Genomic DNA, 72,089 nt, shown 5'->3' on the forward strand with positions numbered 1-72,089 from the left:
CTCTCTAGCATAGCCAATGCTGCATATCCCCGTGTCAATCTAGCTCTGGCTGCTGAACCCATGGTGAAGCGTGTGGCTACTGCAGAGAAGGTAACCCCTAGGTACACATATGATGTCACCACCTCCACCTGGCGTCCTGCGAGAGTGACTCCTACCTTGTCTCGATGTATGAACGACCATAACCTTGGTTTTCCCAAGGTTCACAGTAAGACCCCTCTGTGTGCAGAAATCATCGAGTGCATGTAGATGCTGTTGTAGACCTCCTAAATCAACTCCATCTCCGCCTCCTCCTGTAATGAAGTCAGCCACCTCATCAATGTATAACCCAAATAGCGTGGGGGAAAGTGGGCATCCTTGCTTCACACCAATGGTGCTAGCAATAGTCTCGAACATACCTCCTGGACATCTGACTGGCCCAAAAACTTGCTCATATAATGCATAGATGCCCCATGTCATATCTGCTGGTATGCAAAGAGACTGCAGGCGCTAAAAGAGCCTCTCTCGTGGTACTTGTCAAATGCCTTGCGGAAATCCACAAAGCAGCAAATAGAGCTTTCTCTTCCTCAATCTGGCCTGATCAATCATACATCTCAAAGTGAATACATGGTCCGTGGTAGAGAGCTCTCCTGAAGCCTGCCTGCCCTGATGAGCATAAACCTGCTCGCTCAGCATATAAGCTAAGCTCTTGCTCCAACACTGCACCATAGAGTTTGGCCAACCATAACCATCCTGTAGTTGCTCGGATTGAGCATATCCCATGTTTTGTGAATCGGCACAATGGTGTGCATCGTTCACTCCGCAGACAAACCCTCTGCTAGTGCCCTGTTTAACAGGTGTGCAAAAAAAGGAGCCAAAGAATCTACTGCATATATGAGATACTCACCCTGCAGGCCCATATGGTCGGCAGCCCGTTCATGCTGTAGGCAGCGGATAGCTTCCTGTACCATCGAGTGGGTAAAGAAGCTAGCTGTGGTAGGTCGAGGCTCTTGTGGGCTGAGGTATAGGTGGCTGCTGTGGGGCGTGGTATAGGCCCTCTGCATATGTGTGCCATGTTTGTGGGTCTGCAATAGGTGTCGATGTCCGGGGCTCTCTGAAGTGCCGCCATGAGATAGGGCTATCTCTACTCATCAAGAAATGAAAGATCTCTAGCTCTTGTATCTCTGCAAAGGCCCGCGCCTTTTGCGGTAAGTAAGTCTCCTGATCTCTCTCCTCGACTCCTGCTCTGTGATGGCTCCCAAGGCTCTCTGTATGTGGAGCCGTGAGTATAGGGCTCTGCACTCATCATCATACCATCTGTTCTGAGGCATAGTCCCAGATCTCGCACGCTCTCCTGAGTGGACATGATGTGGGAAGCTCTGTAATGCAGCCGTGAATAGGAGTGATGCCAGCTGGGTTGTAATGGTATCCATAGGTGCCAGGGGATCCATGATTAGGAGCCCATCCTCTACTCTGCCAGTGTATATGTCTGCCATGTCATGTGTGAAGTAGATGGTAGTGTGTGGCGTCGATATGTGGGGGGCTGGTGATACTGGTGATCTGGCTAGTGAAAATGCCAAGTATGTATGATCTGCCCCAATAGGACGAGGTGGAATGGAGAATGAGGTGACAAGCTGTGATGCCTCCAAAGACCCCATAATGTAGTCTACCACCGTGCCTTCGGTCCGTGTATGACCCCCATGTGGGAAGCATGTCAGCCCTCCTGTGATCCCGGCCATTGTAGCATCCCGTTATAATAACGTGATGATGCTTGGCTCCCAACTCTAGTAAGTGGTCCCCATAATGTCCTCTGTCTGGTCCAGTGTCTTTTGATTGCCCGATTAGCCCCTATCTCCTCTAGATCTAGAGGGTGGAGGATCTCCATGTCATCATAGTCATACACCTTACACTGTCTGCTCTGTGTGTGGGCATTGAAGTCGCTCGTAAGAAATACTTCCCCTAGTGTAGAATAATGCATAATCTCCTCTGATAGACAAGTGTATGGCGAGGCTCCTGTCTCCTCCTCCTATGGCATGTCCTCTGTAATGACATAGGAGGATCCTGATGGAGGAAAGTAACATAGGGCTATGTATATAACCCTGTCCTGTGAGAGCTGTAAGCTGATCCACATGTATTTGGCCTCTGGATCCTATGTTACCACTCTCAGTCTCCCCTGTAGCTCCCGTCTGAATAGAACTGCTACTCCCCCCGACCCTCTCAAGGTACCCTGGCGTGTGGTCCTCCTATATGCTGACTCCCACTGGAATCCCTCTACTTGAGGTAGCCCTCTCTCTGGGCTCTGATGTGTCTGTGTTAGAAGTATGATGTCTCTCCCCCCCATAACATGCTCCAGTCATCCAGGCTGCACCCATAGTGAACCATTACAGTTCCATACTGCCATGTGTATCTCTGTCAGTGGCCTGGTCTGTGTCCCATAGGCCCCAAATCGCTAATCCATGGGCCGGCCGGCCACCATCAATGATGACCCGACCATCTCGATAGAATCTTGCCTTCTCTCCTCTCGCGTGTAAGACTCATGGCATGCAAGCTCTCCTATGCTCAAGGTGCATCCTCGTGAGATCATCATCCAAGAAAATAGGAGCTCCCTCTAAACCTCGTAGTATGACCCTCTTCCTCATGAAGGTGACCCTCTCCCGTCTCTCCTGCAAATTGTAGGATGAGGGCTCGCTTGTGTGTTGAGTCTTTCCCGGCTCTCCATGCTTTGGTGAAGGGGAGAGGGTCCTCTTCCCCTGTATAGCCGAGCTTCATGCATAGAAGCTGTCCATCTTTCTCGGGAGTGGAGTCGGGTGTCTAAGCTATACCTGTGACTCGAATGTTAAGGCGGCGGGCATGCCTCATCTTCTCCTCCTCAATGGTGGTGTGTGAATGATTTGGTGTTCTTCCGTTTGAGTCTCCTCCCTCACTTCTTTACGGATGTTCTTCTTCACCACCTCAACCCATCCTGACTGCTTGGCTTCGAGTTTTCCCTCCATGTCCTTTGTGATCTCCTTGGAGATCTCTTCTTTGATGGCCGTGAGAGGGTTGTCATTGATCTCCCCTTCTTCCTTCTCAATATTCTTGATGGCTACCAGTTCCACTTTCAATGCACTCACCTCCTCCTTGAGAGAGAGAGAGAGAGAGAGAGAGAAGTTGTAAAAAAACATCTCTTGAAACACACACTTGACTTTCTCCCAAATGAATTATGTTCTTGAATTCCCTAAACTTCTAGTTTCCTCTCACTCACAGCTCTCCAAAGGCCGTCCCACTTATGTCTAGACTTAACAGTCGTCTTCACATTTCATTAGCTTCTCCTTTTTTGCCATCTGTTCCTTCTCCCACCACTTATAGTTAAACTTCTCAAGTGAGAAAGGTTTGCTTTCCTCATAATCCAAGACCCAATATGCATTATTAGAGAACATTGGAGGGGAAAAGGGGGTGGGGGGAATCATCCTGCCTATTTACCCCCTTGTTTGCAAACACATGCTGACACTTGTTCACATAGTCTTTGAGGCCTCCCTCATCACAACCCCCCCCTCAGGTTGCTGCGCAGTGCCTTCCCTTCCCCTTGACCCAACTCCCTCCATCACCGTCCACCTTCCCTTCTATTTGTCTCTGTCTCTCGAGGCCGCATCATGCATTATCTCCAGCTTCTCTCTTTACACATTTGTGTCTGTGCACCCCCTCTCTTTGTATGCCTTCCTAAAAAATGGTATTTCCCCCTTGCGATTAAGGTTGCTGCATTCAGGCGGAGGGATGGAAGGGGAGAACCCTCTCTCTCTTGATGGACTCTTGACCTACATTTTGCTTGAAAACCTTGCTTCACTAAACTACTCTACTCCATGTAGGAATTCGTGAAGAGAGGGTGACCCTATTGATGTGGCAGCTTATAATGCCCAAACTCTTATAAGTGCCGATTATCAATGTATAAACTGAATATGCTGCTGTACATAACTGAAGAAAGAAATAGACATCTCTATATCACTATCACTATATTCACTATATATATTATATAAAAGAAGAGTTTCACAAAGTTGCCATGTGGCAAGAATTTGAAGTTTGATATAGTGTGGAGGTTGATTCCGGAGAAGGGGTAGAATTTGGAAAATATCAAGCTGGGAATTATATATCAGACATATAAATGAATACATGCAAGCATTAAATAATAAACAATAAATTTCACTGATTACTGGCTCACAAAATAATTTCCAACCAGATCGCTAACAAAGCGCCATTGTGCTAGGGTTTGCAAGCACCGAAACATACTGCTGGACTCTGCTAAGGTTTTTCAATACTGAACCTGTTCCTCTAGAGCACCTTTGAACTTCGCATCCCTGAAAACTGAACTATTCTGAAGTTTCAAAATGTTTGACTGTTCTTGTTTGCAAATACAGTACTGTTGTGCTAGGGTTTCTATGCCTGAAACATTCTTCTAGGGTTTGAGGACTGCAGGTTTCTGCACTGCCATTTTTTTAGGGTTTACGGAATGATCTTCAAAGAGAAAAGGTAGAGAACTTGGCTGGATCCATGCAGCGATAGTCGACCGCCTATTAGAGATCGCCAGGAGCTTGCAGAAAACTGGGGGGGGGGGGGGTAAAAACTCCAAAAATAAATGGCAACAAATGGAAGACATAGCTATACTCTTAATATGTCTAGAATTAGAAATTTCATAATGTGATTTTTTAACACCACCATCTTCTAGCTCCTTCAGGTCAAGCACTTGCGATGCAACTCTGCCACAATCTTGTGTAAAGCCTTCTCATCTTCCTTCCTTTGAAGCCTTCTTTTGATGTTATGGTCTAGTATTATAACGAACATATTTTCGAACATCATTTCATCCACATTAGCTCATTTGCGGCTTGCTATGATTGCAGGGCCAGCAAGCAAGCATGGCAGTGGTGAACAACTTGAATCAAGTGAAAGGCCAGGTGTGTGTGGGGGGCTGGGTGTGTGTGTGTTTGCTCGTGAAATTTCAATCAGGGCCAGCACTCTCTTAATACAGAATGAACATGAAAAAGAAAACGATTGCAGGGCCAGCAAGCAAGCATGGCAGTGGTGAACAACTTGAATCAAGTGAAAGGCCAGGTGTGTGTGGGGGGCTGGGTGTGTGTGTGTTTGCTCGTGAAATTTCAATCAGGGCCAGCACTCTCTTAATACAGAATGAACATGAAAAAGAAAACGATTTGTTGTTAGCCTGAACTCGGAGAACATAAAATTCTATCGACTGAATTGCCAACACTTTCTCTAGACAAGAGAGAACTTGGCTATTTCAATTTCACCATCACAAACAGAAAAGAGAAGGTATATTTCCTTTATGTACGGCATATGAGCAGATGGTACAAGGGGTACATACAGGAAAGGCGCCCATACATGATACAAAACAGAGTCACATGATAGCACATCTTGGTACATACAGGAGGCATCCACTACTCCATGCATAACAAATGTCACATGATGGTACATACACGGGTATACAGATGGCACCCCTGCCATCCACACATGTTAGAATGTCATAGTAGAAGCATGAGATGTGCAGATTCTCTCTCTCTCTCTCTCTCTCTCAGATCAGATTTTAATGCTCTAGATTTTTGTTATCTTTCTTTATTACTATTTTGTACCCAGGATTATGTACCTCATGGATATGATGTAACCTTTTGGTTTCATAGGTCATTTTGGCCTTTTGAAGACGTTAATACAACTTTCTTTCTTTCTTTCTTTCTTTCTCATGCATGTGACGGGGGAACATTAGGGCTATGTCCGGTCTTTGTGAGCCATATTGATAAAGTGGTGGAGGCCCACTTGAATGAAGGCAGGTATGTACATGTGGGTATTGTGTAGGTGCTTGTATATGAAGACTCCTCAAGCACACTCTCCCAGGAGTTGGGCACCGCTTAGATGCTCTATTGTAACATATAGTTGGGCATTTGAATTGCTGGTGCACCCAAGGCGAACATCGTTGCACTTGATTGGGCCAGTACAACCCTTGGGTTGAGTCAAATGTCTTTTATCTTGCAATGGCAACATTACAAAAAGACTTGGAAGTAAATGCATTCATAAAAAAATATTAAACATCAATAATTCAAGCTAGGGGACAGTGTAAGGGGCTCTCAAGGGGGCCAGCTTACCTGCACTTACACACCAGTTTTTAAGCTGATTCATGGTAAATCACATCAAAGTAGGCAGGCATACCTTAAACCAACATGTGTATTGTGATCATGTAAATAACATATTGGCTTGTTTAAAACAAAGCTTTATCACTAAGTGATGACACTGAGTCTCATGTTTTGTAGGAGTTAATTTGTTCAGGTAATACATACATTTTAGAAAGTAACAGTAAGTCCCTTGGTTTGTAGGAGGTAACTTGTTGAGATAATGCATACATCATAGTAATGTTTGAAATAATGCATACATCATAGTAATGTTTGAAATCTTGTCAATGCAGGTTAGTGCTGTGTCCGGCTTTCCTGTATCTGCCAAACAATTTTCGACAGTCATTCAGGTCTCATGTAGAGGGTTTTGGTTTGTTTTTAGTTCTTTTCACGCTGTTTGGAGTTGGGAGTAAGCTTGAACCTTCAAATTTTTTTGGGGGCAAGAAGCTCTCAAACTTTCATCATTGCAAAAGCTTGTGATCAAAGTCGGTTTATTACTGCAGGGTAACAAGACTGATTTTATGCTATGCAGTTATGATGATTGCATTTTTGTAAGTTCCATTTTGTACATATAGTTATAAAAAGTCTTCAACCTTAGGGAAGATCACTTTATTAAAATCATACAAGAGGTTTCAGGTATTGGCCACACAACTTGGAAAGATGGGGACTTTATTACATGCAAGGTATGCTAGCTGGGATCTTAAAAATTCCATCTTTCATGTTCATCAACCATAAAAAGCAGTTGCATTAAAATGTGGATGTAATTTTTTAAATAATCGTTTCATCAATAATAAAAAGCAGTTGCAAGGTATGCTAGCTGGGATCTTAAAAATTCCATCTTTCATGTTCATCAACCATAAAAAGCAGTTGCATTAAAATGTGGATGTAATTTTTTAAATAATCGTTTCTACTTGTAAAAGATCCAACAAAAGTACTTCTTACCGTGTCAGCTTGAGAGAATACCTGGATGGGCAGGTATTAGAGAAAGGAGTGATCCATAGGGTGCCACGTGATCTGGGTTTGGGGGGGGGATTTCTCTGGTGGAAGTGCTGAGATGGGCGAGAAGGCTATGCTGGATAGCCTGTACAAGCGCTGGATTGAGTGGTGCTTGGCAGAGGTCGTTGGGTCGGGGGTGGTGGGTGGGGCTGTACAAAGGAGAGGTGGGAGAGGGGGCAGGGAGAGGTCAGGAGGAGATGGAGGGGGTTGTCACACTGCACTGGTGGGGAGGTATCCTAAGGGATAGGGGGCCGGCTGGGTCTGAGGGAGCCCTGATAATGAGGAGCAGTTGTGTAGGATGTGTGGCGGTTGGTGGGGCTGCCAAATCCTTTGGACTGTCCGAAGGTGGTTTGTGGATCATAGAAATTCCACATATGAACAGGTGCCTTGGGCTTTGCACGTGGGGAGCCATTGCCAACGCGGCATGTGTGCCTTTGTTGTGCGGGGGGTCTGCCAACCTTGCTTGAGGGGGAGAGGGGGGGGGCGTGGTCTCCACAGACCCAAGGATTATTTGACCTAGAATCGAAACCCTAACAAGGTTTCATAGACCCGACATCATCGATCGCATATCTAGCTATTATTTGCCCTTGCTTTATTTATAAGCTTCTCGCTTTATTTATAAGCTTTTTGCCATTATTAGCCCCAAGCTATTAATTATAAGCTCTTAGCCAATCTAGACCTCTTACTGCCAATCCAGCTCTCGTCCCAAGAGTTGAATCTCAATAGGACATCTAGTCACAAATTGCAACAAGCTCTACTATAACCATAGTCACATGGGATGGGGGATGGGGACAGGGTCGGGAATGGGGAATGGCAAAAGGCAGGGAACGGGGACGGCATATGGAATATGCAATTTATTGAAGTATCCTTACATAGACTACAAAGCACACTAAATAAAAGAACATTTATGATTTTAAAGTTTAAAAGTTATGAGTTATTTAGTAAATACGCATTGCACAATGCAAACACCAAAAATGCCGACCATGCGCTAATAAATTCACCGACAAACCAATATATAAGCATGGAATGATGATCACTATCAAATAACAAAACACTAGTGTCTACAATGCACGTAAAGTGCAGAGTCAAGACTCAAAAGTCAAAACAATGAAACATAGGGTAGAGCTAAGAGCCGAGGGCCTAGGCTACTAAATGATAAATTAGAGAGTTTGTAATGCTCAATCAGAGCCTGGAGCCTGATAAGTGCTAGCCTTATGATCATGGTTTTCTACATGACCAATTTGAAAGGTAGTGGCTTTATCATTGTGGCTTGAGCCGTTGCAACGTCCCGTCCCCGACAGGCTCCGTCTGTTCCACTGTTTCGAAGACGCCGTCCCCTTGTGACGAAAAACTCTAGAACGTCCCCGTCGTCCCCAGCCTGTTTCGGATCGAATTCAGGACGACGTTTTATCGTGGTTCGCCGTCCCCTCCTTCCCCTGTGACTCTGACCGTAACAACCCTGGCACAACTCAAGTGATGGTATCCTGCATTAGTTGTCGGCAAACACTAGTTCACTGAATGCACAACCAAGTCCTAAAGTGCCATGTACTTCCAATACAAGATGTCTCCTGTCCAATCCTCATCTAAGATTGAACGAAGATTGTATTTTCACACATAACTAGTTGATACTCACGCCTACTCTTAGGGCAAGCATAAAACTCCCCATCACCTTTTGCGTATGTCCCATTTTCTCAAATAGCTTGAAGACAACACATGGCTTCTAGCTACTTTTCACCCCACTAAATTGGGATGAACCAAAAGTCTATGCAATCCCATTAATAGAGATCCTGACGGACAATGATTATAACATATTCCACCTCTAACATGTCCATGGTTTACACCCCATCGAACAAGTGGAAATCCACATGACTCCCTGTTAAAATAGGGAAGCTGTCTGAATGCAAGCCAATCTCCGAGAGACCTAGCCGGTCCCGTGCTCAACGCTCCCCAGGATACATGAGGCCAAGACCCGAGCATGTGGCCACTAGGTCAACGGATCAGGGGATTCCAAATCAAGGGCTATCGAAGGCACTCCTTGGAGGCTACCAGAACTGACTGCTGGAGGGCCTGATCCCAAGCTCGTAATACAAATTTGTCCTCAACAGTTGGACTAAATGTCATGTGCACAGTGGGTATCTACCGTGTGCTATACGCATGCAAGACTAGTTCTGTCAAATCCCCACGGATCCCCTCGTGATTGATCTTGGTTCAAACTCGAATCTTGCAAACAAACGAACAAACAAACAAGCAAGGGGGTGCAGGCGTGACTCACCTCCCAACCATGACAGTCGTGGGCGAGCCCACAGTCTTGGCTGTCCCCATCGAGCCACGAGCTGAGCTAACTAGGTTGACGTACCGACCAATTTCCTCCTCGCGACGTTCCATACCGTCACGAAGCTGCCCTCGCGGGCCTCGAGATTGCTGCCGGCCTCGGCTGCATAAAGCAGGTGCACGTCTACACTAGATCTAGGCTCCAAGACCATAGAGCTCTCATGTAACATGCGTTGCGGAAGCGTGTTCATGATTAACGCTAAGCAAAGAAGATAACGCTAATCCTATGTTTAGCAATGACACAAAAGAGAGGGAGAGAGAGACCTAATCTACTGTATATTGCCAAAACATGCTATATATACAATGATCTTGCTGATTCACAGCTTCATGATGCATACCAAAGATCCTTGCAACCCTCTACTTGCAATCGGACAAGAGAAGCTCCTGTTGATCCACCACTGTGTCCTTGCTGCCTTGCAGACTCTGACAAATGGATCCTCTTGATCTTTGAATGATGATTCTAATGAATGCCTAATGATCCTATTTATAGGAAAAAGAAATGAATTCGTAATCAAGTCGGTTTTGCCTATTTTTCCCACAAAACATTGTCCAAACAGTCACATTTTGTGTCCAAACTATGCTCAAAAGGTGTCCCAACCATTGGGCTATGTTTTGGGCACTTCCGGGAGCTTGTAGGGCTGCAAAATCTGCTCTAAATCTGCCCCTAAATCTACCCATATATTTGCTAATGAGAATATACATGTCTATGAGCATTGGGATGAACGGATGCACATGACATCCCCTTTTGCTAAGCTTGGAGCACTGGGGTAATCCATACACCTTTGCTCCGTTTTCCTTCTGGTCCATTTGAAGATTGCACTTCATATCCATCGGCTCAATCCCCAAGTTCTCTAACTTGGTCTTCAAGTTCTTTGGCTTGGTCTTTAGATCTTCTGAAAACTCCTCTGAAATTGTCGAGATGACCTCATCCTTCTCCAAATAGGATTTGGAGAGATCCACCTCCTTGGGAACTATCGGGTTGACCTCATCCTCCTCCAAATAGGATTTGGAAAGATCCACTTGCGTGAGCTGTGGTTCTGGTTTTGGTTTGGCTTCTGGCTCTAGTTTTGGCTTTGGTTCTGATTCTCGCATATGCATCCCGGGTAATGGCACCTCCTCGGAAACACCTCTTTCTGTGATCACATCTCCCGAGAACTCTTGTCTTAGAAGCTCTCTTTTCGTTGGGTAAACGCTCTCGGTCATGGGCTGCTTTACAACCCTAGGTGATTCCTTCTTGGCCTTTGTTGATGCTGCCATGAATTGTGCCCATGTCTCCTTGAGTTGTGTCCATCTTTGCTCGTATAGAAGTGGGTCTTGACGCATCTCTTCTTGAAGCTCTTCTATGAGTTGTTGCCTAAACCTGGCCCCAACGATGATTTGTTCATACTGAGCATAGCGTTCTTGTTCCCTTTTGTATCGTTCATCTTCCTGTCTCCGACGACTCTGCAAAGTCGTGAGAAAGTCATCGTCCATTGCCTCTGAACTCATGATATTATTTTGCTGTTTTTTCTGTTGTAATCAGCCCAAAAACCCTAACTCTAGAGTTCTACATGCTTTCTAAACTCCCTAGGATCATGCTAGGCTGAAAACTAGACTTTCTAGCACTATACTATGCTGAAAATGAGCAAAAAGTTGATGCAAAAACGCAAATTTAACGCAAAAACGCAAACCCTAATCTTGCTCGTAAACCCTAAAATGCAAACCCTAATTCAGCATGCACCAAATATAAGCTAAGAATTGTCCTAGGATGACCTAAGCTCTGATACCAATGTAACATGCGTTGCGGAAGCGTGTTCATGATTAACGCTAAGCAAAGAAGATAACGCTAATCCTATGTTTAGCAATGACACAAAAGAGAGGGAGAGAGAGACCTAATCTACTGTATATTGCCAAAACATGCTATATATACAATGATCTTGCTGATTCACAGCTTCATGATGCATACCAAAGATCCTTGCAACCCTCTACTTGCAATCGGACAAGAGAAGCTCTTGTTGATCCACCACTGTGTCCTTGCTGCCTTGCAGACTCTGACAAATGGATCCTCTTGATCTTTGAATGATGATTCTAATGAATGCCTAATGATCCTATTTATAGGAAAAAGAAATGAATTCGTAATCAAGTCGGTTTTGCCTATTTTTCCCACAAAACATTGTCCAAACAGTCACATTTTGTGTCCAAACTATGCTCAAAAGGTGTCCCAACCATTGGGCTATGTTTTGGGCACTTCCGGGAGCTTGTAGGGCTGCAAAATCTGCTCTAAATCTGCCCCTAAATCTACCCATATATTTGCTAATGAGAATATACATGTCTACGAGCATTGGGATGAACGGATGCACATGACATCTCACAAACTCGCGAGACTCTCTATAATACAATAACTAACCTTGGCCACCCTTTTATAGGCTCTTGGCCGGTCATCGGGCGTCCACACTTGGCCGCCTGTCCGTCCATACTTGGGTGCCCGCCCGTTAGTATATCCCTAACTCAGCTCGTCAATCAGCCTGCCTAGTTCCAAGCTTCCCCAAGCCTCGAAACTAGTCTTGCATGTGTATAGCACACGGTAGATACCCACTGTGCACATGACACTAAAGCCTCGGGTCTGCATCTCCGTGAAGATCCATTTGGTGCTTTATGGCCAAGGGGCCCAGGCTCGGTGTACGGGCTCATATCCTGGCCAAGAGGAAATCCTTCCACAGCTCGCCGCTTGAAAGAAGTCCTCTAACAATCAACTTGCTCAACAAGGCACGGCTCTGAATTGATGGGTCGATGATTCCTAGGCCCCCTTTGTGGCGTGGTTGTATAATCACTCTCCAGGTCACCTTGGCCCAAGCAAGCCTCCCATCGTTGCCCATCCATAGAAAATTGTGGATCAATTGTTGAACATGACCAATGTAGGCCCGGGAGAAGGCCCAACAAGAAGTAATATACCACATGGTGGCAAGAAGAACTTGGTTCGCTGCCACCACTCAGCCGGCTAGTGAAAGCCTCATTGAACTCAAGTATAGAAGCTTCTTTTGAATGCTCAGAAGAAGAGGGGCTAGCTGCTGCTGGGGAAATATCGATGCTCACCTGGCATCCAAGATAATGGATTGGAGTGCCCCTTGGGATCCATTGGAAAGCCTCAATTGTTGGAAGGTCATGGCTTGGCCGTCTACATACCATATGCGTAGTGCCAGTGATAATGAGATCATACATAAACAATAGAAGACTAGGGCCATTATCATCCCTCCTCCACCAATTTTCGTGGCTTGGAAGGGAATAGAGTGGTGGAGGTTAAGTGCATAGTGGCGTGAATACTGTACTAGGATGGGTGACCTCCCAAGAAGTGGCCCAACATGGTATTAGAGCTAGGCAGGGCATGCTGGGATGTTGTTAGCGGAGCTAGTTGACTTGCCAATTCCTCTCGGTGGAGCTGAACGAAGGCCGAATGCGTGTACGACTAAGAAGATTGCGTCGTGCTGGTATGCCCGGAGTAATCACTAGCAACTTGCAAGTGAGCATATGCTAGAATACTTGGAAGGGAATAGAGTGGTGGAGGTTAAGTGCGCAGTGGCGTGAACACTTTTGGGATGGGTGACCTCCCAAGTGGCCCCCAATTTCCAACATCAACTGGATGCCAAGTCGGGGTGGGTGGAGAGCCAACCCAAAAACCACACGACTTGTGCTAGTTGATCTGTGCTCCTGATGCGCGACAGAAGATCTCAGAAATCTCTGAAGATTCCCCACATCTCCATATAAGTATGTTGCTGTGTCATCTGCGAACTTTGAGTCAAGGAGCTCCTCCTAAGTACGGATGGGTAGATGCAATCCCTGGAGGTCAGTCTCCTGAGTTGAGAGAAAACTGCTCACGGCCTCGACGAGTCATGACAAATAGAAAGAGGTAGGGTGCTAGAGGGCAGCCCTGTTGGATCGAGTGAGAAAGTGTAAATCTGTCACCTCTGGCTCCCTGAATGAGAACTTGGCTGTGAGAGGCCGAATAAAGTTCGAAAACACCACGGATCCACTCCTTCGAAAAACCCATCTGGTAGATCGTGCCCTATAGAAAGCCCTAGTCAACTCTATCATAGGCTTTCTCAAAATCCAAAAGAAGCACAATGAGATCCCGTTGCCGCATCTTGGCCAAAGCTGTCGCCTCCCAAAAAGTGAAGATGATATCGAGAATGCTCTGATCCTGAACAAAACCTGTGTGAGTATCATGAATCAGATTGGGGAGGAAGAGTTGAAGTCTTCGGCTGATGACCTTGGCCAAAATCTTGTATGTGGTCCTAGGAGGATGATGGGTCTCCACTATCGAATCTCCAATCTATCACCCCCCTCCTTAGGAATTAAGTGAATTAGACCCTTTGAAAGCCTCTTTGGCATGACGCATGTGGTCATAATCTCATTGAGGGTTGCTTGAAGGCCACCTTCCATGAGTCCCCAGTGACGAAGAAAAAAGGAAACTAGAAGCCCATCCATTCTTGGGTATTTGCCCTAGAAAGAGCCGTCAAGGCCTCTGTCAACTGTCACCATTTGGTTCCTTCACCAATCTTGACCAGTGTCTCATACACTGAGCAGAGCGGAGAGGCCGAATAAAGTTTGGAAACACCACGGATCCACGTGGTCCTTCGAAAAACCCATCTGGTAGATCGTGCCCTCCAGAAAGCCCTAGTCAACTCTATCATAGGCTTTCTCAAAATCCAAAAGAAGCACAATGAGATCCCGCTGCCGCATCTTGGCCAAAGCTGTCGCCTCCCAAAAAGTGAAGAAGATGTCGAGAATGCTCTGATCCTGAACAAAACCTGTGTGAGTATCATGAATCAGATTGGGGAGGAAGAGTTGAAGTCTCCGGCTGATGACCTTGGCCAAAATCTTGTATGTGGTCCTAGGAGGGTGATGGGTCTCCACTGTCGAATCTCCAATCTGTTACCCCCCTCCTTAGGAATTAAGTGAATCAGACCCTTTGAAAGCCTCTTTGGCATGACGCATGTGGTCATAATCTCATTGAGGGTTACTTGAAGGCCACCTTCCATGAGTCCCCAGTGACGAAGAAAAAAGGAAACTAGAATCCCATCCATTCTTGGGTATTTGCCCTAGGAAGAGCCGTCAAGGCCTCTGTCAATTGTCACCATTTGGTCCCTTCACCAGTCTTGACCAGTGTTGCATACACTGAGCAGAGCCAAGGTGTGAACGGGGATTTTCCACAGAAGTAAGCCAGAGCATTTACTGGCAAAGTTTGGCTTGCAAGATGGCTATAGAGCATGAGCAACATGCGATTTTAATCATTAAAGTGACATATTAGGTTTATAAGTTAGTGTGTTCACACATTATTAAAATCTGGCTAGAAATATTATTATTTTGGGCATACACAGGTGGACAGAAGGAGGCGCCTAGAGCAAACTTGGGCAACAAGCCTAGGAAAAGCACAAAAGTTGATATTTTGGGCAAAAAGGAAAAGCATAGCTATTATAGAGCTGGTCGACCCTATTAAAGAGGCAAGGGAGGGCTGTTTTTATCATCAAGTGCTTGCACTGGCCGACTACAGCTGCTCCTCTCTTCTCTTCTTTGTTGGCCGTATAGCAGAAGCTTTTGGTGATTTTCTAGCGCTGGCCGTACAGTGCTTCTCTCTCTCCTTTGTGCATTGGTCATACACAGCCGACTGCAGCTGGTTTCTATTCCTTTCAGCGCTGGCCGTAGAGTGGCTGCTGGCCTCTTCTCTCAGAGTTGGCCGTGTAGAAGTTTTCTTCTCGCTCCTCCAGCTGGCCACTGGCAAAGTGATTGCTTGCTGGCTGTTCAGCATCTGCTCAGCATCCATATAGTCGTACAGCTCACGTGTGGTTTTAGTCGGTGTTCTTGTCTTACACAAATCTGGCCATGCAACATGCAGTGTTTGATGCTGATTTTGGGACTGTTTTGGACAGCTTTTGGCGCTGATTGTATCTTGGCTCTAGACTAAGATCTGGGCAAGAGTTGTGCTGATGCTTTGTGGAAAATCCGGTGCAAGTCGCACCCGCACCTTGGTTTCTTGTGAAAAAAGCTTCTATTTGAATAAAGAAGTTCCTAGGGGGGCCAGCTGTTCCAGCTCAGTGTGGTGTTATTTATATTGTTTATGGTTCTTTCGCTGTGTTTTGAAGCTATGTTTGGTATTTGAAGTGTCTGTCTATCGCTTTGTGTTGGGGTAAAGGCATTATGCCCACCCTTATAGTGTGTACAAGCCCATAAGTTATAGTACATAGTACACTTAGTACTTTTAATGTACTAAGTGCACTATGTGTACTAGTGCAATATACATGTGTGATAGGGGAGTCACACACTCACATTTGGTGAGTTGACTTATCCCCACAACTCTCTCTCTCTCTCTCCCTTGTTCTCTCTGTGTATGTCTCCCACATGAATCTCTAACCTAACCCTAATTCTTCATTCTCCCACACAACTGGTATCAGAGCTTAGTGATCCCTCCCTCTTCCCTCTTCTCCTTGATAGCTGAACGAGCTGTACTGTAGCTGGCTGTCACCCTCATTAGGTGAGTCGTACTGGTATCAGCTGGGTGCTGATTGGGTACTGTCATACATTCAGCTTGTCGGGCAAAGCTACACGCTGCACAGCAGGCACCGGCTCAGAAGAGGCAGCGCAGCAAAGTGTTGGTGGCCACAACGCGTAACCCCACACCGACAGTGATGGCAAACCTTTTTTTTCGAGTTGCTTGTGAATAGGCGAAGGCAGCCAGGCGGACACGTAGGCAGTGGGCGTTGAGGCGTTTGGTCGCGATTCGGCTGGCTACAAAGCGTATTAGCGCTGGGCGTTAGACACGTAAGCCAAGGACACGGAGGCCAGCGCCCACAACTCCCGACGTCCATCGAATACTAGGTCAGAACAACACGACACGCCGCCAATCTTATCGCTGGTAGCGGGGTAGCGCCAGGTATGCGAGTTGTTGCCCTTCTGCTGCACAAGAGCCTCCAACAACAAGAGGGTAAAGGACAACCATGAAGCTTCTGCCCAGGGAAAGCGAGAAGCTTTTCTTGCATCAGGCATGCTTCCTTGCAAGTGGGAAGAAGATGCCCCCCTCTTTTTTTTCCTGCAACAACTAAAATTCAGCCTGCAGATCAGAGAAATTCAAAAAATTAAGAGGTATTTGCCTTCAATTTTGGGAATTTCTTATCAATTCAAGTCAATTGAGCAGGTACAGGTGCCCAATTGCTCAATTTTTGAGCAAAATTGGCAAAATTGGGTGACATTGGTCACAATCAGGATCAATTTGCAGGAAATTGGTCACAATCAGGATCAATTTGCAGGAAATTGGATGTCAAAATTTGGGGCTTTTGATGTAATTGTGCAATTAAGCAGTCATACATGCTGTATGATGTGAGAAATCGCACATTCGGGCAAAATTGCAGCAAATTGCAGTGCAAATCAAGGGGCTTTTGTGCCGATTTGGTTGATTTGCATGCAGGCACTCGCATTTGATGCTTTGGGCAATGTGTTGATGCCTGACAAGCACTCAATGTGCCTGTAAATCAAGGGGGTTTCATGTATTTGATGTATATGTGGCCAGGGGGAAGCATCGCGAAGACTATGGATGCCTTCATGTGCGTCAATGTACCATGTATGATCAGCAATTGATCTTAAATCAAGGGGCTTTTCAAGATTTTATGCTTGTTAAGCTTGGCAAAGCAGCAGGCAAGACATTTATGCCTTGAATCCTCAGAAATCAGCTTGCAATCAAGGGGCTTTTGCCCAATTTCTGTTCGGGACTGTTGTATGCAGTGTTCGGGACTGTAAAAGTCTGATTTTCACTCATTTGGACAGCCAGGAGAGCATTTATTGCTATTGTACCTGCTGGTACAGATTTGGCACAGCTTTGTGCAAGTTTTGGCATGGCTGTACACTGATTTGAGTGAGGAAAAGGTTCAATTTCAGCTGCTGTACTTGTCGGTACAGGTTTGGTACATCATTTGTGAGCAATTGGTACTGTTGTACAGTACTTTGGAAGGGCAACAAAGCACATTTAAGGTGCTGTCCTAAATCTGCAGCAACCAGATTTTGGTGTTTTCATCATATACAGTGGGAGAAAAGTTGCATTTGTGCTTCCGCAGTGGGAGATAAAGCTTGGGAGAACAATTGTGAGCACTTTGTGTGCTTTTGGTGCAGTGTTTGCACACTTGCAGGGAGTCAGGCATTGACAGGTTGCATATTGCTATGGCAACAACCACAGGTGAGAGCTCTTCATTGCTTCACATCAAGAAGCTTGAAGGCTCACATAACTATGATATTTGGCAAACCCAGTGCTACAATGTGTTGCTCCAGAAGAAGCAGCACAAGCCTATCAAAGAAAGGGGTGTAATGCCCGCTTCTCTTACTGCTGAAGAGTGGGAAGATATGGATGAGCTGGCAAGATCTACTATCATGTTGTCTGTGTCAGACTCATTACTTTTCAGCATTCGTGAAGAGAAGACAGCTTGGGGAATGTGGCAGAGATTGCAGGACTTGTATGCCCAACAAAGTGCCTCAAGCAAAGTGTATTGGTTGAAGAAACTCATAGGTCTTCAGATGAAGGAAGGGGCGTCTATGACAGCCCATCTAAATAAGTTTAATGGTATTGTCAGCCAGGTCATTAATCAAAAGTTGGCAATGGACGATGAGTTCAAAGCCACTTTTCTGTTATGCACTTTGCCAGAGAGTTGGGACACATTCAGGACAGCCACTAGCAATTCGCATGCTATGCTGTCATATGCAGATGTTGAGGGTGCTCTTCTTCAAGAAGAGATGAACAGGAAAAACAACTCTGTTGGAAAGTCCAATGCAATGAATGCACGTGGGAGATCCCAACAAAGGGGAAAAAGCCAAGAACGGGGAAGGAGCAAGTCTCGCTCCAAAAAGGATTTGGAATGCCATTATTGTGGCAAGAAGGGACACATTAAAAAGCAATGCTACAAATGGAAAAATGATCAAAAGGAAAAGGGAAAAGGCAAAGACAAAGAGAAAGATGAAGCCAAAGATGTAAAGCCAAAGGGCAAAAGTGGAGTCAAGATTGAAGAAATCAATGTGTCACATGCAGGTGGCAGTGAGGATGAGGTCCTATTTACGTCTTCACTTGATGCCCATTCACTTCTTACAGGTGGTCATGGTATGCACTCATGGATCATTGATTCAGGTGCCTCCTTTCATGTCACAGGTTGCAGAGACTTGTTTGTCAGGTATACTGCTGGCAATGAAGGAGTGTTTTATTTGGGTGATAACCATGCATGCAAGATTCTTGGCAGAGGTGATGTGGGGCTTGTGTTTTCAGATGGCTCACAGCTTATGCTCCATGATGTCAGGCATGTGCCTGAGATCAAGAAGAACCCGCTTTCTACTGGACAGCTTGATGATGCTGATTATGTTACCACATTTGGTCGTGGAAAGTGGAAGATTAGTAAGGGCTCACTGGTTGTTGCCAGAGGCTCTAAGGTGGACACTCTTTATTTCATGCATGTAGGTGTTTGTCACCATGCGAATGTAAATGCAACCGAGCTGCCGGAAATCTCTATGTGGCATAGCCGGTTGGGACACATGAGTGTCAAAGGAATGGAGCAATTGTCTCGTTTGGGTTACTTGCCTTCTCTAAAGTTTTCAAGTTTTCAGTTTTGTGAGCATTGTATATATGGTAGGCAACTGCACTGCCCCCACAAGAAAGCTCTTGGACAGAAAGATGCTCAGTTAGAGCTTGTGCATACAGATGTATGTGAGATGCCTCAGCTTTCTTTGGGAGGGGCAAAATACTTTGTGTCTTTTATTGATGATGCCACACGCAAGGTGTGGGTCTATCCTCTTCGTTTGAAGAGTGATACATTCTCAGTGTTTGAGAAGTTTGTTGCTCTTGTTGAGAATCAAACTGGCAAAACACTGAAGGCTTTGCATCCCGACAATGGTGGAGAGTATATGTCCAAACAGTTTCAGGACTTTTGTGATGCTAAAGGCATCAAGAGGGAGATCTCTACTCCTTATGATCCTCCACAAAACGGGACAACAGAGAGGATGAACAGGACCATTCAGGAGAAGGTCTGTTCTATGTTGTCACATGCTGCATTACCTCATGGTTTTTGGGCTGAAGCTGTTATGACAGCCGTTCACCTTATAAACAGGTCACCTGTGACCTAACACGAGGCTTGGTGGGAAAGTGCCAGAAGAAGTATGGACAGGGAAGCCTCCGTACAAGCACTTGAGAGTGTTTGGTTGCGTTGCGTACGTGCACATACGCAGGGAAATGCGCACCAAACTTGATCCTAAGTCTCACAAATGCATATTCCTAGGATATGGTGACAGAGGTGAAATGGGGTATAGACTTTGGGATCCCGTGAATAGAAAGATTATACGCAGCAATGATGTCATTTTTGATGAAACATGCATGTATAAGGAGCGTGCAAGGCAACAGGAGCCTAGCAGAGTTATCTTTGATGATGATGGACATCATGGACAACAACCAAGGGCTGTAAATCAGCCATTACAGCAGGAAAACCAGCCCTTAAATGGTGCTGAAAATGGTCCAAATGGACAGCCAGAGATGGCAGAAGATATCCCTATGGATATACCACAGTTAGAAGAAATACCGGGCATGATATTTCAGCCTTATGGCATTGAACAGGAGCCACCAATGGGTGATATGCAGGCTGGACAGCAACCTGCAAATGATGGTCATTGGGTACGGAGGTCCACTAGACCCTCCAGAGCCCCTGACAGGTTTGTTCTAGGGGTTGACTACTTGATGCTTACTGACTGTGGGGAGCCCTCATGTTATAAGGAGGCCTTACAGAGGGCAGACAAGGCTCTTTGGGAGCGTGCCATGAAGTCAGAGATGGATTCTCTGCACAAAAATGAAACATGGAAATTGGTGCATTTACCTGCAGGCAAGAAGGTTTTGCCATGCAAGTGGGTTTACAGGCTCAAAGTTGCATACAAAGCCAGGTTAGTGGCTAAGGGCTTCAAGCAGGAATATGGTGTGGACTTTGAGGAGATCTTCTCTCCAGTGGTCAAAATGACCACACTTAGAGCTGTGTTAGCTTTGGTTGCTCATGATGATCTGGACTTGATTCGGATGGATGTGAAGACTGCTTTTCTTCACGGTGATCTCCATGAGGAGATATATATGCAACAGCCAGAGGGTTATGCAGTACGTGGAAAGGAGAAGCTTGTATGCAAGATGAAAAAGAGTCTTTATGGGCTCAAACAGGCACCAAGGGAATGGTATCACAAATTTGATACATTCATGAAATCCCAGAAATTCAGGAGAAGTGACATAGATCACTGCTTGTACACCAAGAAAGCTTTGGATGGCAGTCTATTGATCCTCATCTTGTATGTTGATGATATGTTGATTGCCGGGAAATCTCGTAAGGAGATGGATACCTTGAAGCAGAGGCTGCATCAAACCTTTGATATGAAGGATTTGGGTGATGCAAATCACATTTTGGGTATGCGGATACCTCGGGATAGAAATCAGCATGTTTTGTATTTGTCTCAGAAGGAATACATTGGCAAAGTTTTGCAGAGGTTCAATATGGACGGGGGGAAGAAGACTAGTACTCCTTTGCCTCCATATGTGAAACTCAGTGCTATGGACAGCCCACTGTCGGATAGAGACAGGGCTGATATGGCCAAGGTTCCGTATGCTTCAGCTTGTGGCAGTCTCATGTATGCCATGGTTGCTACTAGGCCGGACATTGCATTTGCAGTGGGAGTGGTTTCTAGATACATGGCCAACCCTGGCAAGAAGCATTGGGAAGCAGTGAAAGGTGTCATGAGATACCTGAAGGGCACACAGGATATGTGCATATGCTTTGGCAAACAGGATGCATTAGTGCATGGTTACACGGATTCGGATTATGCCGGTCATCGAGATAACCGGAAGTCTACTACCGGTTATGTGTTTACATTCACAGGAGGTGCTGTGTCATGGATATCCAGGATGCAGAAGTGCATTGCCTTATCTACTACAGAGGCCGAGTATATTGCAGCCACAGAGGCTTGCAAGGAGGCATTATGGCTATCTCGGTTAGTGGTTGATTTGGGCTATACAGGGGATATTCCATTGTTGCATTGTGACAGTCAGAGTGCCATTGAGTTGGCAAAGAACCCTGTTTTTCATGCAAAGACGAAGCATGTGGATGTGAAGTATCACTTCATCAGAGAGGTGATAGAGAACAAGCAAATTCAGCTTGTTAAGATTCACACGGATGACAACGCGGCTGATCTGTTGACAAAGAGTTTGCCTCCGGAGCGGTTTGCTCATTGCAGACACTTGATGGGCATTGGATGAGGCCAGTTTCAGCCTTGATATGGCCTTGTATATTATCATGTACATGCTGATTTTTCTTTTCCTTCATTTAAGGGCACTTTGCCTTTAAGTGGGAGGTTGTTGGGGTAAAGGCATTATGCCCACCCTTATAGTGTGTACAAGCCCATAAGTTATAGTACATAGTACACTTAGTACTTTTAATGTACTAAGTGCACTATGTGTACTAGTGCAATATACATGTGTGATAGGGGAGTCACACACTCACATTTGGTGAGTTGACTTATCCCCACAACTCTCTCTCTCTCTCCCTTGTTCTCTCTGTGTATGTCTCCCACATGAATCTCTAACCTAACCCTAATTCTTCATTCTCCCACACTCTGGGTCCCCGATTTCGGTGACATTGGTATCAGAGCATAGGCTTTCTCTGAAGCAAGAGGCTTTCTTCCAACAATGAGAAAGATAAAAGATCAAAAGCGGGGACTACACTGACCAATAGTTTTGCTATTGAGCTTGTGGAAGCAGTCATGAGCAGTAGACAGCTTGGTCTAAGGATTTATGAATTCACAGATTTTATCCTCGGAATATGAAGTTGGTTTTATGTACCCGAGTTCACCTGAGTTCAGCAATTTTTCAATATGGATTATTGTGGATTATAAATCAAGTTTATGAGCAAACTACATGGAGCTCTCTCTTAAGATATCTTATGTGTATGTTGAGGAGATATTTCCTTTGGCTTCATGACGTTCCTGGCAAAGAAAAAAAGCAAAGTATACTTTGAGTTTTGCAAAGTTGTTGCTTTTTGCAATTTATTGTAAGAGTTTTTGGACACTTAATCCTTGTATGCCCGTACAAGGAGAATTTTCGATTGTGTGTTGTTTGCATTGAACTGTTTCAGGTAAACAATATTTATGGTTAAAAAGCCTGATTTATATGGTTTTTCTTACGGATATGTCCAATGGACAAAGTTTCTAGCATATCTATGCTGGAGGATTTATACATATACGATGGTTTGGCGCATCTATACGTTTATCAATGGCTCGGTGACTCTTGGACTTTAAATATAGTTCTATGGCTTCCTTTACTGGGATGGAATATGTTTTTGGCTCCCTTTTATTCGGGATGCAATGGATTTCTAGATATGTTATGGATCGAGGATTTTTCTGTGGATTTCTATTGGCGGCCAAAATACCTGTAAAACTATATGCAATAGCAATGTTTATGGAGCACCGGGACATTTATGCCTGTGAATCATTCTCATCTTATGTTCGACACTACCTCTCCTTCAAATCTGTGATCAGAAATACTGATACGGAGTGCATGTGGTAGAGTGAACTTGAGCCCACCTCTTCTATGTTGGGTGTTGGACTCACACACTCACACACACAAACCTGCACATTAGGGTTAGGTGCAAGGTTGAGAAGCTCACACACAGAAATGAGAGAGAGAGAGAGAGAGAGCCAAAAGTGTGGTATCCACAAAATGTAAGTCAACCCTTGCATGTGTGCCACATCCATATAATATAGAACTACAAAATATTATATGTGTCCTTTCACACTTGATGTCCAAGGGGAAAAACCACATGGGAAAAAGTGCCCTTGGTTAAGCCCTGTTCACACATAGCACTACTATAAGTGAGCATATGGCTACAAATCCCCCCTGTAGTGGAAGTGTGAACCTGTACAAGGGTAGCAGATCACTCTCTGTATGCGAGTAAGCCCAAAGCTTTGCGGAAAGCTTCAAACTTTTCTCGAGGTAAAGCCTTTGTGAATAGATCTGCAACATTATCCTGTGTAGGGCAATAAGATAAACTGATCTCCCCTGCATGTAGCCTCTCTCTGACATAGTGATAATGAATCTCTATGTGCTTGGTACGTGCATGAAATACTGGATTTCGTGCCACGGCCATAGCACTCTGGCTATCAGTGAGAATGGTGGTGGGTGTCTGCTGACACTCACGAAGATCAGCCAATAGTCTCCTCAACCATACACAATCTACTGTAGCTGTAAAGACTGCCCTGTACTCAGCCTCACAAGTAGATGTAGCAACAGTGGGTTGCTTTTTACTCAACCAAGATATGCATGAGCTGCCAAGAAAAAAACAATTCCCACTGGTGGATTGCCTGGTATCGTAATCACCAGCCCAATCTGAATCACTGTATGCATAAAGCTGCAAGCTGCCCCCCCTGGGATAGAACAAACCAAGATCCAGGGTACCCTTAAGATAACGAAAAATGCGTTTGACTGCTTGCCAATGCTTTGTGCCTGGGCTGTGCATGAATTTGCTCAACAAAGACACCCCAAAGGATATGTCTGGCCTCGTGTTACACAAGTAAATGAGGCATCCCACTGCCTGGCTATAAAGGCCAGCCTCAAAAGGCTCTCCAATATCATGCATAGTAACCCGTACACCTGGTTCTACCGGAGTAGAAATGGGCTTACATTCATCCATGTGAAACCTTTTTAGCAAACTTTTTATGTACTTAGTTTGCTGCATAACAATGCCATCATCTGTATGCATAAACTGTATGCCGAGATAGTAGTGTAAAGGCCCCAAATCTGACATATCAAATTCAGCTTTCAAATCAGCTTTGAAATCTGAAATTTGTGCTTTGCTTGTACCTGTAATGAGCATGTCATCTACATACAAGATGACTATGAGAATATCGGCATCGGTTTTCTTCACATACAATGTGCTTTCAGCTGAACTATTCTCAAAACCTTGGCTGGTTAGATGAGCATGTATCTTATCATACCAAGCTCTTGGAGCTTGTTTTAACCCATACAATGCTTTGTGCAACCTGCATACTTTATGTTCCTCACCAGGAACTACAAAACCAATGGGCTGATTTACATATACTTCCTCCTGTAAATCCCCATTTAAGAGTGCAGTTTTTATATCCAATTGATGCACTTTCCATCCTTTATGAGCAGCCAATGCAATCACAGATCTTATTGTGGTCATTCTCGAAGTAGGAGCAAAAGTTTCTTCATAATCTATTCCCTTTTTCTGGGAGTAGCCTTTAGCCACAAGTCTTGCTTTGTACCTGTCAATAGTACCATCAGACTTTCTTTTGACTTTATACACCCACTTTGTGCCAATTACATGCTTGCCTTTAGGCAATTCCACAAGATCCCATGTATTATTCTTCATGATAGAAGAAATTTCAGCTTGCATAGCTTGCAACCAATGCTCATTCTCATGTGCTTCTTCATAAGAAGAAGGCTCTTCTGAATCAAAGAGACCACCCATTGCGAATGCAGACTCCTCACGATGTACATTCAAGGCATGGCTGGAACTAGCCCTTGTTCTACCTGTGAGTGGAGCTGCAAGTTTGCTTTCTTGCAAAGTTTTCAGCAACCATCTTGGCACTGACTTGGCTGTGTCTATGGCTGTTTGCTCTTCCCTGACAAGATCTTCCACTTCTTCCATAGAAGGGGGCTGAATGGCTGGCTGGTCCACATGTTCTACATGTGGATTTTCTTGTGTAGGGGCTGGCTGATCTGAATCCCCCCTAATTGCAATGGGTAAAAGTCCATCAAACATGTCTTGTATGCCTGTATCATTTCTTTTATACAAGCTGACCATGGGCTGTTCCGAATTTTCAGCAAATACCACATCTCTACTCACAAAAATCCTTCGTGTAGTTGGATTATAAAGACGGTATCCTTTGCTTTCATTGCTGTAGCCCACAAAAATGCATTTAATTGCTTTGTCATCAAGCTTTGTTCGAAAATGTTCTGGCACATGTGCATATGCCAAACACCCAAATGTACGCATATAATCCACTGTTGGCTTTCGGCTATACCAAGCCTCAAATGGTGTTATGGTTTTCAAAGCTTTTGTTGGACACCTGTTCAACACATGAGTTGCACACATTATAGCTTCCATCCAGAATTTGTGAGGCAACTTTTGTGCTTTCACCATGCATCTTGCCATCTCCATGAGAGATCTATTTTTCCTCTCAGCTACACCATTCTGCTGCGGTGTATAAGGCACAGTACATTGGTGTTTGATGCCCTTTTGAAGCATATAATCCTTGAATGCATTTGACATGTATTCTCCACCTCTATCTGAGCGGAGTGTTTGGACTTTACATGCACACATATTTTCAGCCATTGCTACAAAGTGTCGAAAGCATGTAAACACATCTTCTTTTGCTTTCAAAGGGTAAGCCCAAGCAAACCTGGAGTAGTCATCAATGAATGTGACGAAGTAAAGATGCCCCCCTATGGATGGTGTCCGCATTGGACCACATACATCACTATGTATGAGCTGTAATTTACTTTCAGCTCTAACAGCTCCATCTTTGGGGAATGGTTTCCGATGCATCTTTCCCAAAATACACCCCTCACATACATGTCTTGGCGGAGACTCAAGAGGCGACATATTATCAACCATATGATGCTTCTGCAAAAGCATCAAACTCTGAAAATTTACATGCCCAGAACGAGCATGCCATAGCTCTGCATCATGCATAGCAGGAGTGTGGGCAGCCACTGTATTTGCATCATAAGTGCACTTGTCATAGCTGTCCAGCTTATACAAGCCTTTGTATCGTGTTCCAGAAGTGACTATTTCATAACCCTTTGATGGGTCTTTTACCAAACACTTCCCATCTTCAAATTCAACCTTTAAACCTTGGTCGTTTATGGCTGAGACGGAGAGCAGATTTTTCTTTATCCCTGGAACATACAATACATTTTTCATACATATATTGGCACCATTGGCTGCAATAAGTATGACATTACCAATTCCCTTTACTGGATATGTGGTATGATCTGCACATGATACAGTGCGGCCATTTGAAGCATAAACCAAGTGCTGAAATACATCTTTGCATGAAGTGATGTGGCTCGAAGCACCACTATCAAAATACCATGATGCATTCTGTCTGTCAGATGCAATGCAAGACATATCAGTGTCTGAAGCACCTGGTGTGTCACTAGTGCATGTGACCAAAAAAGTGTACTCTTCCTGGATTACATTAGCTGATTGCTGTGCTTTGTCATCCGAAGAGTCTGCTACTGCATTGCCTGCTTCTTTCTTTTTCTCTTTTGCAATCCTTTTTCTACATTCACTGATGTAGTGTCCAGGCTTATGGCAGTAGTGACATTTGCCCTTCTTTTTGGGCTTGTTTGCATCCCCTTTGTCAGACTTTTCACCACTAGAAGAGGGCTGTCCATGACCAGCCTTGCTAGACTGTTGTCCCCCATGCTTAAAGCTCTTTGCTTTACCCTTATCCTTGGCTGTAAATGCCTTTTCTCCACCACGGTTGCTCGATATGTTTGCTCTTGTTTGCTCTTCCTGCAAGAGTAAACCCACGAGCTCTTCAAAAGTGACGGGATCACCACCTCCTCTCATCGAGAGGTTGAGAGAGGTGTGAAAGCCCAAGTAGGAAGGCGGTAAAGAATGAAGAGTGTTGGTGACCATCTGTCTGTCTGGGATAACCTCATCAATGTTGAGCAATTGTTCCTGCAAATCTTTCAGTTTGGTGAGATGATCTGCCATGGAGTCACCCTCATCCATAGAAAGAAGATCCAATTGCCTCTTCAAGTAGGCAACTCTTGCCTCGTTGCGTACCTGATACATTGCTTCCAATGTGTCCCATGCAAGCTTCGATGTCTTGCATGAACGAATGTGCGGAATAATAGTCCTTTTCACTGAAAGGGCTATCAATGACATGGCCTGTGCATCTCTAGAGTCCCATCTCTTCTGCTCTTGTGTGGGAGCAGGATCTACATCAGGAGCTCTTTGAGCACCTCCCCTTTGAGGCGTGGCTGGCTGAATGGTATGTGGGCGTGTGTCATCACCACACACGATGCCCCAAAGCCCTTTGGCTACCAGCAAATTACGGATCATAAAACTCCAGAGGGAGTAGTTGGATCCATCCAGCTTGTCCTCCTGGGTGAGCACACGAAATACATCCGTAGCATTCTGTGCCATGTCAACAAAGTATAACTGCAAGCAAACCAAGCATTAATGTGCACTGCCAGGCAACCAAATGTCCTGCGCAAATGTATGCCTGCAAACCAAAGCAAGTGTAAACCTGCACCAAATTGTCCAATTACACTCAATGTGTATACATACGCGACAAATCGCAGCTGTAATGCCCAATTACATGCTCCAATCAGAAAATCCCCAATTTTTATGCACTCCAATCGCTTCAATGTGCATCTAATTTGCCAATTTCCTCAAAAGCCCCAAATTTCTGCAAATGTATGAGCTTCAATTTGCCAATTTTGACCTCAATTTTGAAAACCCCCAAATTGCAGGCTAAGCAGCATGCCCAATTTTCAATTTGTCCTGAAATTGGTAAATTCCCCAAATTGCACCTGCAATTTTCCTTTAAATCTGACTTGCACAGCATTCATTGTCTGCAAAATTGGCATATGACCTGCAGTGCAGTGGCTGCAGATTTTGTATTTGGGTTTGATAAAAAATTTTGACAGAGAAATACCTTTGTGCAAGTTGAGGAGGCTTGGAGCAGACAGTTGAGTAGGGGGAGCCAGCAGAGCTGGAGACTTCAACGATGAGGAAGACTCAAAGCTGCAAATGTTGAGAGTCGTTGGAGATGCAGACTTTGGAGGGAGTCGAACCAACCAGAGGCGGGCAGGCGTGCTGGTGTTGGACAGGCGAGCTGGTGGCGGGCAGTTACGATGGCTACGGGGAGACGGGCGCTGGAGTCGCTAGCTAACGCGTATGGCCTGTAAAACGGGCGACGGTAAAGACTGCAGGCGCGAACGGAGGGCGACTGGAGTCGCCGGCGTAGGATGGCCGGAGCAGGCACGGGTCGAGACGGAATAGTGAGCCGGCGACGTCGGCTGCTGTGGCGGAGCGCAAGGCGCCGACCGGAACGGAGAGCCTTGGCCGGAAGCGTTCGGACGACGCTGGGCGAGGCGACGGCGACGGAGGCCGAACGGGACGGGAGCCGGGGCGCGTTGGGACGGCTAGTCTGCAGTCGTCGACGGAACGGGACGGCGCTGTGTCCGTTGGAGTAGCACCGGCCGGAACGGGGCGGATGTAGCGCTGACGGAGCTGGCGGCGCCGGCTGCAGAGGAAGCGCCGCCCGTGAGGCTGGGCGGAGGTGGTGGGCTCCCCACTAGTGCCGCCCGTCTCTGGCGGCCGGACGGTGGAGCAACTGGTCGGAACCCGCGGACGGAAACACAGCGGCGACGGAATCTGACGGACGGAGAAACGCAGGCGACGGAATTTGGCAGCCTACGGACGGAATTTCACAGAAATTTTTCCAGCAGCAGTTCTTCAAGGCCAGCTCCCAGCTCTTCGGACACAAAATCACTAGAGATGGATTGAGAATTGACTATGACTGAGTTCAGAAGGTTCTGACCTGGCCTATACCGTGAACAGTGAAACAACTTCGTTCTTTTCTCAGTTTTGTTGTTTTTCTTCGGAAATCTGTGCAGGAGTACTCTCAGCTCACACTACTAATGACCAACTTCTTGAAAGGTCGTGGACGTAAGTCAAATCAACCTATCACTTGGAATAACGATCTGCATATGGCCTTCAGACTTTTGGAAGATAAAGTCAAGGAAGCACCTATCTTAGCATTACCCGATCCTAGTCGGTCTTATGTTCTTGAAACTGATGCCAGTGACTATGCCATCGGGGCTGCTCTATTTCAAGATGGTAGACCTGTTGCTTTTGAAGGTAAAAAGCTAGACGATACTCAATCTCGTTGGCCAACCCTTGAGAAGGAGCTTTATGTTGTGATTCACGCTCTCAAGGTTTGGAGACATTATTTAGCACATTAGGGTTAGGTGCAAGGTTGAGAAGCTCACACATAGAAATGAGAGAGAGAGAGAGAGAGAGAGAGCCAAAAGTGTGGTATCCACAAAATGCAAGTCAACCCTTGCATGTGTGCCACATCCATATAATATAGAACTACAAAATATTATATGTGTCCTTTCACACTTGATGTCCAAGGGGAAAAACCACATGGGAAAAAGTGCCCTTGGTTAAGCCCTGTTCACACATAGCACTACTATAAGTGAGCATATGCCTACATCCTACAAGGTGTGGCCAGAGTATGAGCATGGACTGTATGTGGTAGAATGAACTTGAGCCCACCTCTCCTCCAAAGTGTATGCTTTGAGTATCGACACGAAGTGCATGTGGTAGAGTGGACATGATGCCTTTGGGGATTTTTGTCTACGCTAGGGTCATGATGGAGGGGATGTCACCATTTGGTTCCTTCACCAATCTTGACCAGTGTTTCACACACTGAGGAGAGCCAAGGTGTGAACGGGGATTTTCCATAGAAGTAAGCATTTACTGGCAAAGTTTGGCCTGAAAGATGGCTATAGAGCACGAGCAGCATGGGATTTTAATCATTAAAGTGATTAGGTTTATAAGTCAATGTGTTCACGCATTATTAAAATCTGGCTGGACATTATTATTTAAACAGGTGTACAGAAGGAGGCCCCTAGAGCAAACTTGGGCTACAAGCTTGGGAAAAGCACAAAATTTGATATTCTGGGCAAGCTCAGCTATTTTGGGCATAAAGGAAAAGCACAGCTATTATGTAGCTGGTCGACCCTATTAAAGAGGCAAGGGAGGTCTGTTTTTATCATCAAGTGCTTGCACCATCTGGCCGACTACAGCTGCTCCTCTCTTCTCTTCTTCGCTGACTGTACAACAGAAGCTTTTGGTGATTTTCTAGCACTGGCTGTACAGTGCTTCTCTCTCTCCTCTGTGCACTGGTTGTACACAGCCAACTGCAGCTTGTTTCTATTCCTTTTAGTGCTGGCTGTACAGGGGCTCCTGGCCTCTTCTCTTCGAGTTGGCCGTACATAAGTTTTCTTCTCCCTCCTCCAGCTGGCCACTTGCTAAGTGATCGCTTGCTGGCTGTTCAGCATCTGTACAGTTGTACAGCTCACACACGTGTGGTTTCAGCCGGTGTTCTTGTCTTACACAAATCTGGCCATGCAACATGCAGTAGAGGCTGATTTTGGGACTGTTTTTGAGAGTGTTTTGGACAGCTTTGTATCTTGTCTCTAGACTGAGATCGAGATCGAGATTTGGGCAAGAGTTGTGCTGATGCTTTGTGGAAAATCCAGTACAAGTCGCACCTGCACCTTGGTTTCTTGTAAAAAAAGCTTCTATCTGAAAAACAAGTTCCTATGGGGGGCCGGCTGTTCCGGCTCAGTGCGGTGTTATTTATGTTGTTTATGGTTCGTCCGTTGTGTTTTGAAGCTATGTCTGGTATTTGAAGTGTTTGTCTATGGCTCTGGGTCCCCGATTTCGGTGACACGAGCTCCTCAGTTGTGAAGGGAGTGAATAGGAAAGTTCGGAGAGCAGGGGAGACCACCTCTCTCGTGTGCTGCCAGACCCTCTCTTGCGCATCCGCCACCTGTGAGGATAATGGGCCCCTCGTGAGAAGGAATCTGAAAAAATATGTGGCTATGGCTCTCACATGGGGGGGGGGGGGGTTCAGAAACAATAGATCCATCCTGGCCACGTAGCTTGCGAATACCATCTGTCTGCTCGTGGGGGTCTGCAATCTCAAAGAAATCCCTAGTGACTCTATCTCTGGCCTGGGTCTAGAAGGAAGCTCTAGCATGATGTCTATACTCCACCCTCCTCTCCTCTATGGATCTGAGCTCTGTGTAAGCGGCAACCAGCTGCTGCAAGCCTCAGGGTTTGCATCAGAAAGCACTCTGCATCCTGCATAATATGCATTCATATGCCTGTGCATCATTTAGAACATCCCAGAAGCCTTAGGGAATTTACTAGGATTTATTTGCTATTTTTTCCATATTTTATAGTATTTATTTAGCATTATTTGTCATTTATAAATATAAACTTTATTAAATGACTAGCCAACTTGACCAACCTCCAGTTAGTATAAATAGGCTTGCATAGGGCTTAGTTTCTCATTCAGTCTTCAGTGTGCTAAGAGCTTTCCTCCTCAGCCCTAGGAGTTTCCCTTGCCTTCAGCACTAGACTAGTCTCATCCAGCCCTTGGAGTGCTTGAGGTTGCTTCCACCAACCTTGTTCATCCAACGCCTGCAGTTCAGCAGTCCCTACAGCCCTAGGCGCCTGCATCCAACATCCAATCAGCCCCTGATTCAGCCGTACAGTCAGCCTGCGTTTCTGTCCAGCCGTACACCTCTGCGTTTACAGTTCTGTAAAAGGAGATAGAAAAAAAGAAAGAAAGAAAAAAAGAAAAAAAAAACCATAAAACAATAAATTAAAAAAAAAGAAAAGAGAAGAAAAGGAGAAGAAAAGAAAAGAAATTAAAAAAAAAATCTGTAAATTATGTATTTTTTAGGAATCCAAATTTTTTGCATATTCTGTAACTTTTTATTTCTTAAATTTCTGTAATTTCTTGCATAATTAGAGAAACTTGCATTGTTTTAAAATTTTTGTAATTTTGTGCATAATTAGTATTTTTTTAGCGTAATTCATATTTTTGTGTAATTAGAAAAAAAGAAAAAAAAAGTAAAAAAATAAAATCATTTTAAAAAAAAGAAAAAATTCAAAAAAAAAGATAGGTATACACATATTCATTTTAGTTGCATTTAGTGGTTAGGTAGGATAAGCGTTTCTGTCTAGCAGCAGCCGTACACATATGCGTTCCTGTCCAGCACTAGTACAGCCTGCGTTTCAGTCCTACAGCCTGCGTTTTCAGTCTTGCATCAGTTCTACAGCAGTACCCCGCCTTCTGTGCATCATCCATACATGCAACAGTCATCTGGTGAAGGTAACACAGCATTCATAAGCATTTACAGCATTCTAACATAGCTTAGAACAGTCCACCATCTCCTTTTCTCAGCCTCAGAGGTGTGCAGCCCTTACTCATGCCCTGGGAAGAGAGCATAGGCTCGAGAGCAGGTCATCGAGGTGTTTCTACAGCCGTGTACAGTTCAGCCAATTGGTCTAGTATTCATACAGACCAGGCCACAGGTGTCACAGCCTTTGACTGGGACATCTTTGTCCATGACTTGAAGACCAGATTTTTCCCGCCCCAGTACATGACCGGTCTGAAAGACGAGTTCTATGGACTCAGACAGAACGGATCCCTAGTGCTTTAGTTTTCCGGTAAGGTTATTACTTTAGCACAGCAGTTAGGGTTATCTGAGCAGGCTAAGATGGAGCAATTCATTCGTGGATTGGACCCATTCGGTTCACAGTTCGTAACTTTGAACCAAGTACATATGACCGGGCTTTGAGTCTCGCTCAGAATGAAGAAATGAAGCTTAACGGGGGCAAGCCCAAGCAGTCATCTGAGTCCAGTACCAAACCCCAGCAGTAGCAATCAGCTGCACAGACAGGGTAAGGTAACGCGTCTTCTAAAGATGCTAAAAAGGACAGCAGTAATAGCTCCAGTTCAGGGGGTAAGAAGGATAAAGAACCTAAGAAAACCCCTGATGAAAAGGCTAAAGCAGGCATTACTAGAGGTTATCTTCCTCGAGAGGAGCAAAGGAAGTACCAGTCAAAAAATAGATGTTTTTTCTGTCATATTATAGCGCATGGTAAGAAGGATTGCCACAAATGGCAAGCGGCACAAGCCGCCAAAGCTCCTTCTGCCACAGTTGCCACAGCCTCCCCAGCTCCTCCAGCCCCGCCTACTACCTCAAATGCAGTTCCACTTTTACCTTCCATGCACCCTATGCCATCTGTGGTATTTGATGCTAAGCAGGAGGGTGAGAGCAATGCTGCTCAGAAGAGCCTCATCCGAGCTTATGGCTCTGCTCAGGGCCGTTAGTTTATAGTCCTTTTCGATATGGGTAGTTCTGAAGATGCCATCTCTCCCCAGTTAGCTAGTAAATTGAACTGCACATTAGTCCCATATCATCTGGATGTGGACGGGTTTACAACTGGTCTTCGCACCCACATTTCCCAGCAGGCACAGCGATTTGCCTTTGAAGCTCAGAAGGCCTCATTTCAACGAGATTTCATCGTCTCACCTCTGTTGGGGTGTGACATGATCTTAGGAATTCAGTGGTTCCTTTAGTATGAGCCTATTCCCAATTGGGGGCAGGACACTTTTACTATTTGTAAAGGTTTTCCTGAGCCTGCCATGATTCGTGGGGATAGAAGCATTCTTGGCATCCCATTGATTTCGCATCTCTAGGCCAGACGAGCTAGCAGACCCCCTATCCAGACACCAGGACATTATGCTTAGGGATGATCTCCCTCCCAATCTTCCACCCTCTCGCCCTGAGGACCATCACATTGATTTGGTCCCTGGATCAGATCCTTCTAGCAGGTTTCCCTATCGTCTTTCCAAGACTTTAGAGGGCGAGTTAGAACAGCAGTTATCTGAGCTTCTCCGAGCCGGATTCATTCGGCCTTCTTCCTCCCCATTTGCTGCACCTATCCTATTTGTCCAAAAGAAGGACAAGTGTGCACGCCTTTGTGTAGACTACAGGGCATTAAACAAACTCACTATTAAGAATAAGTTTCCTATGCCCAGGATAGAGCACATTGTAGAGGACCAGCACCAGCACCAGCACTAGCAACCCACACACCTCCTGATACCTCCTCCATTGGGCCATCAGGGCACCGACCACGCTCCTAGGGAGTCACCATTGATAGAGCAGTTATCTTATGTCGTGCTCGTTGGCCACGCCCACCAGGAACCCGACCACGGCAGCCTCACCATCGCCAGATTAGAGCCATTATTGCTCGGCATCGGAGGCGCCTACCTCGCTTCTACGACCTCTCCATTCTAGACAGCCCCATGGCGGAGATACTTGATCTAAGGAGAGGGCAACACTTCAACTGATCAGCATACATGGATCTACCTGATATACTTTTTTCAGTATTTTCCAGTATTTTCTACTCAGTATCATCTCGGAGTCTTACAGTTCTGTTCTTATAATTGTAGGACATTCAATTTATTTTACTTTTTATTCTCATTTAGTTGTTCTCTTTGATGAGACACCAACTTCAGATGTACTCTTAGTTTTGATCTCATAGGCCATTATGGCCTCTTAGAGACGGTAATACATCATTTCATTTCATTTCTCTCCTCATGGATAGCTTTGAAAGGCTAATCAATTTGCTGCTTGAATTCGTAGAAATCATAGCTTCCTCAGGCTCAAAGCGATCGGCTTTGAATGCAACTTGGTGGGAAGAGGTTGAAAGGTTAGAACGTTATTCATCTAAGGGTGGTACAACACGATGGAAATGTAAACAATGTAACAAAAAGAAGTCAAGAGAAGCAAACCGTGTGAGAGCACATCTTTGGCAAAGTACCCAAGTGAAGAGGAGAAAGCATGTGCATGAAAGAAACCAACAATTGCTGCATCTTACTTCACTAGACATGGGGAAGCTGTAAGCATGGGAGATGGACAGCAGTATGGAAGACTTGGGAGCTTTGCATTTTCCCAAGATTCGTAGTCTATGGATGTAAGCTCTGGAAAGCAGCAAAACTTGGGAGCAGCTTGGGATCCCCGCAAGAAAGAGAGGGTAGATGCAAATGTTGTAAGGTTCTTTTATCATGATCATGTAGCATTCAATGTTGCCAGGTCCCCATATTTTATTGAAATGGTCCAGGAGATTGCATGGTATGGCCCAACATACAAGCCTTCTTTCTATGAGACACTACGCACCACCTTGTTGCAAAAGGAGAAAATTGCAATTGAATGTGCATTAGAATCTGTGCGTGAAAGTTGGGCAAAGAATGGTGTGTCACTTATTGCAAATGGCTAGAGTGACACTCGAAAAAGGTCCATTTATGGCATGATTGCTTATTCTTGAGGAAGAATGCAATTCATTTCCTCACATGATGCTTCTGGGATTCGAAAAGCTGCAGATCAGCTTGTGGAAGAGTGGGCCCAAGGTATTGAGAGAGTTGGCCCACAAAATGTAATTTAGTTCTTAGGTGATGATTGATGTGGGGCTAGTGCAGAACTTCAGAAGAGGGCTGAACTGGCGTTTTCCTTCTGTGCAGCACACTGACGCTTGCTTTAATCCACCTGGAGACCTCTATGTGCTGCGTTTTGGGAAACGTGGCATTTTAGGAAAATGCTGCTGGTCACACCTTTACTGGACCTTCTTCCTTGTGTTTCTGACTTGTGGGCAGCACAAGGTTTGCTCACTTGGTCAAACATGCAAGATTGTCCGATGCTTGGCAATGAGGCTGGAGCACCCTATATAGGGGTTGGATGGCTTAATATACAGGCTGACTTGTGCATGGGCTGGCCGACGTGCAAATTGGACAAATAAATATGCTTGTCTTGTGTTTTCACACACTTGTGGCCTTCCCAGGTCGCGTGCCTATGCTCTGGCGGCCCCCTTAGCCTCCTGTCCACCCTATGGGCTGTCCAATGCCTATGGCCACAAAAGCCCGATGCCCCACCAAGTGTTGCTAGTTTCCATCTCATAGATGGGTTCACACACACATGGACTCTTATGCCTAGACCTATGACTTTGATAAATGCCCGCTCACGGTACTAGCCTAATAAGTGCCCGGAACATAAATACATCATTCAAGAGGGTTACATTGGTGTGCGGGACAAGCACGATTGACATGTATGGGACATGCACATAAGACATTGGTGACCACTGGCTGTCATATCTGTGGACAAGGGCTTACAAGGGACGAGGTGTCCAGCCACATGGCTTGCACTTTTCCTGCAAAGCCATGTCCATGGCATCCAAGTGCAGAGGATGCACGTGATAGGATGGGGATGGGACTGTAGTAGGGGCGAAGTAGGGGAGGGGTGGTAGGGGCAATAGAGCAGGGGTTCGGGATGCTTGGTGGGTAGGAGACACATGAGAGGTGGGTAGCACAGGCAATGATGAGGGGAGAGGGGGGAGTGCGTTGAGAAAGGGGGGAAGGGGGGGTGATAACGAAACCAGCAGGGAGGAGGGAAAGAACGTGTGGCGGTCATGAAGCGGGGGAGCTCTAGCTCCTCGTTCCCTTCCTTTTCCCTACTCCTACACTCTACTTAAGAATGTAAACGACACTCTTAACTTTTCTAGCTTGAAGTAATTTAGAAAGTTTTTTTCTATGAACATACTTCTTGCCATTTTGACAGCAGGACGATTCTTACACTTTGCAACATCATTTTGTTGCGGAGTATAGGCGTGAGTTGCCGCTTGATGTCTCTCCCTTTGAAGAAAGCGTCATCAAACATGAATTCTCCTTCTCAGTGTGTACTAAATTTCTTAAGATCAATTCTTGTCTTAAGTTCACCAATGCCAGATGAGTGCCAACCATTCTTAAAACTTTTCTATACGAATCTTTTTCTTGAAAAAATATATCCAAATCTTTCAATTGTGATCATCTACCAAAGTGAAAAAATAGAAAGAACCTCCAAGAGTAATAGTACTTATCTTCCCGCAAAGATAAGCATTCACAAGCTAAGAGGAGCTTGGCCCTAAAACCAACCCCTTGCAGAAAGGTTTTTGGTGCTGTTTGCCCATCCTGTAAGCTTTGCATAGATTCGGCTTGTCAGAAAGTGGTGGCAAATGCTCAACTAGCTTACCACTCTATTTTTTTTGAGAGTGTGAATAGTCAGATGCTTATATCTATCATGCCACAACTTGCTAGTCTCCACATTGGCTTGGGCTGCAGTTGTCCCTTGTCATTGCTGCCAAAGAATGACCTCCCCCTTGCCCCACCACTTGACCCTTTTATCGATCCCTTTCACCGTTTCTACAATCATCCATAAACTCCAAAATGGGCGGGCCCAAGAACATGAGGGTTGACTTGGGGCACCTGTCATTAGTTATACGTTTTTTACAAGGTTTTAACAAGGTTTTGGACTTAGTGACATCCATGCATCATTTCACTTACATGGGAGATCCAGTGGACACAATCAAATCTTATGTATACGTGGGAGTTACCTTTTCAGGCTTGTTTTTCACCATGTGTCCAATAGCCTAGATAGGTTGACTAGGGGCATAGTCACATGGGATGCGAAATCGGGACGGGGAACGGGGACGGAAAAGATTGAGAATGGCCATTCCCTGTGACTATAGAGTGACATGCGACGGGGATGGGAACGGGGAGATGCTGCCATCCCCAACATTCCCAAGTCTAAGAATGCCCATTCCTTGTGACTATGACTAGGGGCTTTGCAACTCTAGCAGCCCTCGAGAGAAAGTGCTTCTAGACACACTTCCAGGAACCTAGTACGAAAGGATGGCTCTTTGACACCTATCACCCCAATAGTGATGTATGGGGTCCCTTTTTTGGGGGCCAAACCTCAAGGAAGAGGATTGAGAGGCATCACGTCATGATGCTCTCCCACATAATCGGGGCAAACCATCAATAGCACACCCTATCATTCTTGTAGATTTTGGAGTAGCACCACTAATGGTGGATGCACTTTTCAAGAGGGTGACATACATTCACCGCCTCCACACTCTAGATAGACACAAATTACCATCTAAAACGAATTTGGAGACCTTTCCCTTTGAGCATACTCCCTTTGTGGGCCTATAAATAAGGCAATTGATGTAGAACACTTGTGCCTATTTGCTAGGGTTTGAGAGTAAAGTGCAGCGGAATCAACAAACACAGGACACACAAGAGTCCTAAAACTATTGTTCTGTAATATGTACAAGAAATAGTTTACAACTGAATTCTAAAAAATGTGGGAGGTATGGCTGAGTGAAAGCGTCAACTACAGCCCTGCGACATGCGGAATACTCCTGGCTAGCACTCGCCTACAAAGAAACGCTCTGTGAAATTCAATGCTGAGAGCAGATGATTTTGCTATGCACATGTATATAGCACATACCCTTGCTGGTCAGCTGACTTGCCATGTGGCACTGGCAGCTGCCCACAGGGCTGTCCGCCTGGCCCAAGCACCTGCCTGGCTGAACTCTGCACAAGATTGGCTGACCTGTACTATAGGTGAGGTGTCACAGTTGGGTCCATCTCAGGATTTTGGAGCTTACCCATTAAGAGCGCAAGAGAAAAGCACGTTGGAAGAGCCGATGAGTGATCTGCAGCCAACGTTTTCTGCTCAGGATTAGCATCAACAGCAGATCTAGAGGTGAGATTTCATAGATCATATTCTGAACATATTTTGTTTTTTGCAACATTTTGTACTTCAGCTCATTTCACATAATATACAATTAGGGTTAAGCCTATTCTGTGTGTGTGTTGTGTTTGAGTGTGTTAGGTCCTACAAGACAACCAGTTGTTAGATCCCTATTTAAGGTCAGCCCCTGACTGGCTGCGATTACCTTGCACTCTATGATGAGGATTTCTGGCTTCTAGCCATGATTTTGTATTGATTTCTTCGTACTTACTAGAAGTCTCTTTCTTGCCAAAAAAAAAGTAGGGCATTCAGAGACGGTGTTTGCAGAGCCAGACCCCAAGGCAGCAGATGTTTCATCCGGATCATCAGTTTGCAGTCTTCATGAACATTTTCCCCCATGCTCAAGTGGAGGACAGCAGGGTGTTAGTTAGGTTATGTATGTAGGAGAACTTGCACAACATACGTGAGTTCAGATCTGAGAGTTTGGATCTGTTTCTTCATTGTATGTATTCATATTTTGGCAAGCAATATACCACAGGTTAGTGGGGATGAGATCTGTTAGCATTAGAACCCCCAGTGCGTGTCTTTCCCCCACCATGCATATGTAGTCCCCCTTCAAGAGTGGCTAGCCATTCCTTCCTTTTTCTAGACTTTTACCTCTTTAGAGGGTTGTAATGTGTTTTCTCAAATGCTCATCTTCTATATGAGTTGATGGAGCTTTTCTTTGGGGGAAAGAAAAGAACTAGGCTTTTACTATCATTACTGCCAAGTCTTAGTGTTCTTGATCTTGTTGGTTGTTAAATGAATTGATTAGTGTATAGTATATATGATGACCTATGCTAAGTGTAAAGTAGGGGCTAGGTTTTCAAGGCATCTCCTCCACTGGCTTTGAAAAATCACAGCCTTGTTGCAATGTCAAAGGCATACTTTTGGGGCTTGCAGCGAGCTTTTAACTTGATTGTGTACAGAGTGGCAACTTTACGCCTTGTTTATTATGCCTAGCTCCGAATAATCCCCTTCAAGGATAAGCTATAGAGTGAGGAAGCTTAAAGTTCAGTGCAAGTAGGGAAGAGAAGACAAAGAAGAGAGGCGTTTGAGTAGGTAGGGGATGCCTTGTGGCATAAAATTAGAAGCAATTTTTTCATCCACAATAGTATTGCTATGAAGATATTATTATTAAAATCTGTTTTTTTCAAATGCTTATCTTCTTTATGAATTGATGGACCTTTTACTTGGAGGAAAGCAAAGAACTATGCTTTACTATCATTACTGTCAAGTCAAAGGCATACTTTTTGGGCTTGCAGGGAGTTTTTAACTTGATTGTGTACAGAGTGGCAACTTATGCCTTCTTTATTATGCCTAGCTCCCAACAATCCCCTTCAAGGATATGCTGTAGGGTGAGGAAGTTTCAAGTCCATTGCAAGTTGGGAAGAGAAGACAAAGAAGAGAAGCGTTTGAGTAGCTAGGAGAGGCCTTGTGGCATGAAATTAGAAGCATTTTTAAAATTCACGATAGTATTGCTATGAAGATATTATTATTAAAATATGTTTTCTCAAATGCTTATTTTCTTTATGAGTTGATAGATCTTTTCCTTAGGGGAAAGAAAAGAACTATGCTTTTACTATCATTACTGTCAAGTCTTAGCGTTCTTGATCTTGTTGGTGGTTAAATGAATTGATTAGTGTATAGTATATATGATGACCTATGCTAAGTAAAAAGTAGCGGCTGGGTTTTCAAGGCATCTCCTCCTCTGGCTTTGAAAAATCAGAACTTGTTGCAATGTCAAAGGCATACTTTTTGTGCTTGCAGTGAGCTTTTAACTTGACTGTGTACAGAGTGGCAACTTTACGCCTTCTTTATTATGCCTAGCGCCCAAATAACCCCCTTCAAGGATATGCTATAGAGTGAGGAAGCTTCAAGTCCATTGCAAGTCGGGAAGAGAAGACAAAGAAGAGAGGCGTTTGAGTAGCTAGGGATGCCTTGTGGCATAAAATTAGAAGCTTTTTTTTCATCCACAATAGTATTGCTATGAAGATATTATTATTGGTTTATGCCTTTTGGCTTAAAATTAGAAGCTTTTTTTTCATCCACAATAGTATTGCTATGAAGATATTATTATTGGTTTAGAATTACACTCACCAATAGATCTTGGATTTGTCTTGTTAAATTGACAAGTATAGTCATTGAGACTTTTATGCGTCCCTATGGGCTAGACGTATTATTCAAAATCGTGCTTGTTTAGTCAATGCCTTAACCTCTGCTTCTTAAATTGTTTTCAAATGCTTCTTAAAATCAGCTTTTATTTGTCGAATATTTATGATAACCCAACTTGTGCAGAAAAGAGGAGGCGTATGGTGCACAAACTACCTTCAATGTGAATGTTCTCTTGGGCAAACATGATGAGGTAGGCAGATAACTGAAGGATGTTTCGCACAGCTCTCTTAAAACCAGAGCTTGCTACCTCTTTGGTATTAACCTGTATGCTGGTGCTTTTTGAACCACAGCCTATGTTACGAGCTTGTGCAAGACAACTAATCGAACACATAAGGTATGCACATTCTTTGAAGAGTTCTTCTGAGACTCTAGAGGTAGTTTTGTACTCGAGGGAGCCGCCTCAATTTTAAAACCCTGCACATTGTTCCATGTGCTTCCCACATGTATTCTCATGGTCAATATGGATCCCAAACAGTTTTGGGAGGGATTATTGTGACGCAGAAAGCATTTTGAACAATGCCATCAGGTATTTATTGGTCAGTGATACAGCTGATATGAAGGTCCTCCATTCCCTTGGATTCACACTGGAAGCTGACCAGCTGTGGTGCACACGACTTCTGAGGCCATACGTACCTTAGCATGAGATGGGAGCGCAATGTGCACTGATCTTATTTGCACCTTTTAGGGACTTTTAGAAGTGGGTACCTTGGGGTTTCCAAGCCACCTGAGTAATTTCATGAAAGCCTGTGTGTGGTTGCCAACTTCAGTAAGCATCTACCGTACTTGGTGACAGTAGTGCATAGCTGGCAATAATGATGCATAAGAAGGTTTTTTACATTTTTGTCATCTAATACTAGCAGGGTCTTTTTAGATAAAGAAAGGGTAGGCCAAGGAAGAGTCCGGCATTTGAGTTGTGAAGGTAATTTTGTAGTAATGAAATTTCTGGGAGGGATATGACGCATGAAAACTCAGCTGGTAGAGGCAGCTATTAGTGCTCTAGAGTGTCACATTTTTTTGTGAGCCTCATTTTTTTCCATATGCTGACTGCCACGAGTAACCCTCCCATGAGTAACCATGTAGAAGAAGCAAGCCCTTTCAAGGGTTTTTTGGGTGTGTCAATTTTGAAATCAGGCCATCGTCTATGCTTCAAGGAGACCGTGGATATAGATGAGTAATGCATGTCATTGTATGTCTTCTAGAAGCATAGATGTAGGGCTATACACGTAGACGTATGATGATTTTTGTTGCAACCATTATTGGATCCATTGAAATAACATAAAATGTGATGTAGTGGGCTTAAAAGTCTTTGATTCTCTGTTTTGGCAGTGGTACGGGCTCGTCAAGACCCTTGCTTCTTTCTCTTGGATTGAAAGACCATTCAATGGTGAGAGTGTGTGCTTTTTATGATTATCTTTGGAAGTTGCATTCATTGCTGCATCTTAATGGCCCCTGCTTTCTTTAACAGGGAACTCTGAAGGAAATCATAGAGGCAGTTTCTGCCAATAAAGTATGGTGAAAAGATTTTATTTATTTTTTGTCATTGATTAAAGGTAATTTACATCTCTTGTTTGGGGGAAGATGGCATGGTATTACAGTTGGATACATATAAATCACATACACTACGACAAATGTATGCATGTAGCCTTTGTCATGCTTTTCAACTTGAGTGTTTCATGCTGGATCATGGTTTATGGTCTAATGGAGAGAGATGTTTCTTGGCATCTCACACTATTATTCTAAGGGAACTAAGAATCCCTGAATGTAATCATATGGTCAGGAAGTGATAGAGGTGCATTTCTTCTTTTGAGCATCTAAGTCACAAAGTTCTATACGCAAATGTGTAAGATCTAGGGAGATTTGTTACCTATGGGCATTATCTTTATGCATGAACTTGCACCTACTCTTGGGCATCAACGATCCGACTAGAGTGGTCATAGTACGTAGTCTATGCTATGCATGATGGAGTTGATGATTTGAAGCTTTGTAAGTACACTCAATAGTCTCATGGAGTTGAGGTTTAGTAAATAATCTTGAACTTTTCATTAATATGTACATACACACACACACACACACACACACACACACGACACACAACATATATGCTGTTTTAAGTCAAGATTATTAATAACTCGTTAGTCTCATGGAGTTGAGTTTTGGTAAATAATCTTGAACTTTTCATTAATATGTACACACACACACACGCACACACGCACAACATATATGCTCTTTAAGTGAAGAGCTTACCTTAGTCTTGTTGAATCATGTGTCACCTTCGAGGCACATATGCAACTTCTTAATGTGGGTGTGCTACTCGTTCGTTGCGTTCTTGCTCCATTGTCATACATGAATGCTCCTTTATGAATGGGGGAAGGAAGAGCTCTGTACGCTAGATGGAAGCAAAAAGAGAGCATTCACGATCGTTCTCTCATGGAAGGCGGGGAAGAGGAAGAAGCAAAAATAAGAGGGAAACCTACAAACAAAATTATTTAGCATGCATTTATCAAGTAAGCAAGATTTAATAACATTTAAGCAAGCAAGTGTAGAGAAGAAGGAGAGCTAACAAGTATTATATTCCAAGGAAATGATTATATATTGCTTATTGGTAGTGTGACATACACTAAGGTGACTATTTTTCACACTGGTTGGTCAAACTTAAAAATGGTCCGGTCTCAAATACTAGTCATAAGCAAGTATGTACATAAAGTTCTTAGGCTTTCTTTATTTGGCAATAAACTCAAGGTAAGGCCACTTTATATGTTCCAGCGTCGTCTTGTAAAAGATAAGTGTTCATTTGAATGAGTAACATGGCAAAACGCTATATGGTAGGTTGTCGGGCAAGTAGAACCATATTAATCTATGGAGTGGTTAACATATCCTTGTTCCTAATGGTGATCGTGTTTGCATCACCCAAGTCGGTGGTAAAGTTGTTGGGATGGAAAGGTGTAGATATTCCACGATACTCCGTGAAGTTGGTGTGTGAGGATAAGTGTCCGTTCGAGCAAGTAGGATAGCCAAGTGTGATATGTCATGAAGGTGTGCAAGGATGAGTGCTCGTTCAAGTGAGTAAAATGATAGCGCCTTACAGTAGGTTGGGCAGATGAAACCATGTTAAATCTATAGAGTGGTTAACATACTCATTCTTATTGGTGACCATGGTGGAAAAGTGTTGTTATCCAAGATAGGTATGGTTCGGGATCAATTTGCAGTCGAATGTAGTGCGTATTGGTGTGAAATTTTGGGTAGCCTTAGTGGTAGTCAACTTATCGAGTATCGAGGTGGCATGAAAGGTTTAGGCGATGTAGAAGTTCTTCATAATGCGAGGCCATCTGTTGTTGTGAAATTTTGGGTAGCCTTAGTGGTAGTCAACTTATCGAGTATCGAGGTGGCATGAAAGGTTTAGGCGATGTGGAAGTTCTTCATAATGCGAGGCCATCTGTTGTTGTGGAAATGGTTGGAATCCTTTAAAATTAGGTAGTTGGTAGAAGTGGTCCACACCATGTGATTGGGAGAATGAGCGCGAGGACCACTATGGAATGATTTGCAATGCGGATCTTCTTGGTGCGGCATGATATTACATCCAAAGCTCATAGCATGTTGCCTAGTGGCTACCCCCTTGGTTGGTTTGTGCATCCCTTGCTTGTGAATTAGACAAGCATAGTAGAGACTTACAATTCACACAAAAATAGTTTTAGCTTTGACATGAAAACATCTCTCTTTTATATGCAGCTTATAAAGTTTAGTGATAGTCAATATAACATGTTTGATATGCTGATATTGATATACTGATAAGACCTCTAAAGGTTCTATTTTTATTCACTAGATTAATGATAGTAACTACACACATGCACATATGCTAACCACTCCATAGGTTTACATGGTTTCATCCGCCTAACCTACCATAAGGTGCTTTGCTATCTTACTTACTTGAATGAACACTTGTCTTTTGTAAATCGGTGCTGCCAGAACACATAATTTAGTCTTACCTTGAGCTTAATGTTGAAAATAGAGAAATTCTAAGGACTTCGTGTACATACTTACTTAAGGTTAGTAATATAGGTTGGACCATTTTTAAGTTTGTAGTGTGAAAACTAGTCACTTGTATATAAGTCTTTTAATAATAAGTAATACACAATTATTCCCTTATAATAGAATACTTATGAGCTCTCTTTTTTCTCTACTCTTTCTTACTTCTTACTTGTAGGCTAATGAATCTTGCTTGCTTATAATGAATGCATGCTAGATAGGTTTGTTTGTAGGTTTCTCTCTTACGTTACCTGCTTCTTCTTTCTCCACCTTTTATGAGAGAGAAACATCACAAATGTGATCTTTTTTTTGTCTCCATCTAAGCATAGAGAGCTATTCCTTTACTCCATTAGTAAAGGAGCATTCTAGTGTGACGATGGAGTGAGGAGGCAACACATGAGCTAGCGCACCAATATCATGAAGTTATATTTACTGCTCGAAGGTAAGGACGGCTCGAAGGTAAGGACCAACGACACATGATTCAAACAAGGCTAAGGGAAGCTCTTGACTTGAACATATTTAGCACCACCAGTAGGAGGACTAGCCTAAGGCTTAGCTCCATCCAAATCCATCCATTTCATACTTTGGGATTACCCAATATTGCTCGATGTTGATTAAGAGGTCACACCCAAAAAACATACGATTTTGGAAACTTGGATATGGTTAGTTTGTTGTGTTTTATTTTGATTCGAAGTTTATTTACATTAGGACATTCTATTTTCATACCTTGGAAGGGAGAAACCCTGGTTTCTTGGTGATTTGCATCATTTTAGAGCCCACAAGACTTAGATTTCAGTGCATTGAGGCAAGAAATAGCTGAGCAATTGTAATGAAGAGTGGAATCCACTCTAAAAAACATAAGCATTAAGCTCCATAAGTGTGGATTACAGTGAGATGGTTAATTGTGTTCATGCATTTCACATACTGTTTGAATTGGTAGCTTAAAAGCATGCAAATCTAACAAAAAATAATCAAAAAATACTTATAACCACCATTAGCTAGGATTAGGCTCTTAATCGCCTCCTATCAAGTCCAAAAAACTAAGTGAAACTAGCTCTTGGTTAGAAGATATGAATCTATGGTCTTGCAAAAAAAAGATGTGAATTTGAACACATGAGTCTACAGACGTGAGTCTAGAGACGATTAATACATCACACTTGAACACGGACTAGTGCTAGGTGCCTGGAGATAGGTATGCCTAATATTGTACCAACTCATTATTACAACCTTGAAGACTTTTAAGAACATACCTAGTCATTTCCTTTTAAGAACATACCTAGTCATTTCCTTTTAAGGATTTTTATGTCATATAACCTTATTACAACCTTGAAGACTTTTAAGAACATACCTAGTCATTTCCTTTTAAGAACATACCTAGTCATTTCCTTTTAAGGATTTGTACCAACTCATTATTACAACCTTGAAGACTTTTAAGAACATACCTAGTCATTTCCTTTTAAGGATTTTTATGTCATACAATCTCAGCTACAAATTTCAAGAAAATTAATTGTATTTTATAATTATTAAGACATTAAAGTATAATTATTACCCAATGATTTCACACCAACCCTATTATAGGCCTTTTGCATAAAATCATGTATCCCAGGTAGGCCTATTTCATAAGAATAAAGTATGTGAGCCTAGTTCATACAAAAAAAAGATATGAGCCTGTAGATATGATCCCGAATATGTAAACTAATAGACGTGAGCCTTGACACATGAGTCTAGAGGTGTGAACCTAAATACCTAAGACTGACAAAAAAAAAAGTTCAAAAAACCCTTCAATCCCAACAAACAACCACTAGAGTGCTCCCCTGATAAAAAGGTTAAACTCCTTCAAATCCACCTCAAGCCAGGACTTGGCAAAGTGTTCCCCTTAAGAAGGCTAGACCTCTTAAGATCCACCTTAACAAAGTGCTCCCCTGATAAGAAGGCTAAACTCCTTTGGATTCACCTCAACAGAGCACCTCTAATAAAAAGGCCAAACTTCTTCGGATCCACCTCAAGATTTGGGAAGAAATGAGCCAAATAAACACAAACATGAGCAAAGGAACAACAAAACACCTGAAAACAGGAGTTGTCCCAACGGTCCTAAGAGCACCAAATTCATAAATCGGCTCTATAAATAGCACCGTAAACTATATGAAAAGAACACTAAACTGCTCTATCTTTGGACAAAGCTCCAATGAAAGAGCAAAAGCACGACCAAGAACCTCAAGATTTTCTCCCTTAGTAGGAAGTGGTCAAACCACGTTAGACCCCATAATGTTTCAAACATTTAGTGTCGACCCTAAATATCAAAAACATTTAGTGTCAATTCTGAGCTGGGATTATCCCAAGCTAACCTTGACCAATAAGCATCTTAATAACTGTTAGCTATGGTAAATCGAGACATGTCTTCTTTGCATCTTCTTGGCTATACCATTAGGGACATGTCTCCTTTGATGTATCGATAGAGACAAGTATTCATCAAAACACACACTGCAAGCAAGAGCCCATTATAAAAGCATCTTCACCACGGAACCAAGTTTCAGTTTTTCTCCATTTGAACGAGAAACAGGGAACATAGTGAAGGGTAAAGAGCTTATATCCGGGACTACCTCAAACCAAAGATATCCATGGCATTCATTTAACGTGTCCTTGACTACCATCAAACCTATAGCCTCAAAACCTAGCTAGCATAGGACAAGTGCTATTAGAAACCACACCGCTCAACGCCATGGGACAAGAAATCCCAAACCTTGAAATAGAAGGTTTTATGCAACCACTCCCTAATGTTCCACTACCATGTGAATATGCAGAAGACATACTTAGGATGACGTTTGAAATGAGAAGAGCGGTTGCCACAAACATAGCACCTAAATGCTCAGAGTTGGATACAACAAAGCCAATCCACATCTTGAGGATGATGACCAAATTTGATGATGAGATTTTAGATCTTTTTCAGTATTTAGAGAAGCTCAATTGAATTTACAAGGCCATGGCAAGGATTGATGATCCCATTAAGATCTGTTCATTTGCCACATGAAAAGGCCAGACACACATTCATTATGGGATTCTCGCCCAATGGAGTCCCATCGCATAAAAAAGAGGAGGAAGAAACAATGCATGACTATATTAGTAGAATCAAGTATCTCCACATGAGATGCTACCCACAAAAGACAAGTATCGTACAAATATACAACCTTAATAAACCACTCACATTTACATATGCAAAGGTAACCAGTCCTTAAAAATTAACTTGAAACATAGAAGAAGCATCCCATGGATCGACACATTCTCGCCAATGAGTCCATTACAACCGCTTGGACCACGTCAATTGAAATATGTAGAGCTTGTAACAAGATGTTGAATGGTGAAGATGAGGACCGAGAATATGAGTCCCTCTGTGAGCTTGTGAACTTCAAGAATGGGATTTATGTTTGGTGCCCATGGACACTCTTCCACAAAAGCTTGGAACAAGATTTGCACGATTGGTTGGTGCCAAAATCACATCCATGCGCATGCTCGACGTATTTGAAATAGAACCAATAGTGGAACTCGCTCGCCCTTAAGCTAGAGTTCCCCTAGAAAGACCACCTAGTTGCATGGTCCACCTAAGTTGAAACCAAGGCTAGCCACAACATGGTGCCTTGGGAGACATGGCCCTCATTAGGCCACCCACCCTTCGCACCATCTGCACAACAATCATTATTACGATAACAATTCCCAATCTATGATTGTTCGTTGTGAATTTTGTATTAGAACTAAACCTACATCTTGCAAGTTTTATGCGACTCTCGAAAGTACAATGAAGGAGAGAATCATCCTCAAGAGGGGATGGATTGCAACCATTGACTTTGTGGTGATTAGTTTGGTAGAAAAAAAAACCACAACACTCAACATTCCTCATGGAATGGTTACCGTACCCTTGGTGGATGAGAACACCCCACACCTATTAATATCTCAAGCCTCATCCTCCACTTACAAGCCACCAGAGCTGAGGTAACCCCTAACACTCAATACTCCTCACCTCGCCGTATCAAGCATCCCCTTAAACAATTATGGAAGTCTAAAACCTCACCAACAAAGATGAAGACCTCTGCCCAAACCTAAACCTCAAGAACCCTTCATCAAGATCACAAAGAAGTAGTGGGTACCCATGCATTACCCTAGCTAGCCAAGGAAAGTATGATGCCCAAGCAAAGACCCGATAACCACCATTTAGCCAAAAGCCTAACCCATGAGCAGAGATCTGCCAAACAAGAGCCCTATGCAATAAAGTTTACCAGCACCAGGGTCCCGTTGGATCCCCGTCAAACATTAAAAGTTCAAGACTTCTACGATGAAAACCCTTCCATTTGGGTCCCAAAAACCTCACAAATCACACCTGAATCTCCAAGCGTGTTACCTACATACTTCCTTGAGCATCACCATTTTTTGCATCAGATCTCACAACACACAGACATGCACCTATAACTAACCTCGTCTGCCAATCCTACAAGTACATCTTTGTATGGGGGGACCATAACGGATGCAAGCCTAGATTACCTAGAGCACCCTCGACCTTACAAATACCTCCAAAGTGATTAAATGCATGTAGTTGTTGCTTTGACTCAACATCAACACCACCTTGTCCTGACCAACGTATTTGCCACAAAGACTAATAACGAGGTGTAACCTCAGAATAGCCAGATTAGGCTAGCCTCGATTATGTATGGCATAGTGAAGAGGGTGCATAAAAACAGTCCACAAGGTGGTGGCCATACAATCTAGGTCGATTAGTTAAGGTAGGCAGCAAAGGGGGTGCTCATGTAGACTTGCACATGACGTAGGGGGAGATGGGTAACAGCAATGCACACATGGAATAGAAGGTGCATGAGATCGCGCACAAGGAAGAGAGATATGGGTGGCATCAACACACACATGGAAGAGGAGGTGCATGAGATCGCGCACAAGGAGGAGAGATATGGGTGGCATCAACACACACATGGAAGAGGAGGTGCATGAAATCGCGCACAAGGAGAGAGAGGTTTGTGTGTGTGTGATGTGGCTAGCTTATTTTAGGAAAGAAAAAGAAAGGGCAATCTTTATGCTTTAAAGCTAAGGAACCAACTATTATGAAGGAAAAAAGTAAGGGGCCAATTTTTTATTATTAAATAACCGAGGGGCCCAGATTTTTAAGTACTTTTAAGCTAGGGGGTTGCGCTTTAGTAAAATCAAGGGGCCTAACTTTTTTAAAATTAAAGACAAAAGCTTGGATAACTTTTGGAGCCATATATATATATATATATATAAAGAGGACGAGTTAAGATTTTAAAGCATGGGGTAGATTTTTAATTCCACGTGTGTTACACAAGGTTGTCCCTACCTAAGGTTAATGAGTGCTCTCTGCCCCTTTACCAACTCATGGTACATGGGACTGATAGAACTTCTCTCATGTGAATGATTGTTTCTTCACATACATGGACGTGCGTAAGGTGGGAGAGTTGATATAGTTTGTTACCGGAGTATGAGTTTTTTGGACTTGTGATGGGGATAATGAGATGCTAAAACTTGTTTGCACTAAGTGGGCTAGTGTTTTGCCGAGAGCCAATGCACGATGCCCAACAATCAACTAAGTGGTTGTCAAAAACCAATGCCGATAACCAATGCATTATTCCATTTGGTATGATAATTGAGTTGTGTTGTATGCTAAAGTTGTTATGGTAGAACTTGTTACACTTTGTGATCGTCTTACCTGCTTGACTCTTTGTTATGGGCTACCGCACCTCCAAGAGGGAACTCCACACAATCGCAAATGGGAGAAGTAATAGACACAACAATTGTTGGGTACTTACCAATGCTTCAAGCTCACGTACCTTGAGGCTCCCCAAGATCACTTTCAGAAGCGCCACTCCTCAATTCTCCACCTCCACGCTGTCATCGTGGAGTTGCTCGCACCACAATGCAAGGAAATCTACCTCTCACTCTCTCACACACATGCATGAAAGAGGAACATGCACTAGAGTACACTCTCACTCACTCTCTCTCTCTCTCAGGATGACAAAGACAAGATCTCTCATAGCACAAAGGGGGATTGTTTGTGTCATTTCATTATGAGAATTTCCTTTTATACAACTGGCCCTTATTCACACTTGGGTGCCCAAAACTTACTAAGGCCTTGGGTGGCCAGTATCTCAAAATGTACAACTTTTATAGTACCTTTACATGACACTTCTTAATGTCCTCAATTGGAGGAGAATCTTTGTTAATCCAAATAGGGATTAACATCCCCCCACCTGATGTAGGTTCTATTCCTAGAACCTTTACCTAGGTTGAAAGATCTGGTCGCCAAACTCGTGTCTATAGAAGTTGCGACGGGATTGAAGCTTTTTAAGGGTTCTTCAGAATGTTGAGTGGGAAGTCCAGAACCCGGTGTTGACCATGTCTTCAAACATGACATGTGTGTATCTTGGAAGACACCTTAGGCGATGATAGTAAAGCATCATGCCTCTTTCAATTGGCCCTCTGTTCATGTCAAAGCAAAGTTGATCCGCATCAAATCTATCATGTCTTTCTTTTGTTTGATCGAAGAGGACTACGATCAACTTCAAAAATCTCGCAACAACAGCTACTACATATGGATCCAGGATTCTGCTCCATGCTCTTATCCATGTGAGCAATTGCTATCTTTAACTTGTTATATCTTGGAATGTTTTTTGCGCGGCATGAATAAAGGATCTACTCTTTGTGTCAGTGGATCTACTCTTTGTGTCGGTGGGGAGATCTGTATTGATAACTGTATTCGGGCACTGTTAGGTACTCCTTTCACCATTCCGACTGCATGCCAAAATGTGCCAGGTGGGGGTTGGTATCATCTATGTGGATAGCCGTGTAGCCTCTCCTTGTATGCATTGGGTGTTGCTTCTGCCATCTTTGAAAATAATAGTTGATCATGAATGTAACAATTTTGATCTTCAAATTAGCCAATTGCGGATTGGCTAGCTTTATGTGACGAGCCACATTTTTCCATAATGTCCCTTCTCCACCCATCGGTAATAGCTCCTCTTGTTAAACCTAATATAATACCTTGCACACAAAGAGGGAGAGACAAGAGAAGACAGACACATGCAAGGGTCGAGTTTGGAGAGTTGCACTTAGCTAACCTTAATGAGGGTTAAATCCTTGATGTGAAGCCACTAGGGGATCACTTCACCTCTTCTTGTGTCACCCAAGAAGAGATTCAATGGCTAGGTAGTAGAGAGCAAGAAAGAGGGAGCTATGGAAGGCTCAACCTTTACTTCATGCCACATGCATGTAAAAGGGACTTGGTAGAGAGAAAAGAGAGGGAAGAGAAGGAGAGAGGTTAGAGAATCACCATCCCTACAAGCACACACCAACAATCAAGCATGCAAGCAAGCAAACATCCACAAGCTCAAATGAGAGAGAGAGAAGATGCAAAGCTCAAATGAGACCAATGGGATTGTCCCTTTTCATATTCCATAAAATTACTTATGTGTACAAGAGCTCATAGTTTACAATGGCCGGCTGCCCATTTACAATTGTTGGGGGCCCAAAACTAGTCTTCCTAATCTTTTTAGCTCTAGCTCTATGTACAACAATTCATGACCGGCATTACACAAGCCATAAGCTCAGTCATCCAATGTCTCCTTTACATTAAGCGCTTTGTATGGTTACAAAAGATGGATTACAATAAGTGTAGCCACGCTAAAGGTAATATTAACCAGAGTGGTTAACATATCCCCTCCCTAATTCAGGTCCGTCCCTCGGAGCTAGCCAGATCTATATGTAGTAGATCGAGTATGTTTGGATGAAGTTGCGGCGCGAGGTTGGAGTAGGGGAGGCTCTATGGACGACTCTCTAGAAGGTTGTCTCCATCATGTCTTCAAATGGCTGTAGGCGCTAGGCGGGGCATCCACATGATCCGTTCATAAATAACCAAAAATATGCTTAAGCGTTGGGCCTTTGTTGATGTTGAAGGCCAAACCCTGCGCACCTTCATTGTAGTGGTCCTAATCCAAAAAGGGCTCCAACAATGTGATGATCAATTTGAAAAATCTGATCGTCGTCGTCTCGCAACACGGCTGGGTTGGGGACTTGATCATAGTAGCGGGCGGATGAACTCGTTGAAGCGCTTGATCATTGTATCTTTGGTACATGGCTCCTACACTGTCGCGGAGGAGAGGACCACGGAAAGTTGAATTGCAGCTTTAGATTCTTCGTCTGCTCTTCCACGCCCACTGTCTTCTTATGGTAGGGTAGGTAGTGTGGGCTGATGTGGAGTGCACGGGGTGCGTGGCAATAGGTTTCCCTGATGAATGGTTTGAGAAGGAAAGGGTGCCTCTAGGGCCAGCTACTCGCACATGAGTTCGAATGTGATGGGGTGAGCAGCCGACGGGTGGCCCGATGGTATCCTCCGTGCTCCTTGGGTGGGTGTGCTCACCGCCACCACTGTCGATGCTTGGCTTCAAGGTAGGGGCATAGTCCATTGATGTCCATGCGGTCTGTTTTGCGAGTGATGGGCATTGCCTGGTGCTATTGACCGAGCAGGATGGCGCTCGCCTGGTCAAACTCCGTGTGATCGAGGGGGTCCCGCCAGTTGAGAGGGTTTAGTGGAGGGTCGACCCCTTGCGCTCTAGTGGTGGGCAGCGGTGGTGGCGGAATCTCGCCCTCTTCGAGGTTTGGGTGTGGGAGGGCTGTTGTGTCGGCCGATGATGGGGGTGTGGGAGGGCTGTTGTGTCGGCCGATGATGGGGGTGGATGGGGTTGTCTATGTGGAGGCTCTCATGGCGAGGTTTGTGTCAAAGAGAGGTGGGGGTATTTTTTAGGTGAATGGGATGTCACGGAAGGTAGTGTGCATGCCCATGTGTAATGACAAGGAGGGAGGTGAGGGGGTTGGTGTAGGAAAACGAATGGGAGGAGAAGAGGGTTGGGGTTTTTTTTGAGGTGAATGGGATGTCACGGAAGGTAGTGTGCATGCCCATGTGTAATGACAAGGAGGGAGATGAGGGCGTTGGTGTAGGAAAATGAATGGGAGGAGAAGAGAATTTGGGGAGGGAAGAGTGGTAGTGTGGATGTGCTAGATTGGGGTGGGGGTGGTTGGGTGCTGGTACTTGGGTGAGATGAACTGGGTGCTGGGGAGGGGGAGGTGGGGGAGATGAGGATTGTGGGGTTGGAGATGGGAGGCTTCCATGGCCGTCGTTGCCTCCATCATGGTCATCTTGGGGGGGGCATGATCACCTTCTATTGCATCAGCTAGGCCGTGGGATCATAAAAAAGCTTCAGCTGCTTCGGAGGTGAATTCCATATAGGAAAGATGACATGGGAGTCATCAAACTGGCAGATTCCGGTGGCTGCCATGACCTCCATTTTTCTCATGGCACCTATGGTATATGGAATAAGGGGGAAGAGCGTCAAATGCAGAGGGAGAGCTAGGCTGTGTTAACCACGTGCCACCTCCTACCATGTAGATGGTGCAAGGCATTGGTCATCCTCTGGGGGTGGGGTAGTAGGGGTATGGGCACAGAACTTTTGGAACAAATAGGTCTATAACCTCAGCTGGGTTGGAGGGAAAGCTGAAGCAAAGGAGGTGACTCCAACTAATCAAGATGGCTTGGAGAGGGTGGGGGAGGGAGCTCGTAGAAGTCATGGGGGTGGTTGAAGAGATAAGGCCCAAGAAGTAGAAGTGCGAGATGAGGGCAATGCTGGCGATAGGGAGCTTGGTGATGAGATAGGTTTAAGTCTGGCATGAGAGGGGCTCATCCAAATAGACATTGTGTTTTGGAGGAGGTTGAGTCGGATTCTGCTGTAATGAAGGTCGATAAGTTGGAATGGGCTTTGCAGGGGGAGGGCAAGGATGGGCAACTCCGTGGTTGTATCCGCCCATAAGTGTATCAACCTTCCAATCCATGGCATTGGAGGAGGGAGTAGAGGGGTTGGAGGGTGGCTGTGCTACTATGGCTTCCGCTTTTCCTAGGTACTCTTCCATCTCATGGATGGTATCTTCCAAGATCTCTCGGTATCTTTGGAAATCCAACTCAGTTTGCGCAAGGGCCTCCTCTGCAGCTTTTGCTCTATCTTGGGATTCTTGGGAAAGGGTCTCTATTATAGAGAGTTCATGGTGTGCCCTCTAAACAACTTCATGGGCCTATTGGAGTTGCTGCCGGAGTTCCGTGATCATGGTGATGGCTTGCCCGAGCTGCTACTCCTTTTCATCGATTTTGTTCTGGAGCTGAAGGTTATGTAAGTTAACCTGTAGAGATCTTCACATATTTGTCTCTCATGTACCTTGCCTAGCATCTCCCATTGTGAAACCGCAGCCACCTCTTGTTGACAGTAGATACAATCCGTCATGTGTGTGATCGATTCCATGGCCATGTGCGAAAAACCTAAGGCAAAGTTGGGCACATCGCCCGAATTCCAGGAGTAGAAGGAACCATCGGGTGATTCTTCCTATGGTGCAAGGCTTGTTCACTAGATATAACAAGGCCTGATGGTCCACAAAGAATACAATTTTGTGGCTAGCAGCAGGTAATGTCTGTATTTCTTTATAGCATAAACCATGGCCAACCCTTCACACTCCATGGTGGTGTAGTTTATTTCTGCATCATTAAGTTGACGACGACTGGCAAAACAAATTGGGTAATCCAATTTGAATTCCCAAGATTGCACCAATACACATCCTATAACGAAGTTTGATGCATCGCTGTGCACGTGGAATACAAGATCCCAGTTGGGTGGTCTCAGGATTGGTCCACGAGCCAATGTATTCTTCAACTTATCATAGGCCTCTTGGCATTCCTCAGTCCATTCAAAGACAATGAGTAGTTTACACAAAAGCGTGATAATTTTCGCATAGAATATGATGAAGCATCGATAATACCCAATGTGGCCCATAAATCGCTGTACACCTTTGTAGTTGGTTGGTGGGGGTGATTCCAAGATCAAATTTACCTTGCTCTCATCAATGGAAATGCCATTTTTAGACACAATATGTCCTAAGATTACTACACCGTGCTTGACCCAATATACGATATAATCAACATCTTTCAAACACCTTCCTCAAGCAAGCCAAGTGCTCACTCCAATGGCGTGAGTGTTCATATAGATCGTCAATGAATACCTCCAGCCACTTTTGCAAGTAGTCCTTGAAGGTCATGCACATCAGTCTCATTTTGGAAAGTTGTTGGGGCATTGATGAGGCCAAAAGGCATAACCTTAAGCATATGTGCCCCCCCACATCATATTATTTAAGAGTGTCTTGTGATGGTCTTTTGGTGCTATAGAGACCTGATTATAGCCTGAAAACTCGTCTAATAAGCTGTAGGCTTCTTCACCTGCTACCCGTTCTTCTAATACATGTTCTGTATATATGGCAATGGGTAGTGGTCTTTTCGGGTGGCTGCATTGACCCTTTTGAGATCAACAAAGACCCTCAATTTTCATTTTTGTTTGGCACAATCACGATTGGTGAAAGCCAATCCGTGTGCTCCATTTCATAGATGAAATCTGCATCAATGAGATTATGAATTTTCTCCTTTACAATTGTCGTATATTTTGAATTCATCTGGTATGGTTTTTGCCTGGATGGTCTTGATCCTTTCATGATTGGGATAGTGTGTTGGACCACCTTGGTGGTACACCCTTTATTTTTGTGTATTTCCAAGCAAAAAAGTCCTTGAATTATTTTAAGAGAGTAATGAGCTCTTCTTCTTCAGAGCCGCAGTTAAGTCTTTAGCAATGTAGACAAGTTTGGTGTCCTCCCCTGGCTCTGAAATATTAACCTCCTTAACTTCAGCTGGGCCATCCATAAGACGTGGATTGGCCATCTTCCTTTACCCTTTTCACCATCAATTATTGGACCACCTTTTGTTCATCAATGGCGTATGTTTTGAAATGTTTTGGTAGCACTGAGAGCATCAGGTCTAGCTTGTCATTCTCCTCATCCTTCGTCTGAGCCATCGCCTTCTTTGCCTCATGCTCAGCTTCAGCCAGAGCTTTATTTCATTTTCTATGTCCTGCCTTAGGCATTTTCGACTCTTGTGGCATAGCCTTTTTCTCTCGTTTTTCTTCTAGGGTTATCTTACTCAACTCCTCACCCCAATTATTTAGAAAAATCCTTGTGCACCTTAGTGACCTCGAGATATCTTAGCCAATGGGTATCCGTGGGTTTACTTTGTAGTAGGGCATTTCATCGAGTGATATACCTCTTTTGTTTACACCATCTCCTGAGGCGTTGGGTGTTGTTGTGGCCTTGTGACCCAAACCCCTCTATGTTGGAGGCTTCATCCTCTATTTCCTCTTCTATTGGTTGCACATCTACCATGCACAATGAGGAGGTAGGAATGTTTCCCGATTCAACGTACTGGGTTCCTCTTGGAGGCAACACATCTATATAGTGGCAAGCACGTGCATCCAATTTTTGCTAAAATCCGGAGGTGGAAGCGACGCATACATTATGGCTTCTTCCCTGAATTCTCCTCAACTGGTTGGCGGACTTGTACAGATGTGGTTTGTTCTGTGGTGATCGAATCATTTCCAAACAATTTCCATTCCATGGGGTGTGCCTTCCATTTATGCAGATCAATTTTCAGAATATGCAAATCCTTTTGAACATACACATGATCTAATGCCCAATCATGCACCAATTTGGCTTCCCTAAAGAAGGGTCTGCCTAAGATAATGTCATATGAATCTGGCTGGCATAGAAATTCCATTACAACAAATGTATGATGGCACCAGAATGAAAAGACCCAGCCTAAAGTTTTTCAAAAGTCCCATTAGTCTTGAGAGGATGTTCCATCTGCCATCTTGACGATTAGATCTACTCTTCCAATTCTGGTTTTCCCAGTTTTTACATCGTTTGGTAATAATGCTCACATGCACACCTCCATCCAGGATAGTCAGTGCTTGGTATCCATTGTGGTGGATTGGAATTGTGGCATTTGTATTATCACTCTCATAATACCGACGCAATTGGTTGATAGGTATTTTGACGAATCTAGGCGTTCCTTCTTTCTTGTGTAGTAGGTTTTTCTATGCCAGAGGTGATTGGCTCCCCTTTGTAGTGGACATTGGGTTCAATATTCTTTCTACCCAATCCTTGACATTTGCCCACAATGCTGGCATGTTGCCTAGCAATGGTCCTAGCGGCATGTTGATCGTTGTGGACAATATAGCTACCAGGCTGCCTATGTCTCTAGGTTCCTTGGCAAGTGAGGACTCCTTACACATGTTTGTCACGTATTCAATCATCCTAGGGAATGAATGGATTGAAAAATCTTGATCTACTTCCTCAAACATTCTTGTCATGAGGCCACTTTGAGTCCCTTCCTCGGACTCGGACTAGGCACGTCCAATCTCCTTTCCTTTAACAGCTTAGTTCTTGGATACAGTGTATCCCTAACCCACTTAGCTCTCAACTTGGCTTCGCAATTGCATTGACACTCCTCAAGCAGGGCCTTAGCTTCTTCAAGCTTTCTTATTTCTTCTTCAACATTTGGATATTCTCCAATCCCCCTAGGTGTTGCTGGTCTATCTCTTGCAGATTCTTGGGCATGCCCATCATGTTTTGGCACTTGGTCACCTTCTTCCTTTGATTGGGTGGATCAGGTGTCAACGGTATATTCTTTAGATCCATCTTGAATTATGACCATGGTATCCCCCTTGTCCACTTTTTTCACTCTTTTTCTTCTCCCAGTCTTAGAGATTGTAACACCTCCAGGTTTTTTCCCTTGTTCCACTTATTTTGCGCTTGCGCTTGTGTCAGGACATTAAGTGATGTGATATTCCCAGGCTGCACACTTATAGTCCTGATAGTGGTGTGGTTAGAAGTAGACATGGAACTACTAGCGTGCGATATGGGTAATCTTTGATTAAATGATCACCACACTTCACACATGAAAGTGTAGGCATCACGTTGGTCTGTGTGCCGAGACGACTAGCTAAGCTTGGCCAGCATTAGCCACATTCTTAAGAGGACACTTCACTACTCGATGAGGTCCATTACAACAATGAAAACATTGTATGGGTCCCCGTCTCATAATTGAGTTTATATCTTTTTTTCTAGATGTTTCTGGTTCTTTGTCTCACGAGGTCGAAATGGATTCACTTCCTCCATTTCCCGATGTTCCACCCTTATTCTTCGTGTATCGAGCTCTTGTTTTCCTAAGCTCAATAGCCGCAAATCGTCGCTCTGCCTTAACCCTCTTTAATTCCATTTCCATTTCCTCCGATCTGGGGAAAGAAGACTTGACCTATCCTGGCGGTGCTTTCCTTATCCCTTCTAACCCTAGGGGTTATCCCACTGATCCTTCTTGTGTTAGTATTCCTAGGGCCATAAGTTTGGGTTGGTAGTTCTGGTCTTAGACCGTGTCTTGCGCGCTTGTTGAAGGGCCCATGCTCATAGATTGCGTTTCATCTTTTGTGCCGTGCTAGAGACCAAAAAATCCCCTGGCCATATCAAAGATTCCACTGGATCTCGCAGGAGAAGAGGATTTTTCTTCCTCTCTCCAAGGCCAAAGAATCTTAGCCTTCTTCCATGGATTCCTCAATCACTACTTGTTTTCTATGGTGGTCAGATTCCTCTAAGCTGAAACACTCAATTGAGTGCTCGCCAAGTGACCTGCACCAATACTCCTTTGGTAAGAAGAACCTAGGTGATTTAATGCACTGTCGTCGAGGGTAAGGTGGTCTCCAATGAGTTTATCGGACCTGAAGTGCATGAGAATGTATTTCGATAGGCAAAATCACTACTCCAACCATTTCACTTGTTATTTTGTCAAATTGTCTTTTATGGTTGTGAAATAACAGATATCTATGAAAACGCAGAGAATGGTTCACGTCCTGAAGTAACAAGTAGCAATTCACGCTGTGAAATAGAATGTTGTTCATGTCATGAACCGTTTTTCACTCTATGGCATTTGATGTTTCACATTTCAAATTATTAGCTCAAAATTATGTCAATTTGAGTCGAATAGACTCCAATGGTGTAATTAGGGTACTTCTCAACCCTTAATTCGTAAACTAGCAGTCCGTGAAAGCTTAACTTGTGAACTGCTAACACGTGAAGGGTTAACTCGTGAAGTATTAACATGTGAAGTAGTAGGTTATGTTCACGTCGTGAAGTATCAAATGCTTCACATCATGAAACAGAATATGGTTCATGCTGTGAAATAGAGTTTGGTTCAGGTCATGAAATTCTTTGTTGCTATTTCACGTGATAAGATTATTTTGGTTCAATTATGTCAAATTTGTCAGGATAAGACGACCTAATTTAAGTAAGGTAATCCCGAGATTCCCCATGCTGATTGCGGAAGGTGTTTCATGCCATGAAGTAGCAGGTTATGTTTCATGTCGTGAAATGTTTCTTGCACTTTCACGTGTTAACAACCACGTCACGATAGAATGATGGTTTAGAGGGTGATTTTCTTACCCAAATGATCCAAACAGGTTGTGCCAAGGATTAGGAATGCAATGCAGGTCATGAACATAACCAATGGCTCCTTATTTTTGTAGTTTTAATGATATTTTGAAAAAAAGAACAAAATGTGTCACCTCCTGCTAGCTTATGTTGTAGGAATTGGTGACGCGAAAAACAACAAAATTGAAGATAAAACTGAGTGTAACTTTCCTCAAGTACTCACCCACACTTCCAACACACAATTTTCTGTAATTCAAACCCTATCTACACAGTTTCTTCACATTGCACTTCCAAATGCAAAGGCAATGGTGAATCTTGCATAGTGGGAGCTGAAGCTCTAGGAGGATGGAAGAAACAAAGGTTTCTTTCCCAGCACAACGACACAAAAAATGTTATGGGCCACCGCACCTCTCCCAAGAGGGAACTCCACACAACTACAAATGGGAGAAGTAATAGACACAACAATCATTGGGTACTTACTAATGCTTCAAGCTCACATCCCTTGAGGCTCCCCAAGCTTTCTTTCGGAAGCTCCACTCCTCCAATCTCCACCTCCACACTGTCACTGTGCGGAGTCGCTCTCGCAACCACAACACAAGGCAATCTACCTCTCACTCTCTCACACACATGCATGAAAGAGGAACATGCACTAGAGTACTCTCTCTCTCTCTCTCTCTCTCTCTCTCTCTCTCTCTCTCTCTCTCTCTCTCTCTCTCTCTTAGGACAAAGACAAAAGCTCTCATAGCACAAAGGGGGATTATGTCATTTCATTATGAGAATTGCCTTTTACACAATTGGCCCTTATTCACACTTGGGTGCCCAAAAAATTAAGACCTTGGGTGGCCAGTATCTAAAAATGTACAATTTTTATAGTGCCTTTACATGACACTTATTAATGTCCTCAATTGGAGGAGCATCTTTGTTAATCCAAAATGGGATTAACACTCTTAGATTAGTGTGATAGTTTGACTGGTATTTCAACCTTAGATTGGAGTTGGGATTGTCATATCTTGATTTCAAAAATTGGATTCAAGGCCATTTTGAGTTCCATTTTGGCTTAGCATTTTGTGGAATTGTTTATTTTGACTGTATATACCTAGATTTTGGTTCGGTGTATAGTTACAATAAAAAATTGCAAGAAAGTGTGTGCAAAAAATCTTTTTGAAAGTTATTGGTAGATATATGTTTATGTAAATGGCTCACATACTATTGCAATATAATAGGTTTATAGTACAACACTAGGTGACTGTGTTAGAGGTTGAAGGTTTGTTATAGTAAGTGTAAAAGTTTTTGTAAGCACTGTTTGGTAAGTTACTATGCTAGTATAATCATGTTTTTTCTGGCAGTCTATCAGGTTGAAGGTTTGTTGTAATAAGTGTAGAAGTTTGTAAGAAATGTAAGTTGCTGCAAAAATAATCATGTCTGATAGTCTATCCCAGATTGTGACCAAGAATCCAGACAAGCAAAACTACCAAGCATGAAAGTTTAGGAGGACGAGAAAATTTCTCATGGAAAAAGGATACTGGGAGTTTGTTTTAGGTGATGAGGACTTGGAGCTTCTAAAAGAAAATATAACTCCCCAATAGATGCTTACCTTTAAGTCTTGGCATGAGAAAGCTAACAAAGTGATATATTGGTTGTCTGTTAGTGTGTCAGATGCTATGATCAACCATATATAAGATGTATCAAGACGCATGAGATACCTTGGTTAAGTTATATAGCACAAGCACCAAGGCAAGAAAGATGCAGGTGAAGCAAAAGATGCATAATGTGTAGAGGAATAAGATGAAGACAACACCAGTGAGACTAAAAGTGAAAGGGGATGTAGATGCCCTCACCTCTATTGGAGATCTAGTTAATGATGACGCCTTAGTGTTGGTCACATTGAATGAGCTTGATAAAGACTATGATCGGTTTCTGACATCTATCCAAATTGGGAAAAACTTCCCAAACTTTGAGGACCTTATAGTCATTTTGATCAACTGAGGAGATAAATGCTAAGAGTAAATTCAGATGCAAGCCATTTTGAAAATAGAAACCATGGTCAGCAACAACATGAATGCAATGCATAAACAAGTGGAATAGACTACTCTAGAGGCAGGGGGAGCCATGCGAAGGTGGATATCAAAGAAATCAGAGTGGAAATAGCATAGAGTGCTATTATTATGGTTAACTAGGTCATATACCAACAAAGGACTGCTATAAAAAGTAAAGTGACATCAAAGGTGGAAAATTACTGCTGCATCTTCAAGAAAGCAAGCCCCGAAGATAGAAGTGAGCAGCTTTTTGTGATGTATCACATATTTTTAGTTTCATGATTATAAATGCACGAAATCCTAGAGATGTATGGTATGTTAATTTAGGTGCTTCTAACCACATGACAAATCATAGAGAGTAGTTTAGAGATATGTAAAAAGTGAAAAAAACCAAGGTATGTAAAAATAGGTGTTGATACTATATATCTTATTTTGTGTTTTGGTAAGGTGTCATTGTTTATGTAGGATGATAAAATAAATTTTCTACTAGCAGATGTACTTCATATTCTAAACATTACCAAGAACTTGGTTTTTGTTGGGGTGGACAAATGGTTGAGTAGGTTTTGTAAGTCAGGTTTAATCCTCATTAATGTTATACAGAAGATTTCAATAACCAGTACCACATGGTTGCAAAGGGGAAAAATTTGATAGAATGTTTACATTGGACCTAAACATACATGAAGTGAAGGTTGCAATGTTTGTACATGGTACATATGATTGTATACATTAATATTTGGTATAAAATCATTGGTCATGTTAATATTCAACAGTTGAAAAATTATGCAAGCTTAAAGTATTGTTATAGGTTTGTCAAAGTTCAAAGTGGATAGAATACACAAAGTATGTGAAGTATGCCAATTTGAAAAATAATATAAATATACATTTTCACAGGATAAGAATGTAAAATCAGAGACCATTGAATGTGGTGTATTATGATATTTGGGGACCGACAAAGACAACAACAATCAAAGGATGCCACTATTATGTATCTTTCACCCACTGATGTGATCACACTAGGAAGGTGTGGCTATATCTCATGAAAGAGAAAATCAAAAAGTATTTATGTACTTTTAGAGTTTCAAGGATATGGTTGATAAAGATAAGGAAATACATAAAAATTTCCTAAGATTAGGTGGTGGTGGAGGAGAATATTTCTCTAATAAATTCAATGATTATCTAAGAAAGCATGTGATAAAGAGGAAATTTACATGCAGGTATACCCTGTACCAAAATAGATTTATAGAAAGGAAGAACATGCATATTGTAGAAGCTGCCCATGCATTGGTGAATGGGAAAGGAATGCCTCACTATTTTTGGACTGAAGCAGTAGTAGTAACTATAGTTTTATATCATGACAGAATTCCCATGTGCAGTAATACATGACATGACACCTGAGCAAAAATTTATTGACAGAAAACCAGATTTGGCACATTTTTCAAAATATTTGAGTGCATTGCATACGTGTATGTACTATATAAGATGAGATGGAAATTGGATCTTAAGGTTAAAAAGTTATCTTTATTGAATATTCCCTTGAGCAAAAAGTTTATAGATGCTATAACCCCAATACGCAAGATGTGAGTGAGCAAGGATGTTTTTTTTTAATAAGATGAGTAGTTGGTTTACACTAGTGAATGATTTCATAGAGGGTGATGTAAATATAACAATGTGGCTATAGGGAATAGAGAGAGAAACAATCATATGTGCTTAGTGGAAAATGAGAGTTCTCTAGTAGTGGGTCTATTGTTAGACCTTGGTCAGGAAGCTTGATGCCATGAATTCTGACACATCATTCGGTGGTACTATAGGTGCTAAAAATTCAATAAATTCACATGTATCATGTAAGAGAAAAGAGAAGGTGTGGTGGATCTACCTTTCATAATGCCAGGTGTTTCATCAAGTCATTTCTTTGTTAATGGGGATAGTAGATGAGAACAAAGCCTTGATGAGGAGTTTGTGATCCCGGCTATTGTTAAATCTAGTTTGTTATATCTAGTGTACAAAGAGATAAAGCAGTGTTGGGAACACATGGTAGTGCTCCATGTGTATGCAAGTTTAAGACGGTAAGATATTAGGTGGATAGGTTGATATATAATGCATATACATCTCATCATTATGCTTATATAGTCAAAGCAATACAAGAGACATAGCCCACATGATTTGAGAAGATGCTTGGATATAAGCATTAGGAAGATGCCATGGATGGAGAGGTAAGGTTGCATTGGATACAACTGAGACATAGGAGTTGGTGCCTTTGCCTAAGGAGAAGAAGGCAATTGGATGCAATTGTGTCTAACATGGGATAGTGATATTGACATTCATGAGGTGAAGATGCCATGGATGGAGAGGTAAGGTTGCATTGGATACAACTGAGACATAGGAGTTGGTGCCTTTGCCTAAGGAGAAGAAGGCAATTGGATGCAATTGTGTCTAACATGGGATAGTGATATTGACATTCATGAGGTGAAGATGCTCCTAAAGAAAAAGTTTAGAATAAAGGATTTGGGTGAGCTGCGATACTTCCTATATGTGTAGAGGTAATTAGATCACGTGAAGGGATTTGGATTTTGAGGCAGTATGCTTTGGACATGCTGTCTAAGTATGGAATGATATGTTATAAGCCAAACTTAGTGCCATTGGAGAAGGATAGAAAATTAGTTATAGATACATGTGATCTTTTGAAGAACCCTACTATGTACATACATATTATAGTGATCTACATTAGTATCACCAGAGCTAAGTAAGTTTATGTAGCCCCCCCCCCCCCCCCCCCCCCCCGAGAGGAAGCCACACTTAGATGCACACTTAGATGTGGCTAGGAGGATATACTTAAGTACATAAAGTCCACATAATACACTATGGACTTTTCTATGAGACTAGAGTATATGTACATTTACATAGATATACATATGGACTTAGGTATATAAAGTCCTCATAATACACTATGGACTTTTATATGAGGCTAGAGTACATGTACGGGCAAATAGATATACATATGAAGATTGGGCTAGTAGTATCTCAGATAGGAGATCTACTTACTGCTTTATGTTCTTTTTGGGGAGGAGTGTTGATGTTAGCTAGAGGTTAGTTGGAGTAGCAAGAAGTAATTAATGGTTGCTTCATTGAGTAGTATAGAGGTTGACTACAGGGGCACTACCATGAGCATGTGAGGTAGCTTGGTTACAGAAGCTACTTATAAATATGGGTATGGATGTGGATGTATGAATGTGAATGTGGATGTGAATGTATGAATGTGGATGTGAAAATGGATGTATGGATGTGGATGTGGAAATGGATGTATGGATGTGGATGTGGATGTATGAATGTGGATGTGGATATATGAATGCGAATATGTATGTGAATGGATATGGTTGTAACATACTTATAGATATGGGTGAGTCCATGGATAGGGTTGTTTTCATCTATTATGACAACATCAGCAATATACAATCCCACTGTATCATGCTAGGATGATGTTAGGACGAAGCACATTAAGGTGCATTATCATTTCGTGTGAGGGAGAAGGATCTAGTAGGTGATGTAGATTTGTTATATGCCAAGACAGAGGATTATGCAATTAACATCTTCACAAAGGCATTGGGTAAAGAGAAGCTTTGCACATTCATGAGCTTACTTGGAGTACAAGGTATGGAGTTGAGCTTGAGGGACAGTATTGATATATTAAGCTCAACTAGTGCGAATATGGGTGACATGTCAAGATGATAGCTCCACACTTAAGTCACTGGCATGGTTGGTGAGATTATGGAGGATATGCCTATAACACTTTTACAGGCTATGTAACAACCACTTTGGTTCACTAGGCTTATGGCATAGTTAGTTATAGTGCCAGCTCATGTAGTCAAGTTCACACGACCTTTGTATGTTTTAGTAGGAGAGTACTTTCCCTTATAGTATGTAGTCAGGTTCACATGACCTTTATATGTTTTAGTCAGGTTCCCATGACCTTTGTATATTTTAGTAGGATAGTACTTTCCCTTATAGTATGTACTCTTATCTTTATGTTATGGTTGTAGAGAAGAGAAGAAAATCCATCCATCCATGTCTCTTGTGTGTGCTTGTAAGAAGCTCAAGCTCACTCTCTTCCCGTATTCTTTTCCGTGACTTTTTTGCATTCACATGAGAAGGTGGCCGAGGAGGCCAAATGGTTTAGACATGTCTTAGATTAGATTTGACACACTACTAAATAGGCTACATGTTATACTAGATTGCTATCTCCTGACGGTCCACACATGAAGTAGGTAGACTTTACTCTTATAGACACCCTATCTTGACATTGCATGCCCAAACTACGGCTAAGATGAGCTTGAACGGCCGTGGGAGGTATAGTGCATAGCCATTTGTAGTTCATCTTTATGGGCCAAGTCTATATTGCATACAATCGTACGAGCTTTGACCTGCAAATCGCGTACTTTGACCACAGACCTACGCGGTCATGTTATGGTGGCTGCCCCGTGTATACATGCCTATATAGATACGTGACCAACCCCTTTCTCCAGATAGTTCATCAATTATAATTGTGCGTTGACCACAGACCTACGCGGTCATGTTATGGTGGCTGCCCCGTGTATACATGCCTATATAGATACGTGACCAACCCCTTTCTCCAGATAGTTCATCAATTATAATTGTGCGTTTACTCCTAGGTTCTATTACCATCATACAACCTTTGTCTTAGCAATTCTAGATCAGACATCAAAGCTCCCTTCACATGAACACATGGGTGAGATTACTCCTAGGTTCTACTAGCATCATACAACCTCTATCTTAGCAATTTGAGATTAGCCATCAAAGCTTCCTTCACATGAACACATGAGTGCGGGTCTTTGCCACCTATTGCATCACTTCAATAATATAATATTCTTCTCTATATCTGTTATTTTATAAGAGGAGTTTCATATTGGCTTAGGTTAGAGCTAGGAGACTTATGCTCCCTCATTTGTATATATGGTATTAGAGGATATTTACAAATTCAATTTCTTGGCTTCAATCATCTATACCTTCATAAGGTCACAATTCTTACATTAGAACATATTACTAGGTATTTCCTTGAACACTAATGCCCTTGTTTTTAAAGGGTGGGCAATAAACCAACCACTTAGCTAGTGGCCTGCTACTTAATAATGGTTGGCCTACTCCCATGATAGGGGCGGGTTCCACACACACACTGTAAGGTGACCCTTATTGCTAGCCTAATCTATACCTTCATAAGGTCACAATTCTTACATTAGAACATATTACTAGGTATTTCCTTGAACACTAATGCCCTTGTTTTTAAAGGGTGGGCAATAAACCAACCACTTAGCTAGTGGCCTGCTACTTAATAATGGTTGGCCTACTCCCATGATAGGGGCGGGTTCCACACACACACACTGTAAGGTGACCCTTATTGCTAGCCTAATCTCCAGTCTAGCTCATGGTAGTAAATATAATAATTGATTTAATTTTAGAAAAAATTAAATGTGATCAAAATTCGGATTGAGAATTTGATGAAATTTCTTGTGTGATTCAGGTTCACATCGGAGACATTGATCCTTAAGTTAAAAAAGAAAGGGGGAAAAAGAGCTTCCTAGTAGACTTATTGTGTGGAGTTTGATTGAATTGTAATTAATTATTTTTTTTAATGTGGATGATGTGTGTATCAACAAATTAAAAGGATACTTGTTCTCAAATTTTAATTGGACAATCCTAATCATATTAAGGATGTGTGATGTGTGTATCAGCAAATTAAAAGGATACTTGTTCTCAAATTTTAATTGGACAATCCTAATCATATTAAGGATGTGTGATGTACCCTTAAATAGATGAGAAATTAATGCCTAGATATATATGATTGCCCAAAGCTATATGGAATGGAGACTAAATGTATAAAAAAAATGTATGTGTGTGTATGTGAGTTTCCTAGTTAAAAAATGTGTGTATGTGAGTTTTCTAGTTAAAAAATGTGTGTATGTGAGTTCCCTAGTAAAAAATGAGTGTTTTTCATAGGAATTAAGAGCTTCAGAATTAAGGTGTTTCCACCCTTAACATAAAAGGAAAAATTGAGAAGATAAAAAAATCATTAAAAGAGATATTCATGCATTTAGAGTGAAAAATGAAATTTACATTTATTTAGAGTGAAAAAATAAAATTTACATGCATTAAAAGAGATATTCATGTATTTTGAATGAAAAATGAAATTTACATGCTCTAGCATCACTTTCCTTGCATGAGATCTTCTCTCTCTCATGCATGACACCTTCCTTGCATGGAACCCCTTCTCCTCAGCATATATAAGAGACCTTAGGCCCTTGAAGCATCATCCCATCCTTGTACACACTCGGGAGATTGTCCTCTTTAACTTGGTTATCCCTCCCTCTCCTTCTATAGACTCATTTGGAATGCTGGTTTTGACTTGCAAATGATTGATTTTTACAACTTTGGCCGCATTAGGAGCTACAAAGAATGATCAAAATGAGCGCTTTAGACATTGGGATCACACATTTAGATATTAGGGTAGGACATTATGGCCATTTTGAGTTACTATGCCATTGCCTTTGAGCCACAATGTAACTTCCCATGTGGGTGCACTAGCTCATCCATTGCATCCTCACTTTGTTGTCACACTAGAATGCTCATTGCCAAAGGGGTGAAGGAAGAGTTATCAATGCTTAGATGGAGACAAGAAGATATTGTCCTTTGTGATGGTTCTCTCTCACAAAGGCAAGGAAAGAAGAAGGAGCTATTGCAAGAAGAAAACCTACAGTCAAACCTATCTAGGGGATGCATCTGTAAAGCAAGCAAGTTTTAAAATCATACAACAAGTAAGAAGAGGCAAGGAGGCAAGAAAGAAGAGGGAAGAAGGCAAGTAAGAAGAGGGAAGAAGGAGAGCTCACAAGTAACTATTGCAAAGGAATGACTTATATATACAAGTGACTAGTTTTCACACTAGGCCCCAGCCAAAAACTTAAAAATGTTCTAACCTCTATTACTAGTCTTAAACAACTATGTACACTAAGTCTGTAGACTTTCCCTATTTGACATTAAGCTTATGGTAAGGCTTCTTTAAATGTTTCAGCCCTATCTTATAAAGGTTAAGTGTCCGTTCTCATGTGGGGAAGATGGCAAAGTGCCTTACGGTAGGTCAGACACGGGAAAAACCATGTTAACACAGAGTGGTTAGCATTCCTTCCGTCATAATTGTGACCATATCCTTGCATCATGCCCAAGTCGGTGGGGTGAAGCTGCCTACTACTATTGGGACGTGGATGGTGTGGATGATCTAGGATACGCCATGGATTTGGAAGCTAAGGTTAAGTAGTTAGTTCGGGATCGATTCATAGCCAAATGTAGGGGAAAGTGAGTGATGGGAAGATTTGGGTAGCCCTAATGCAAGAAGATTGTGGAGGTGGGGTGGAAAGTGATATACAATGTAAAGGTACTTCATGAGACGGGCCTTTATTGGTTGTGTAAGTGGTGTGGACCTGTCATCAACATGAGGTAGTTGGTAAAAGTAGTCTTCACCCTGTGATGACTAGTGGAATGCCGGCAAGGATCCCATGGAATGATTAGTTTGTGAAGATGGAGATCCACCGAGGACATCTTGGCATGACAAGTTATTATGCTCGCTCATATGGGGTTTTTCTTGATGAATACGTCAGCTAAGGCAAGGTTTTGTTGGTGGTGAAGTAGAGGATATAGGCATGGAAGCTCGAGGGAGTTACCTACAAGGCAAGGTTTTATTGGTAGTGAAGTAGAGGATATAGGCATGTAAGCTCGAGGGAGTTACCTACAAGGTCAAGGTTTCTCCAGGTGATGGGTGGTACCTGTTGAAATATACAAGTGAATAGGGTGTGTGCGGGAACAAGCCCTTAGCAAGTGGCTATAAAAGAGAATCTGTAAATGTGAGAGAACTTGTGAAAAAGGTGAGAAGTATCTACTGGGAGAGAATAAAGGGTAGCATGAGGAGATTTAGGAGGTGTGGAGATATTCTGGGAAGAGGTGGAGAGAATCAAGCAAAAGAGTTGGAGTGAATCAAGGAGAGATCAGTGGGATTAGAATCAAGCAAAAGAGGTGGAGTGAATCAAGGAGAGATCAGTGGGATTAGATGCTTGGATGTAAACCCTATAAATTGAGGCATTGGCCTAATGAGAATTTGCTGGTTTTTGATTATCCATGCCTACATTAAGCTATCAGTTAATTACTCACTAATCACATCTTAGTTATCATCTAATCTCATTGCTAATGATGTTAATTCTAGCATTTGATCTACCATAGCTCATCACATTGCTATAAATTTAACATGGTATCAGAGCCTAGCCTAGAATCCATCAAATTTATGAGCCCATTATCTTGCTAATCACTTAGCTAATTAGGATTAAGAGATAATCACTTTTTTAGTCTTTTTCAACAAGCTCTTTGCACCCCCAGGTAGTGGAGGGGCTTGATCTCCCTCCAGGCTTAACAATAGCCTCCAAGCTTTTAGCCACACATAGCCACAAGCCCCATGCTCCAGCCCATCAAAGAGATTCGCCAAACCGCCTTCTACAAGAGCTGCAAATCGTGAAATCGCTGGCACTTTTTTTCTGAAGAGAATTGGAGATCCTGTCTGCACCAGATGAAATGGCTCTAATTCCTCTTGGCCCTAGGGGTTTTCAAGGGTGCTCTACAAGCTGGTTAAAAAAGACAGTTTTTGATTTGATCAAGTCTACAGTGAGATCCAAGCTCTTCATCAAATCTGCAGGTGACTTTGGTAAAACAGAGATTAAGCATTCAATGTTTGGTCAAATCTTGTGTTTCTTGGCGTAATCCTCTACTAGACTAATTGATATTAATGGCCTTGAAAGGATTTAAGCTCATTTGAACTCTAAGGTCCCAGATCTGGACTCCCCACATACTCTGTTTTCTGCACAGAAAATAGAGGATTAATCTGCTAATCAGTGATTAATCAATACTAATCATTATATTTTGGTACAATTGAGGGTTCAAATTAACCATTGGGTATCTGATACAGATCCCTATAACTTCAGATTGCAATTGGGAGATGGTTTGATACTCCAACCATTCCGTACAGATTTGTTACCCTTGGTTTAATGTAATTTCTGGTGAATTTATGCTGATAAATCTGTTGTAATCATCACCTAAACACCAGATTGAGTTGTAAAAGGGTAGACACTACCCTTGAATCTTGAAATTAGATCAAGAGGTAAGACCCCCTTCACATCATCATGAGTACGGCACAAGAGATAGCCAAATTTAATGGGGAGCAGTTTTACACATGGCAGACAAAAACCATGTATCTGCTCATAAGGAAAAATCTATAGGGGCTAGTTGAGGGAAGAGATGAATGCCCAGAGGTGAGAGGGTAAAATGAGTAGAAGAGTAGGAATGAGAAAGTATTAGGACTTATCGCACTCAATTTAAATGATGAAATCATTCATCACATCATAGAGATACAATGGGCAAAAGATGCATGGGATGAACTCAATAAATTATTTGGTACTCAAGCAAAAAATTTAAAGATAAATCTGGATTAATCACACACTTGAACAAATATAAAAGCATTAAGCAACAACTGTCAGCCACCATCATTGGCAAAAAGGTAGAAGATGATGAGGCACTAGCAGTGCTTTTGAAGAGTGTGGATAAAGGTGAATATGAAAACATTGTAGCAACATTAAAGAATGTACCTGAATTGAAGCTACACGAAATAGAAGGAGCTCTACTAGAGCAAGAGACCAGAGTCAA

General features: G+C 43.1%; 1 protein-coding gene across 8 annotated transcripts; it reads left to right on the forward strand.

Annotated features, from left to right (window-relative positions):
• The first annotated feature begins 4,117 nt into the window (after window positions 1-4,117).
• On the forward strand, window positions 4,118-42,784 carry LOC147629050 (proteasome assembly chaperone-like protein). Of its 8 annotated transcripts, none has more exons than XM_086812267.1 (11): window positions 4,140-4,256; window positions 4,685-4,721; window positions 4,848-4,901; window positions 5,005-5,058; window positions 6,416-6,472; window positions 6,626-6,673; window positions 6,759-6,805; window positions 41,008-41,074; window positions 41,175-41,218; window positions 42,211-42,268; window positions 42,350-42,784. In XM_086812267.1, exons 3-11 carry the CDS (start codon window positions 4,863-4,865, stop codon window positions 42,398-42,400), a joined length of 465 nt encoding a protein of 154 aa, XP_086668393.1. In that variant the 5' UTR covers window positions 4,140-4,256; window positions 4,685-4,721; window positions 4,848-4,862; the 3' UTR covers window positions 42,401-42,784. The 8 variants fall into 8 exon arrangements, with proteins under 8 accessions (XP_086668394.1, XP_086668398.1, XP_086668397.1 ...); XM_086812270.1 differs by having other exon boundaries at window positions 4,170-4,256; window positions 4,676-4,721; XM_086812268.1 differs by lacking the exon at window positions 4,685-4,721 and having other exon boundaries at window positions 4,118-4,256.
• The last annotated feature ends 29,305 nt before the right edge of the window (window positions 42,785-72,089 follow it).

The sequence above is a fragment of the Cibotium barometz genome, chromosome 18 (genome assembly GCF_041138505.1).
Source record: "Cibotium barometz isolate CiBa-2024 chromosome 18, ASM4113850v1, whole genome shotgun sequence".
NCBI lineage: Eukaryota > Viridiplantae > Streptophyta > Polypodiopsida > Cyatheales > Cibotiaceae > Cibotium > Cibotium barometz.

Bases quoted from the DNA above. Each gene is read 5' to 3' on its own strand.
- LOC147629050 (XM_086812268.1), top strand. From the start codon at position 4,863: ATGGCAGTGGTGAACAACTTGAATCAAGTGAAAGGCCAG. The intron at 4,902-5,004 runs GTGTGTGTGGGG...AAACGATTGCAG, and splicing joins TGAATCAAGTGAAAGGCCAG to GGCCAGCAAGCAAGCATGGC. The intron at 41,219-42,210 runs GTATGCACATTC...CTGTTTTGGCAG, and splicing joins CAACTAATCGAACACATAAG to TGGTACGGGCTCGTCAAGAC.